Below are 54117 nucleotides of genomic sequence, written 5' to 3'. Positions count from 1 at the left end.
TTATTTTAAAAAATTTTTTTAGTTTTTTTTTTTATCATTTAATATAATAAAATTCTGAAATATTACTATAATTAAATATAATATTGGAAAACTGCATTTGTATAATATGTATAAAAATGGACACATACATATATATATAATATATAATATATATATAGTATACATTCTTAATTATCCAACTTGTATCTCTATATATTAATATATATATATATATATTATATATATATTTTATATATTATAATAATTTATATTAACCATAATAATAATCTTTTTTAATATATGTAATAAAATAATATAAAATATATTAATAATTTATAAATTTATCATTTTTATTATTTTATTATAATATATATATATATAATATATACTTCTATTTTAGAATATTTATTACTGCATTTATTCTGTAGTGTTAATAATATATGTAAAAATATATATATTATAATATTTTATTAATATTTCAGAATTTTTTTTAATTTAATGTATTCATTTTTTTTGCGATAATTTTCTTTTTTTATTTCTTCATTCTCTTTTTTTTTTTTTGAAAAACCTTACCTAATAAAATCATATATATATAATAATAGTTAACAAAAAGTATTATAAATAAATTAGCTATAAATTCTAAATATTACATATTATACGGATATTTATATTATTTTATTATATTTCAGATTCATTATTTTATTTTATCATTTTATTTTTACTATAAAAAAATAAATATATGTTCATTTGGTAAAATACATAAAAAAATAATATTTTATTTTTATTTATTAATAATTTATTATATTTTATATATTTTAGGGTGTTCTAATTTCTTTTAATAATAATAATACATTTATTTTTTTTTTTTTTTTTAATTTAAACTAATCTACAGGTATATAAATAATCATATTAATAAAAAAAAAAGAAATAATAATAATAATTTATTTTCCATTGCATCATATATATTTTTCGTAGCTTTATAAATGTATCCTTACATAATTTAATAATATTATTATATCAACTTATATATAAAAACAGTTCTTGAATATTATAGTTTTAATATATATATATATATATATATTAGTTATTTAACCACGTATTAAATTTATGTTAACACTTTTTTATTATATTTTTTTTTCATCTTATAACTTTATTATGATAAATAATAATATTTTATATCTCATGTGTATGATACATATATATATTTATATATGTATGTACGTATATGGCTTATTTTCCAAAAGTTCCATATTTTTCCCCAAATATTATATCATCTTAGTTTTTTTATTTTATTTTTTGCGCTTAGAATATAATAACATATATATAATTATATATATGTAATATGTAAAGAGAAAAAGAAAATGATAAAATTTCACTTTTTTATTGTTAATAATATATATTAAATAAAAAGATAGTGAAATATTAAAATTATAATAAAAATTATAACGAAAAAAAAAAATAGTAATAAAGAAAATGACAATAAAGAAAAAGGAATACTATATAAATAATTCATTTTGATAAAATTATTATATATATATATATATATATATAGAACAAATAAATAAATACTCATATATGCTACTCGTTTTTAAACCACATAATAATTTGTGTACCTTCACAATTTATTTTATTTAAATCATAAAATTATATTTGATATGAACTCAAAATTAAATTCCTTTTTCCTTTTTTTTTATGTCATAATTTTTCAAGTGATATATAAAAAAAAAGAATAAAAAGTTTATTCAGAAGTATTTTTTTTACTTAAATCAAAAAAAATATTAGCATATATATATATATATATGTATAGTTGTAATTCATATTAATATTTCAAAAAAGAAAAAAGACAAAAAAATTAAAATATATGAAAAAAAAAAAAAAAATTAAAATAATAAGTATATAAATATAAATAAATAAATAAATATATATATATATATATATATATTTGCACAATCAAAATCATATATACATATAAGCATTTTTAAATATACAATTTTATATATAAAAAAAAAATTAATAAAATAAAATAAATAAATAAACAACAAATGATAGTATATAATATTACTGTTTTATTATTTATTTATTTTATTTTATTTTTTTTTTGTAATTGTACTTTTTTAATACTTCTAATAAAAAAAATATTCTTTTAATTTTAAAGTACATATTTCTTATTTTCTTTTAAATTACCTAAATTATTTATCCAATTAATTACTTTCTGTAATACTTCTTCATTCCCAGGTTCCATAGTTAAAATATGGTCCATGTCATATAAAGTATGAACTTCTTTATTATCTGATTCTAAAGCTTCATAGAAATTAATTACACCGTTATAATAGCAAGCACAATCATCTACCGAATGTACAAAGAGTATAGGAATATCTTTTGGTATATATTTCAAGTCATTATTTAAATTTTTTATAGAATTTAAAATTTGTCGACCAAATTTAATCGTTATCCATTTATCATGTCTATAAGTATCATAATTAATAAGATCATTTACATATGGAAATTTCTGAAAATTAAAATTTTGTGGTAATCTAAATGTAGGACAGCAAGAAGATAATAATTTCGAAAAGGGTACAATAAAATATCTATATTTATATGAACAAGTAGATGCTAATTTCTCTATAGAAATCATCCCTGCTAAGGATATACATCCTTTTATATTATATTTTTTATAATCACATGTTTTTCCTAATATTTCTAAGGTTCTTAAAGCAATATTAACTCCTAATGATAACCCCATTAAATATATTGGTGGTTTCTCATTATCTTCATTATTAATATATGATGTATCTATATATGATGCACCCATATTTGATGAATCTATATTTGATGAATCTATATTTGATGAATCTATATTTGATGTACTCACATTTGATAAATCTATATATGATGCATCCATATTTGATAAATCTATATATGGTTCACCAATATATGATGCACCCATATATGATGCACCCATATTTGATTCATCAATATTTGATTCACCAATATTTGATTCATTTTTATATTCTAATGATATATCTTCATTAATTTTCTCAATATATTGAATAACATCATATATTAAATCATCAAAAAAATTGATATTTGCTCTTAAATTATTCCATCCATCAGATTTTCCATGACCTTGTAAATCTATACCATAAACTGAGAAACCATTCTCATTTAATTTCTCTATCCAACTATCTTTATATACATAATAATTATCTATATCTTTTAATATTACTTCATCATTACTAACCACTTCTACATTTTGTTTTAAAAATTGTAATCTGACATGAGCATTCAGACCATGTAATAACACAATAATACCCACAGCCTTCTTAACAGTCCATGAGTATGTTCTTAATAATAATCCATCCTTATTAAAAAATGAATCTAATCTTGGTGTACCATCAACCCTAGTCTCTGCTTCATTCGGTTCTTCCCATAAATCATTTGCAACCATTATTATAACTTATAACAAACATAGAAATATTAAAATAAAAATGAAAATACTTACATACATACATATATACATACATACATACATATATACATACATACACATGTATATATATATATATATATATATATATATATATATATAAGGTTTATAAAAATATATTTTTATAATATTATTCAAAATTATAATCAATTATAAATTTAAGATTTACTATGATCTCAAAAAAAAAAAGAAAAAAAAATTTATAAATTTCTATATATAATAACATACATATTACAAAAAATAATATAAAAAATGATTAAACCATTAAATAAATTATTTAATATATTTTTTCTTATTAAATCATAACATTATGTTTATATTTTTATGAAACATATAAATTAAATAAAAACCATATAAAATTTAATGAAAATATGAAAAAGTTACATTTACATAAACAAAATAAAAAAAAAAAAAAATTTAATATATATATATATATATATTTAATGGTTCAATCTATTGATTTATTTTATTAAAAAAAAATAAAATATTAAATATGAACACATTATTTATATATATATATATATATATAATATATTTTTGTTTTTTTAATTTTGCTTTAATTTATAAGCGTTCGTCTTCTATTATTATTTTATATTAACCATAATATGGATATAATGAATTCATTGAAATATTTTATCCTAAATGTATTATACATATAAATATTATTATTATATTTCATGTATCTAACATACATAAAAAAAAATTATAACATAATATCATCCTACTTCTTATAACCCAATATTATTAAATAAAAATTTTATACATAAAAATAGACTTCTATAAATTTAAAAGAATATAAAAAAAAAGAAAAAAAAATTATAAAAAGTCTATGAAGAATACAAAATATATATAGTTTTTTTTTTTTTTACAGTAATAAAATTTAATCAATGTTTTATTCCTATAATATATAATATATATTATATAATTAAATAATTAATATTCTTACATTAATGTAACAATAAGAAAAATATTAAAAAATAATATATTATCTTTGTTTTTTATTTTTTTTATATATATAAAAAGAACATTTAAAAATCTTTATATAAAAAAATACAAGTAAAATAGATAATAAGAATATATTACAGATTTAAAAAAAAAAAAAAAAAAAATATATATATATATATATATATTAATATATTTACATGCATTGGTTTTATACAGCATACAAAGCTTCTATCATATTGATATATAATTAATTATGCATATTTTTTTTATTTTAATAATATAATTTATTATTTTTTTATATTAATAGCTAATTAATATTTTTAAAAATATATATAATAATATGTATAAATTTACATATATTATATATTATATAAAAAAAAAAAAAAAAAAAAAAAATATAAAATTAAAATTTTTTATTTTTTTTATAGATTGTACAATAATTTTCATATAAATAATTATAAGACTTAAAATACAAAATATAATATATTCATTATATTCTTTCAATATTTACATAAAATACTATATAAATATAAATAATACAACACAAATATATAATAGAACAATTCTTAAAAAAATAAATTTCTATAATAAATAAAACAATGATAAAAAAAAATTAAAATAATAACAATATATGAAAATATATATATATATATATATATATATATAAGGAAAATAGGAATGCAGATATCTATTAACATAAAATATATTAAAAAATATAAATAAATAATTATAATAACATTTATAATATATATGTAAATATAAATAATTCTTTACCCTTTATACATGTAAAAAGAAGCAAAATATATTGAATTGTACATAAAAATAAAAATTATATATAATATATATATATATATATATATATATGTATGTATGTATACTCCCAGAATTTTTTAACATTTATATTTTTTTAATAATTTTCTTCATATATTATCGTAATAAAATATACTTTTACCTTCCTTATAAAAATATATTACAGAGTTTATAGATAAATATATGCTAATTCTATAAACTTTTAAGGATCTACAATAATCCCGTCGTCCTATCTATTATAAACAATATAAAATATATTGATAAAAAATGCAAAATGTAAAAAAAAACATAAAAAAAAAGACAACAAACAAAATTATAAACAATAAATTTAAATCATTCATTTTAATAAAGAATTTCTTTTCCCCCCGTATTTTTGAAAATATTTATTCTAAATTGAATATAAAATATGTTTATTTCTCTATTAAAAAATAATACATATATATATATTTATTTATTTATATAACATAATAGTAAAACAAATTAATTATTTAAACAAAGTATATTGGGTTGTATTATTTTTCATTTCTATTAATATATATATATATATATATATATATATATATATATACATATGTGTAAATTTATATATATTCCATATATAAACAATTTATCTCTTATAATAGAATAAAACATAAAAAAAAAAAAATAAAATAAGTAAACAATAACAATCATATTATATAGTTATAATTTTAATTCTTCTATTTATCAAAATACAAACATATCTTTTTAGAACACATATGTCTTCAAAGTAACCAATATAAAATATATATCCTGAGGAGAAATATAATCACTCAAAACATCTATTTATTAAATAAAAAACTGAAAACAAAATAAAGTTGATAGTCTTAAAAAAGGACAAGAAAAAAAAAAAAAAAAAAAAAAAGAAAAAGCAAAAGAAAACTCAACTATAAATAAATCCACATACAAGTAAAGTTTTATATTAATATAATAATTATTTTGTTAAGCCAACTTAAAAACATTTGAACATTTTTATATACACTATGTAATGCACAAAATATATTATTAGTCTATTATAAAATATAACCAATAAAACAATATTCATTAAGTATTTATATTTTCTATTAGTTATATTAAACAAAAGCGTTTTTTACTTTTCTTATAAAATCTACCTTATTCAAACTAACTATTTTTTATTATAAAATGATGAAACCGAAGCTTATTCAATTAATAAATTATATATATATATATATATATATATATATATATATATATATATATATTACAACCATTAATAATATTATTATATACCAATTCACCAATAAAAAGAAAAAAACAAACAAACCAAAATGTTGTAATATAAATATTATATTCGTTTTTAGTATATATTCATTATATATAACCATTCTATTTATCATATAATTAGTACATATAATATATCTTTTATTTTTTTATATATTAATAATTTTTAAAATCTGACATTATTATATAAAAGAACAATTATTATGTTATTATAATAAAATAAAGGAAAAATAACGTTTTCATTTTATTACAATTATTATGAAATGTCATCTAACTATATAATATATTTTATATTATAATTATATTAGTATAAAATTAATATGTTTTATTTAATTATATTTTATATAATATTATAACAAACAAATAATTATATATAATTCATGTTTAGATATAATTTATTTAGTAGTAAATATATCAAATTCTAAACATGCACAATAAACTTATAATATTAATTATTATTATAGTCTTCTAAAGAAACAAAATAAAAACTTTTCATTTATTTTTAAAGATATTTAATTTTTAGGTTGTTTCACATACATAAAATATAAATACATATTTTTATATTATATGAAATAACTTAGAAAAATAACAATCAAAAAAAAAAAAAAAAAAAAAAAAAACAATAATTGAATGTACATTATGAATATAAATATATATATATATATATATATATATATATATATATATATGTGTATATATATGTACATATATTGTATATATTATAAAAAAGAAACCTTCTATAAATATACAACCTTTTAGTTATATAGAAAATATATATTAACAAGAATAAATTCTAAAAATTACAGAGATTTTAAATTAAAATTATAATTATTACATTAAATGATTTATTTATGCATATATAATATATTTACTAAATATAATAATTAAAATATTATATATTGGATTATAAATTTAACTAACCTAAAAATATTTATATAATATATATATATATATATATATATATATTATAGAATATTAGTTTTTTTATTTTTGTTATATATAATAATTGTACAAAATTAAATATAACTTCATTATAGGTTTAATCTAGAATACATATAAAATATATTACTCTGAGAACTATAAATATATATACAGGGAAGGAATTCATTAAAAAGAAAAAAGAAAATAAAATTCATAAATATGAGATATGCATGCATATATATATACTCTTTGGAATAGATACGTTCATGACTATATAATAGTTATATTATAAAAACGTATATTATTCTTTTGTTTTTCTTTCTCTGTATTTTTTCATTCTTTTTACAATTATACGAATATTTACCTTAAGAAATTATTATAATATAATTTTTTTTTTTTTCGAATATATAATTATATGTACGTGCTTTCTGATAACAATCTTATACTACATTCATTCAAGGAAAAAATAATAAAATAAGGATTTATATACTCTTATAATATATAATTCGTTCTTGTCCTTTTAAAATATTTCTATTCTATAAGAAAAAATGTTATAACAGAAATATATATAAATATATATATATATATATATATATATATATATATAACACTTGTTTTTAATCATTATTAGTTTTTATATTATGACAGAATCATTGAAGGATAATACATTTTTGAATTAAATACATTTTCCTGTGAGATACGTACCCTTATTATAATTATTATTATATATGTTTATATATATATATATATATATATATATATATATATATATAATATTTTTAATATAATATTTATATATTGGATCTTTATATTTTTTTTCCATATTAGAATAAAAAATATATCTATGTAAATATGCTTATATTTTAAGATATCACAAATTTATTTATAATATAAATATCCTTTTCTTTATATATTCTAAATATAAATTGCATCTGCAAGACTAGAATGTTTTAAACATATACCACATTTTATTTATACTCATAATATTTTATCTTAGATAGAACAGGTTAATAAAAGAATATGATTAATATAATTATGTAAATACATATGTCCTTTCACAAGGTTATGATCTATAGAGAAAAATAATATAATACCATAAAATTTAGAACATTCGTATTTTTTAAAATATATAAATAAATAAAATTATATATATATATATATATATATATATATATATATATATATATACTGTATTTATAATTTTTTAAAATAGCCATTTCGTTATAACATAAATGAAATTTCAATATTAATAATTATATTTATTAAATATATAAAATCAAATAACTCAAACATAAATTTAATACATACAATAACAAAATATTTATAATATGCCTTAATAAGATGGTAACATAATATGATTGATAAAAAAAAAGACAAAATACAAAAGAAAAAAATAAATAAACAAATAAACAAATAAACAAACAAACTAACAAATAAACAAACAAACAAACAAATAAACAAACAAACAAACAAACAAACAAACAAATACACAGAATATAGATAGAATTTATGAATTTATTTCTTATATTCTACAATATATAATTTAAATCTCATAATATATATATATATATATATATATATATATATTATTGTGTGTATTCAAATTATTATTACTTTTATTTTTCCCATTATATCTATTTGATATAACAATTTTTATGCATGCGACTATAATATTTTTAAAAAAATATATTCTTATAAATATAAGAAGAAAAAGAAATAGGAGGATATAAATTATATGAATAGTACAAATCTTAATAATATAATACCCATATAAGGTCCCTATAAATAATATGAAGTTATACAATATATATAAATATTGATTATTTTCCCTTATTAGATAATATACCAGTATAAATTATTTTTATTTCTCATATTTTTTTTTTTTTTTTTTTTATATAATATTAACTTATAGAGGAGAACAAATGTGAAGAAACAAAGGATACAAAATGATATTATATAATTTACAAAATTTTTATTATTTAGAAATAAAAGTTAATTCACAAATTTATTGAACTTGAGTATTTGTTATACATCAGAACATATATACATATATATATATATATATTAATAAAATTATGTATATTAATGTATAACATTCAATAAATCTTGATCATTCTTATATAAGAATTATATCTAATGTCAAAAGTTACAGACAATACAGAACATACGTTCATTCAAATATATGATATATATATATATATTTTATAGATAAATGTAAACACGTATTTTATGACGAATTAAAATAAATAAAACAGAAAATATAATATAACATAATATATATATATATATATATATATATATATATATGTTTAGTACTATATACATATGAAGAACAAAATAGAGTAATTTGAATAAAAAAATAAAAATATATATATATATATATATGTTTAGTACTATATACATATGAAGAACAAAATAGAGTAATTTGAATAAAAAAATAAAAATATATATATATATATATATATTAATATATATATATTAATATATATATATGAAAAATTATTCCATATGTCTAGGTGTTAATTTGTCTATTAAATCTTTCCTTACAGTTTCTCTTAATTCATTTCTTAATTTGTTGAATTTATTTTTCGTGTCTTTAATAAAGTCTATAAAATCTGTACGCGTCAATATTTCTTTAGTAGTTAAGTCAAGGAAATTAATATTATTTTCATGTTCTATATATAAATGATAATTCGTTATGTCATAATAACAATTAAGCCATATATGTGTACATGATTCCATTGGTATATTATATTTATTAATTAATTCTTTATATAATAATCTTAAACCATACAACATATTATGCATCTTCAATTTCTCACTACCTCGGACTTGCATCCATATAGTAAGTACATCAAATTTATTTGGAATATCCAATAAAGAGTTTATAATCTCTTCAATTTTTTCATCACTCCACTGTTTTGTTAAATCATAATATTTATCATGTAAAGAAGTTAATCCTATACTTTTAAATATATCGTCTAATTCATCTTTAATATTAAATTCATTATATGAATTATAGAAATCTGTCAAATTATTACTGCTTAATACAGAATCCGTTTGAGATGATGAACTTTTTACATTCGTTTCATTTTCACCACTTCTCAAACAACCACTTTTGGAGTCTACTAATTCAGACAGCTTTCTTTTATGACCAATGGTACCTTCTACTACATTACAATTACCATTATATATATAAAAATTCTAAAAAAATTAAAGAAAAATAAATCAATCAATAAGAAAAAGTACATTATATAATATATATATATATATATATATTTTTATATTTATATTTATATATGTGTGTGTTTATTCACTCTTTATATTACCAATAAAAATATACATAACAGCCCCAAAAGGGATAATCTCGAACAAGAAGAAAAAAACACACTCAAACTTTTTTCCTTCCTAGTCTCTTTGTTAAAAGGACTAGATTTTCTACAACTAAATGAATCCTTATCCTCAGCACTAATTTTGGTCCTCTGGGAATATAAACTTGATTCAATCTGATCTTTCATTCTAAAAAATATAAAAATAAACATAAATATATACATATACATAAACATAAACATATATATGGTATATTTATTAATGTTATTTTATTATATTTCTTTTATTTTATATGAACAGAAAATAAAAAGAAGCAAAATTAAATAAATAAATAAATATATATATATATACATATATATATATACATATATATATATATATATATATTTTTTTTTTTTTTTTTTTTTTTCAAATATTATCCGAACTATATTATAAATTACTCTTTGGAATATTTTTAGTATAACTAGATAAATATTACATTAAAAAAATTAAATATATATACATAAATGTACAATATATATGTAAATTATAAAGATTCAACTTTATTTATTCTTGTCTTTTTTTATTAATATTATTTATTTTTTCTCGTTAATCCTTATTAGGGATCCTAACTATAAATTTTTTTTCTTTTTTCTTATTCCACTTGATATGTTCATGAATTTTATTATTTCAAAATAAAAGTATTAATACTATACCTTAGCGATTTTATAATTAATCTTTCTTATTTTTTAAAAATAGAATAATTCTTTATATATCAATTAAATGTTCAAATATTTGATGACAATATATATTTTCATTCCATATAGAAAATATATATAAATATATAAATATATAAATCTATATATATATATATATAATTATTTTACCTTTAAAGTTATAATTAAAAGCCAAAAAAAAAGAAAAAAAAAAATTATGGATTCTTCAAGTATCAAAAAATATAAATATTTTAATGTATTAAAATAGAGTAATATATATTTTATATTTATTTATGTAATTATATTTACACTTATAATTTTTCTTATAAAAAAAAAAAACAAATAATGAAATATAATAAATATTTCTTAAATTTTATACGTATAAAATAATATTATATTAATTTCATATTTTTAATTGAAAATCAATTGAAATTTTTAATTTCTATATTTGTTACAACTTTTCCAAAAAAAAAAAAAAAAAAAAAAAAATAAATAAATATTTTCTAAATTATTAAAAAAATATAATATAATAAAGTATTCCAATAAATCAATTTTAACAAAAATAATTAAAATATAAAATATATAATAAATATAAATAATTTTAAAAAAATACTTTATATTTTAATAAAATTTAATAATTTCCTATATTAAATACTGGTATTCCGCAAAAATATATATGCATATAAATATATGTACATACATTTATTTATATACTAGCTTCGTCATATATGCCATAAATTAGCGAATACATTTATAAATCATAAAAATAAGTACAGTATTACTTTTGAAATGAGGCTCTTTTTTTTTTTTTTTTTTTGTTGAATTCTCAAGGAAACCAAAAAAAAATATATATATATATATAAAATAAAATATAAATATACCTTTTTTAAATAATATAATTCATTTTTAAAAATGATAATTTTACTTATAAATAAAAGAAGTACATGTTAGTTCAAGTTATAGTACAAGGGTAATTCTATAAACAATTAAAATGATACCAATATTGAATATTATATATATATTATTTAAATAAAACAAATCAATATATCATATATATATATATATATATTTATAAAGAACAACCCATTAAGTAAATGATCTTCCACCACTTTTAAGTTATATATTAATAAAGATTCCAATAATAAAATATATTAACATCGGAATTATGAAAATTTCATAAAGACGTACTATAAAAATAAAATTAACTTTTTAATTATATACATAAAATGTAGAAAAAATATATATCCTTTTAAATGACCTTCGAAAAAGTTATTTAATATATATATATATATATATATATTAATAGTAATACTCATTAGAAAATAAATTATTACAAATATAATTTTCCAAATATTTTCCAAAATTAATTACAGCATAAATTTATATTAATTTTAACATTAATGTAAATATATATATATATATGTGCATTTTTTTTTTAATAATATATATTTAATAAATATATGAAATAAAAAAAAAAACATAATCTACAATTTCTACATTTCTACATTTATGCATTGATTATATAAACAACATCACAACTTATATAAAGAAGAGTCGATATAAAAAAAAATAAGATGCTTAATGGAAAACATTTAAGCAAAGTTTTCTTTTTTAAAATTAGTTTAATTCTCAAATTAATTTGGTTTCTTTATTTTCCCTATCCAGTAATAAACACAATAATAATAATAATAATACGTGTAAATGATAATTTATTTTTTTATATATACATTTAATGAATATGTGTCTTCTCCTTATATTTATTATACTACATTATGTATTTTAAATTCTTTACATTTTTACTATTATTCTTAATTTTCTTTATCTTGTTAATTTTTTATTTATATTATTATTTTATTTTTTTTATTTATACGCATAAAGAAATGTGAACTATTTCAAAATAAAAAACATATTAGATTTCTAACCCAGGGAAAGGTGGAAAAAGACTTCAACATAAGGCATGTAAAAATAGCACTAAAATCAAATAATATGGATCTTACAACATCACAAAAAAATATAGACAAAAAACAAATTGAATATAAAGATAAAGATAACATTAATGATAAGGAACAAATATATACTTCATATAATAATTCAGAATTTACCCCAGTATATGTTACACCTACAAAAAAAAAAAACACAAAAAAAAATTTCATAACCATAAAAAAAATTGATATATATTTTGAAAATTTAATATATAGTTTCTTAGAATCTATAAGTTATATTGAGGAACCTCCTGATTATGAATTATATAATAATGAAATAAATCAAAAAATGAAAGAATATCTATTTATTTTTGAACCTGTAGTTCTTGTTTTTATTTCTGTTTATTATTTGGCAGCAGAAGAATACATTATCTCTATAATAATATCTTTTATATGTTCGGTAATTCTCATATATATTTTAATAAAAATTAGGAAATATGATAAAGCACATAATAATTTTTTTACCGTTTCAAATATGTTAAAGGAGTTCATTCAACTTATTAAAAATATACCTAAAAATATATTAAATGTGGTATTGCATATACCCAAAAAATTTATAAGGATAATAAATTATTTCAAAACATAATAATTATATATTTATAATATTTTCAAAATATAAATTTTAACGAGAATACAAGCATAACCGTTTCCAATATTTCATTTATTTATTCATTTATTTATTCATTTATTTATTCATTCATTTATTCATTTATTTATTCATTCATTTATTCATTTATTTATTCATTCATTTATTCATTTATTTATTCATTCATTTATTCATTTATTTATTCATTTATTTTTATATTTTTTTCTTTTTTAATTAATCGTTTGATATATATATATATATATATATTATATTTATTGTCCATATGTTTTCTTTTAATTCCCCTATATGTTAAGTCACATTTGAATGATTTATCATCCTTCACATTAATTTTTACACATTCTTATTATTTTATTTGTGTATTTATTAATTATTATATCATAATTATATTTGTCTATTTCTTTCTAATACCTATTATCATCTTTTAAAATAAATATTAATTTGTTCTTATTTATCCATATTTTCATGCAGCAATTTTATATATGCTTTCATTCAGAATCTTCCTTTTTGTTTTTGTATCTAATATTATATCTATAACTTTGTAAATTAGCACAATATAATATTTTTCATTTCAAAAAAAAAAAAAAAAATAAAAATATTATGATTCTATCCTAAATATTTTATTACCAATTTAAATTTTTTTTTTTTTTTTTTTTTTTTTTTTTTTTTTATTTCTGTTAGACCTTGATATTTATTCATAAAAGGATCAATCCAAAATTTATGTTCCAATATATTTAATAAATTTTATTGTATTTTTTTATTTTAATATTTCATTTTACCAAGTTTTCTAAAATATAAATTAATATATATGTAGAGATAAATATATATATATATATATATATATATATAGTGTTATATCAAAACATTTCAACATAATTATTTTATAAGCATATATAAGTTATACTTTTATTCATATACATACTCATTTTTCATCAATTATTAATTCTACTATAGAAAGTAATAACAATAAAATGAATATAATTATAGCTGTAGAAAGTTTAACAGGAATATTTCCCTTTGAACAAAATCATACACATAAATTTTCATATGCTAAAGATAAATTTTTTTCCATTTATTATTATGATAGTTTGTATATATTTTATTAGGCACTAACTTATTATTATAAATATTTCGATTAATATATTTATTTATATTTATTTATATTTATATTTATATATAGATGTAATTATTCTTACAACCTTATATTCACAACTTAAAATACAAACATAAGTATTACATAATAACAACATTACAATATTAAACCTATCATGTATTTATTTAGAATTAAAATTGTGAAAAGGTTTAATCAAAACAACAATAGTACATAAAAAAACAAAACAACTGGTAAGAGAAATAAAATGAGATATATTTCACCATGTGAATACATTATTTACAACATTGTTAAATTTATTAGGAAGACCTTTTTTTTTCTTTTTTTTTTTTTTTCTTTATTAATAAAAATATCGGAGTTTTAACATTATCCTATATTATCATATGTTTATAATCTCAAAATATATAACAACCATTTAAATTATTCTTATAAAATGAATAATTCAAATGGAAAACAAATCATATTTACTTTGGTCATATGTCGTCATATTATTATATAATAATTTTCCAACATTCGTATTGTTATTTATTATTTATATATTATACACAACAAAATAATCTCTTAACAGCTATTTTTTTTATATAAAATTTTTGTATATTTACATAAAAAAATAATATATTTTTTTTGCTTTTTAATAAAAAAAAAAAAAAAAAAAAATAAGAATACAATGTTTATTTTACAAATAAATGTGTTATTTTAAAACTATATTTTATTAAGTTTTAAATATATTTTTATTTCCCTTATATTTCCAAAATTTGTGAAATATATATATTATAAATAAATAAATAAATATTTATAAAATCTAAAATAGACATATAATATAATATAATATAATATAATATAATAAATTAACCAAAAAAAAATAAAAAATAAAATATAAAATAAAATAAAACTATTACATATGAAAATTCCATTTCCAGGAAAAATATTATATTTTCTTCTTTATTATATGGAAATAAATATAAACATATATCTAAATATATATATATATATATATATATATATATATATATATATATTCTTATTATTTATTAGACTTTATAATTTATATAATAATAATCATATTACACATTCTGACTGTATTTATTTTTATAATATTCCATTTTAATTAAATATTCCCATGTTTGTAATTGGTAACTTTTCCATTCTTCATCACTTTTAATTTTTCCATTCTTTATTTTATTCCATTCATCTTGTTCATCATTATTCAAGGTGTCTATAGGTTCATTAATTCTTTTTTCTTTTAATTTATGTAAAAAATTCTTAAATTTCATTTTTTGCTCATTTATATATCCTCTACGAAGCTCATGTAACATATAAGCAACTAAGGCTCTTATTTCATAATTCTCTTGGTAATTTTCTAAATTTTTGTCATTTTCTAATAATTTTTCAAAACATTCAACAGTGACATCCATATAATCATCATGTTCATCTATCTCTAATTCATCCCATTCGTTTCTTAATTTATATTCCAACTTACTAAATTTAACGGGGTAAGATGGAATGTTTTTATTTATATTAATCTCACGTTCGTCATAATCTGTTCTCAGGTCTAAATTTAACTCGGACAAGTTTCTACCACATTTTGCAATTCTTCGCAAGCATGTGTTTCTATTATATAAAATAAAAATTAAACTATAAAAAAAAAAAATAATAATAAATAAATAAATAAATAAATAAATAAAATTTTAGATAATATATAAAAAAAAAGGGCATTGTCACATATGTCACAAATGATTATATATAAAATAATTCTAAAAAGTAATAAAAGAAATATATATATATTGATACATTTTTTATTTCCTCTTAAAATATATTAAAAACTATATTACAAAGTTTTTTTTTTATTTTTTATTTTTTTATTTTACCATATGAAATATAACATATGAATTATTTGTCCTATACAATGTTTATTATATGATATTATAAAAAAATTTCCCATTATTGTTTGTAAGAAAAACAAAAGAAAAATTTTCAAAAATTTTGAATTAAGGAAATTATATTTTATATAATATTAAAGAACCTCATCAAAATTTTTATAATTAAAAAAAAAAAAAAAAATATATATATATATATATATATATATATATATATATATATATTTAAATTTTATTTTATTCTCCAAAAAAAAAAAAAAAAAAAATTTTTTTTAATAATAAAAACAAGAATAATTATCTTTCCTACATATAAATATATTTTGTATTTAATACAAATTGTTATTTAAATTTTAATTTATATTTATTATTTTTTTATTTTATAAATATTTACATTCCATTTTTTATATAGACTATATATATATATATATATATATATATATATATGTAGTTCGTAAAAAGTAGGAAAATTATAAATTTATTTTAATAATTTTATTTTTCTATAATATATATTCTCTCGAATTGTTTTTATTAAAGTCTATAAAAATAACATAAAATAAAATAAGAAAAATTTAAATAACAAATAAATTAACATATATATTAACAAAAAAAAAGGACAAAAAAATAAATAAATAAAAAAAAAAAAAGAGCTTTTTCCAGGAATACAATATATTTTAAATAAAAATATAATATATATATATTATAATATATTCCTCTTCATTTTTTGAAAAAGATATAACAAAAATATACATACATGTATATATATATATATATATTTATAAAATTTACATTCATAAAATATATTTTTCTTTCTTTTTCGTCCTTTTTATTAATTTATATTTTTAAAAACTAAAATAAAACCAACAGAGAAAAAGGACATTATTTTTTTTAAATATATTCATTTTTTTAATATAATTTTTTTTTTTTCCCTTAACCTCTGTACATATAATTTTCTTTCCATTTGACAAAAAAGTACAGTTATTAAAAAAATAATAAATGATAAATAATAAATAATAAATAATCATATAAAAATAAAAGAAACATATAATATATCTCTATATGTAAATATTTATGTATTCATTAATTAACATAATATGCATATTGTTATATTTTTTTTTTTTTTATTTTAAATTTTTGAGAAAATGGAAAATTAATATATATAATATTTATATTACTTATAAAAATATTATATACTTTTCATACATTTTGGGGATATCCCATTTCATTCAATTTTTGGGACATCAAAAATAATATATCTATATATAATTAAATATCATATTAATAATGAGAAATTAAAAAATTTTTTTTTTAAACATTTATTATAATAAAAACCCTAATTCCCTTTACAATTTTGAAATTAAAAAAACTATATATATATATAATATATATATATATATATATATATATATATATATATATTTATATAATTTATATTTATATATTTTTAAAACTCTTTTTATTTAAACTTTAAACTTTCGAAGGAAATATTTTTGTTCAGGAGTACAGTTCAAGATGAAAATATTTACATATCGGTTATATAAAATAAAATACAAATTTGAGAACTATATTATTTTATTTACTTATTTTATGTTATTATTTTTTTTTTTTGGGGGGGGGATTTATATAAAATATAATATCTTACGCATACGAATCTTTATTTCTTTTTGTATAAAATAAAAATAGTTTTGATACATAATAAAAAAATACCATCCGTTTTATTTTTTTATTTTATTTTTTTATTTTATTTTATCATTTTATTTTTTTTTTTGAAATCAATTAGAAAAAAAAAAAAAAAAAAAAAAAAATTATAATTTATATATACATTATATATATTATGTATATGTACATATTATTTCCAAAATGTATCATTTAATATATTTTTTTTATAGTAAATAAAATACAAAAAGAAATATGTAGAATAAGTATTCTTAATTCATTTATTTTTATTATTAATAGATTATTCTCATTATGTTCTTATTTTATTTTTATTTTTTGTTTTATTATTATATTATATATATATATATTATTAAATTTTCTTATAAATATAAATTTTCAAGGATTTATATATATAAAATAAAAAAAAAAATCGTTTCTACATATTTTTAATTAACATAATATATATATATATATATATATATATAATACAAATCAGCATGAAGAAAAAATACTCATAATATATATTTCATAATATATTTCATAATATATTTCATAATACATTTCATAATATATTTCATAACATATTTAGTTTTTATATATAATAATATATATATTATATTTACATATAAATAATACAACATAATAATTAATACCAAATTTGTGTATTTATTTATTTATTTATATATTATTATAATATATATATAATATATTAGTATTTTTAATAATTTTATATAAACAACAACAAATTTTTTTTTTTTTTTTCTTTTTTAATTAAAATAATAACAAAAAAAAAAAAAAAAGGTAGAGAATAAAATTCTATTTCTAATTATTAATAATAATATCTCAAAATAATTTTAATACAAACGAGAACAAAATTGGTTTGTTTTCTTCTTATTTTTTCATTTTTATAACGTTTAAATTTAATTTTACTCTTTGTTTTTCTTCTGTTTATTTTTATTTTTTTTTTTTTAAAACCATTAAAATATTTTTCAGATTTATGCAACAATAATTTATATATAATATATGATATGTTTTATATATTTTATTTTTGTATTTTTTTTCTTCAAAGAGAAATACAATAAAACAAATATTATTATTTAATACAAAGTGGGCCCACATTTTGTTTTCCTTTTCTTTTTTATTTTTGTATTCTTTTTTTTTTTTTCCTAATTAAAAATTAAAAGAAATATTAAAAAAAAATCCATATAAAAAAATGCAAACCCGTAAATATAATAAGATGTTGTCAAAAGTTGAAACGAAACAATTTATATACATTCTTTTTTTCCTTTGGTAATAAAAAAAAAAAAAAAATAAAAAAAAAAAAAAATAATAATAATAATAATAATAAATATATAAATATATAAATATTATATGTAAATATAAATATAAATACATATATATAAATATATATATTTCAAAATAATTATGTACGAACATTCTTTTTAATTTCTCCAATAAATTTTAAATGAATGATTTATATTAGTGGAAAAAAAAAAAAGAAATAAAATATTCTTTGAGTTTTATGTCTCATATACCTGAAAAAATATATATATATATATTTATATATTTATATTTATATATTTATTTAATTTCTCTTTCTATAGCTTATATCTTAATACGTTCAACTATAAATATACCACCTCATACGAAGGGAGCAGTTTCAGGCAATTATCTGAACCAGTTGTAGAAGAACAGGATTTAAAAAAAACAAATGCAGAGTCATCACATATAGAAGCAACAACTTCACAAGCAACAACTTCACAAGCAACAACTTCACAAGCAACAACTTCACAAGCAACAACTTCACAAGCAACAACTTCACAAGCAACATCTTCACAAGAATCAGATGAACAAGGACTAACGGCACCATCATTAAATTTAGAAGAAACCCAATCAAACAAAGTACGTAATAAAATTTTTAACTTCCCTATACCATCCGCAGAAGGTACAGTATCAAAAGAATTTAAAAACCAACCAAAAACTGAATATGAAAAAAAATTATTTGAAGAATGGCAACACTTAAATATGTTTGAACATTCTAATTGGGTAAATATAACTGTACAAAGCTGTCAGGTTTTAGTACAAGGATTAACATCATTAGATGATTATGATGCTAAATTTAAAAGTTGGTCTGCTATGGTAGAACTATTAGGAGAATTCCGTATTACTTTATTTAACGAAAGTAATAATATGTTCGAAGCACTATTAAATGAATTAAGAGAAGCAAGAAAAGAAAATCCAAATGAAAACTTAACACCAGAAGAAGAAGAAAAATGGGATCTAATAAAACAAACTAAGCTAGAAAAAGATATTGAATGGAAAATTTATCAAATATTAACATGGAAATATTGGAATCTAAAAGAATTCCCAGGTGTTGATATACCTGATCCTAGTGTACCCTCTCTAGATTTTGATGCCACATACGATGTTCTTGGGGATATTCTTGAAGATGACGAAGATGAAGAAGATGATGAAGATACGGCTAAACCAAGTACAAGTTCTTCATAAAAAAAATTAAATAAATAAAAATATAAATAAATAAATTTCTTCATATAAATATTCAATTGTCATGATTAAAGAAATTACTCTTACAAAAAAAAAATAAAATAAAATAAAAAAAAAATGAAAAAAATATAGTTATAAAAACACATATTATATATATATAATATATAAAAGAAACATCCCTTTAATATATTCCAAAAAAAAAAAAAAAAAAATGTGACCGTCTTATAAATTGTTAAAAATTATGAAAATTTTGAAATATTATTAAAAAATATAAATTTTGTATAGTTTACTTTTGTTTTTGTTTTCTTTTTTTTGAAATTTGTATTATTTATTTTATTTATGCGTTCTCATATGTTATCATATTTCACAATCTATATTTTATTTTTAATATTAATTAAATAGGAAGAACAAAAAGTTACACATTTATATGATATAATTCAAATACATAGAATTTTTTCCCAATTTTAATATATATTCATGTTATGAAATTTTATAGAACTTGCTTCATATATTGTAAAATATATATAAAGCTACATATTATTTAATGGTAATGTCATACGTAACAATATATTTATATACATATATATATATATATATATATATATATATATATATATATATATATATACATATGAACGTATATTCATTTTATCTGCTCAATTTCGTTGTTTACATAATTAAAATATTCATATATTTTTTTTCTTCCCTTTTTAATATTTGATATATTTATTTTAAATGTCGTTATTTATTTCATTTTAAATATGCATAAATAAAATTTTGTCATTTCGATATTTAAAACTTTAATAAAATCTTAAAATGAAAAAAAATAAACAATATAAAATACATACGTATTATAAATATATATATATATATATATATATATATATAGAACAAAACAAATAAAATATATAGTTGAAATATTAAAAATGTAGAATAAATTATCTCATTGTAAAAATAAATTTATCTCTTAGTAACGATATATTTTATTAAAATATTTGAAAATATATTTATAAATAACTGTATATTTTAATTTAAATAAATAAATGTTAATATAAATAAATATATATATATATATATATATATATATTCATATTTATATTATTTTAAAGAAAGATTTCTTTTCCACAGAATTCCCGCATATATATAATAAAATATTATATATACATATATATTTATATATAATATATATATTATATCATTACTATTAATTCCATATTCTCTTAAGCTTTTAAACTGCTTATAATCTAGGAATATATATATATATATTTCTTTAACATGGCTCAAATTCCTCAATATATTAATTTTGCATGTATATAATAATTTTATTAATATATAGAAGAAAATCATAATAATATTAATTGTAGATATAATAATTCTTTTTCCGGCTTATATATATGTGAAATTAAATATATATATATATTCTTACTGTGCATAAAATTTTGAATTATTTGCGGATAATATATATTACTCTGAGGAAAATATATATATATATATATATATACAAAAATATTAAAAAAAAATAAAGGAAAAAAATTTACACAACGTTTTCATAATATATAAAAAAAAAATAGTTTATTTTAATTTTATTTTTTTTTTTATTATATCGTTGCTAAAACAATGGAATAAATTAAAATTAAGCATATTAACAAAAAAAAGAAAAAAATATATATTAAATAAAATAAGAGATAATTCATTTGTATTTCTAAAATCTATATTATTATATAATATTATGCAAAAAAAAATTATAAGTTCAATTTTCTTATACATAATATTTAAATAATTATATTATTATATTTTTATATGGAACATAAATTCATGATGATTATATAATAGAAAAATAAATTTATATAAAATAATAATAGGCACACATATATATATATATATATATATATATTTATTAATTTATACTTTCATTTTTTTTTCTTTTTTATTATTCACATAATATAATATTAACTATATCAATATATTTTACTTATTTGTTTTTGTTATTTCTATTTGTTTTAGATGTGTGGAATAATTTTTCCATAAATTTGTGAAAAGATTATATTAATTTAATTAATATTTTATATAATATATATATATATATATATATATATATATATATATATATATATTAATTTTACATATATATTTTTTTTCTTTGTGTATATTTCTCTAAATGAAAAAAAAAAAATAATTATATAATAAGATTTGTTGTTCCTTTTTTACAAATTCTATATATATATATATATATATATATTTCCAAGATTTATAATTAAGAATATATAGCATTTTTGTTGTATTTTCATTTTCTACCATAAAAAAAAAAAAAGTAATTAATTATAAATATATATATATAAATATATAAATATATATATATATACATATATACCTAATGTATATTTTTTATTTTATTTTGTTATTGTATTTGTTTATATATATATTTATTTATTATAATAAAATTTTAATTTACCCTATTAATATATTTAATATATTAAAAAGTGATACTACTTTTAAAAATAATACATCACTTAAATATACAAAAAATAAAATTTCCGCTTTTCCAGTCTTTTTATCAAATCTACAATACAATAGTAAAAATATGTTAACTGTTATTTTAAAAATATTAGTTGTGTCTCTTTTAATATGGAAATTGAGTTATTCCAACGATACCAGGTATATTTACATGGAAATATTAAATGTAGGATTTTAATATGACACATATTATGAAGACTTATCATTTTTTTTTTTTTTTTTATATCCCCTTCCCCAAAAAATATATAGAAATATATATATATATATATATATTTATTTATTTATATACATATTCTATTAATATCTTTTTTATATATTTTCATTTCTTCTGGTGTGTAGGCAACTTGACAGCTTTTCTTCCATACAAAAAAATTTTTTATCCTATGATATGCTTATCATAAGAAATGAGAGAATTTTATCTGAACAACATGACGAGAATGATTGGAGAAATGAATTTTCTGTCGTTATTAATCTTAAAAATATTCCAGAAGAACAACAATTAGGAGAACAACAAGAACCAGAATATATTTATGAATTGAACGATTTATGTAAAAGGGCATCGGAATATTGGAAAAATGCCATAAGCGATATGGAAGAAGAATATAAAGAACTTACAAAATATATGGATCAAAATTGGACTAAGGATATGTGGAATCGTGAATGGGTAAAATATTTAAGAAGAGTTTATGGGCATATATTATCGGATATAAATGATCCTAGTCTTACATTAGTTGATAAAGAATATATTGTAAATATATGGATAACTTGGACCAGGAAGGATTTCAGATTTTTCTTAGAATATACTAAGGAATCATGGGAAGACCAAGATGAGATACCTAATTAAATATTTTATACCAAAAAATAAAAAATAAAAAATAAAATGATATATATATATATATATATATTATATATTTATTTATTTTTTTGAATATTGATATAGTGATGAAGTTATAAGAATTTACAATTAATCAACAAAAATTATATATATAAAGTATAATTAAAGGATAAATTATATATTTATATATTTCAAATATAATTAAATAATAATTTATAAATATATATATATATATATATATATATATATATATATGTGTGTGTTCATATTTTGAACAGAAACTACAAAACAATGGCGTTTTTTCTAGAAAAAAACAACTCATTTTTCTATATATTTATGTGCATGAATATATATATAATATATATATATATATATGTGTCCTTGTTTTTTCATATTCTTCATTTTTTTTTCTATATATTTTTTTCTTTTTTCCATAAAAACTAAAAATACCATATTCAGAAATACATATCATTTTACATTTCATTTCCATAAATATATAATTTTATATGTGTTTGGTAGAATTACTCAAATGAATAATTAAAATCAAAAGTTTACAATTTTATATAATACTAATATAACATACAATATGCAACTACAAAATATTATTGGTCATATTAAAAAAAAAAAAGAAGAAATACCAACGTGAAGGTGTCCATATATATATATATATATATATTATTAATATTTTTTTATTTTCAATTTTTGTCCTTTTATTTTTTCATTTCCATATACCTTGGAAATGTTCAAGACTTTTAATATAATTATAAAAGATGTATAAAAATTATTTTTCTTTTTACATCTTAAAATGTTTTATATTATATCTATATTAAAAATAAATATATATATATATATATATATATGAAGAAAATTATAAACAAAACAAACATATATACATATATATAATAATACATATATAGATAGAAAAAAAAAATTATGATGCTATTATACCCGATGATAATAAAGGGCTATATGTAAAATAAGAGAGCCCTAACAAAAGATGTCCTCTTACAAAAAAAATAATAAATAAATTAATATATACATATATATATATATATATATATATATTTTATATACCACAAAATATAAAGCTGTGTACTCCTATTTAAATTTATAATCAGGGTTGTACACTTATAGAATTTTTATTTTAAATAAAAATGCTCAAAATTTAATAAGGATTTTATATAATTGTTCCAATAAAAAAAAAAAAAAAAAAACATCAAATAAAATATTATACATATATATATATATATATATATATATATAATATTTTTAAATGTATCTAATTTTATATACTCCCTACTTCAATATAAGAATACAATGTATTCTCCTATAAAACATTTCTACAATTTCATTTTCTTCATTTTTGTTTTATTACGAATTGAATCCTCCTCGAATACTATCTTCATAAAATCTCCAAAAAAAAAAAAAAAAAAAAAAAAAAAAGTATATATTTATTTCTGTACCCGAATGGTTGCATGTCAAAAAGGATACAAAAAAAAAGAAAAAAAAAAAAAAAATTTATTATTAATATATAAATATTAACATTCATATAATATAAAAAAAAAATATATATTTTATCTTTTTAATTTTATATAATATTTAAAAAAAAAACTCTTTCTCAATTATCATTTTACCCTTTTTCTTATATTTTTTATCTTAAACCCACACATTTAAATATAAATATATAATAATATCCTATTATATTGTTATAAATATAAATTATAAAATCCATAAAAACTATAAAAATTAAAAAAATAAATAAAAATATTAAATAAGTTTAATATATATATATATATATATATCAAAATCGAAATAAATATATATATAACAAATCATCAAAAAAAAAATTATTTACATTTTTTAATATTAAAAAATCTTTTTGGGAAGAGTATTCCTTTATTTATTTAAAAAAAAAAAAAAAAAAAAAAAAAAAAAATGTATTCTTATCGAATTGTAGCAGGATTATATTATTATCCCTTTCAGTAAAATACACCATTAAAGAAAAAATAAAAATTATATAAATATATAATAATATATGATTAAATATATAAAAATGATAGATACATGTATATATATATATATATATATATATATATATGTATGTATGTATGTAATAATATATTTTCCTATTAAATCTTCTGAATATATATATATATTAATATTACAGTTGAATTCCTAGAACACTTCTATCAAAATGAGGATTTTAAAAGTATTAACCCTTTTGGTATTTCTATTGTGCATCAATGTTTTCTCACCATGTTACACAAAGAATGGATTCCTTTCCAGGATTAAGGACCGATTTACTAAGTTTGAAAAAAAAATGAAGGATAAGGAAAACAAGAAAAAACTTCTTATATCTGCATCAATTGTAGGATTATCTCTTCTAACTAATCTAATAGTTGGTTTTGCTTACTATAATTACAGAAAAAACCAAAGAAATCAAGCTCTTGAATTTCCTCAAGAAGAATCAAGAAGAAGAGCAAAAGAAACAAAAGAAATAATTGATGAAATTAATATTAGATCAGAAAAACAAATGGCAAAGAATTTTAGAATGGGAAATGAAATAATACCAAGATTAAAAGAAGTTATGACATCTATTGAAAATGAAGGTAAGAAAAAAAATTTAGATCTTACTCGAGATGATATTGCTGATATGTCTTATTTCATATTTAAAAATTTATTCCATCTTTCAGAAACTTGGAAAAAAAATCCCACCTTAATTCCAATAGATTAATCATTCTATTTAAAAATAAAAAAAAAATGTGATATTATATAATATGTCCCATGGGATATACATATATGGACATATAATATATAACAAGCACATACACATATATACATATATATATATATATATATATATATATATTATTATTATTATTCATAAATAATTTTCATTTTCTATTACTATATGTGTGTCTTATAATTAATATAATAATATTATAAATAATTTTATTTTTCATCATCATTATTATTATATTATAAATTTTGTATATTACTTATATTTCTATCAATTCATAAATGTTCGTATTTTTTGTTATCTAATATTAAAACGAATTTTTCCTTCAATGAAAAAAAAAAAAAAAAAATTGTATCCCTGTATAAAATAATATTATTTAGAAAATTTATAGACAATTTGATATATATATATAAATATATGTACTATTAATTTTATAAATATATATATATATATATATATATATATATATATATATATATATATATTTATTTATTTATTTATACATAATCATATAATTTTTTATTTTCATTTTTATTTCAAAAAGGAAAAACACATAGAAACCGTTCGAAATAAATAGTAACATATATGTAAGAAGAATAATTCATAAAAATAAAAAATAAGTAAATAAATTCATTTAGTTTTTATATTTTTATATTTTTATTTTTTCATTTAATATATTTAGATTTTTAAATAAAATATTTTTATATTTTAGAAGAACTTCACTTTAATATATCACATTCATACATAAAAAAAAAAAAAAAAAAAAAAAGAAAGAAAAAAAAAACAATAGTTATATATATTCATAATTAAATTATATTATAATTATATATATATAAGGTAAAATTATAAAAAAAACTAATCTATCATATCAAATTTATTTTTATATTCTAAATATTAAGAAAATCAAAAATTTCCCTGTATTTTTATTTTTTATTTGTTTAAATAGTAAAAAAAAAAAAAAATAATTAAAATAAAATAATATCATTTTTACCTAAATTTTGAACACATAAAATATTATTGCTCCAAATATTTATTATAATAAATGATAATATTTTATAATTATAATTTTTTATTGTTTTTATTTCATTGTGCTATTCCCACCAAAAAAAAAAAAAAAAAAAAAAAAAAAAAAAAAAAATATACATATATATAAATATATATATTATTAAGTATAATATTTATATATTTATAAATATTATTATTTTATAAGTATATTTTAATGAAAACATATAAATATATAAAATTAGGAAATTAATTTTAGCCTTTATCCTAAATTTTGTATATATATATATATATATATATAATATATAATTGAGTAATATTGATTTTTTCCTATTTTCTTCTCGTATTATATGATATTAAAGCATTCAATAAAAAAAGAAATATAAAAATAATGGCATATATATTTCTTCTTTTCTTTTAATTGTATTCTATATGTAAAAAAATACATGTAAGTATTTTTTTTATTAAAATATTCTTTCATATATATATATATATATATATATATATATAATATATATTTTCTTCTTTTTTATTGCACCTTCTACCCCTATGAACGATCCTTATAACGACATATATAATAGATATATTCAGTTACTATAATAATATAAATATATAACCAGAAATTTATGGTTAAACAGTATATATATAAAAAAAATAATAATAATAATAAATATATAAGAGGAGGATACTTTTTTTTTATTATTATTATTATTATAATAAAAATACATTTCTTTTTTTTTCTCATTTTAAACATTGTATTATTTTTATATGAATATTCTATAAATAGATAGATGTATTTATATACAAAAAAAAAAAAAAATAATAAATAAATATTATTTTATAAAAATACAAAACATACATTTCGTTATATTATATAATAATAATATTTATGTTACCCACATATGGGCAGAAAAAAAAAAAATAATAATAATAAATAAATAAAAGTATTATTAATTAAAAAAAAATATGTAAAATTAAATAAAATAATAAATAAAAAAATTAGAAAAATTCAAATATTAAAAAAAAGGAAAAAAAAAAAAAAAAAAAAAAATTGATTTGTATTTCTTTTAATTAATTATTTATGTATTTTATTTTTCAATAATTAAAATTTCCATTAATTATTCTATATATGAAAACAATAAAATAAATTATTTTTTTATTATATAATCAAAGTAATATATAATAAAATTATATGCAAGCATATTTCCTAATAGAAAAAAAAAAAAAAAAAGGAAAAAATATATAATATATAAATTAATATTTTTAAAGCAACATATATTATTATATAAACCTTTTTAAATTAATATATCTATATATATATATATATATATATATATATAAATATATTATGTATATTTTTAATTATTTTATTTTATATTTTTTCTCTATATAGAATAATTTTTCATTGAACATTATATGCAATAATTGTATATATTAATAAAGGGTGAAAATATAATAATTATTTGTAATATATATATATATATATATATATTATAATAATAATAAAATAAATAAATAAGCTTACTTTTAAGATACATTATACATTTTTAAACCATTTTTTTAATAACACAAATTTATGAAAATGTATTTAGCTGAAATTTTTAGTTCTGGTAAAGAGTCTTTGTTATCTTTAAAGGATACTTTAGGATCTAGTAATTTTTCTCCACTGAAACCATGTGAAGGCCTTGAGTGTTTACCACAAGTATTATTTTTGTACGTTATATTTCTTTTATTATGTACAGGAATTTTTATGCATAATAAGAATAAGGTAAACACTTTTTATTTTTATTGAATATATTATATATATATATATATATATTTTTTTTTTTTTTTTTTTTTTTTTTTTTTTTTGAAATATTTTTAGCTTAAAAAACAACAAAGGTTAACAAATATGAATGATTCATATGATGCAAAAAATTCAGGATTCGCAGAACAGTATGATCAACAACAACATTAGGAACATCACCATGAAAAATCTCATAATAATGGACAAAATTCAAATGTACCTAAAAATTCTTTTCAAAATAACAAATCACAAAACCATGTACAAAAGTCAAAAGTAGAAAATCAAAAAGTACCTGTTGCACAAGGGTCACAACATAAAAGTGCAGCAGTGAACGCTTAAATATATAGAAACGGAGAAATAATAAATAAAAAAAAAAAGCTAAAAAGTAAAGACACATAATTTATTTCTATCGTATATATAAAAAGTATATCATCCATAATATTGTAGAGAATTAATAATGCGATATTTGTGTAAATGATCTATTTGTATACAAATATATTTCTCACTCTCTCTCTGTCTATATATATATATATATATATATATATTAGAAGGGTCATAATAAAAAACAGAAAAGAAAAAAATTTCCCCTTTTTCTTTTTCTTAATATATTATTTTTTTAGACATTTTCTACCTATTTTCATAAATAATTAAAAAATATTAATATTGATAAATAGAACATAACAGTTAAAAAACCTTTCTAAGAATTATATATATATATATATATATATATATATATATATATATATATATATATATATATGTATATATATATATATGTGTGTATATTTATATTTATATTTATGTTTTTTTTTTTTTTATTTTCATTTATGTATATGTTTAATCTTATATTTATTTATTTTATTATTTTATTATTTTATTCTTTCAATTATTTGTAATGTATATTGTATATAGTGGTGTTTTTCTTTTTTTCTTTTTTTTTTTTTTTTTTTTATATTTCCCCCTAAATAGAGTGCATTATATATATTAATATATTATTAATTAAAAGCTAGTTCATGTTATCATAACTTCTGAATTTTAAGAATTCATATTGCATTTTTATGTAAAATTAAAATATAAGATATTATTTTAATATAGTGATTTTTCATGTTATTTCATAATTAATAAAATTATACTTATATATATATATATATATATATATATATTATATGTAGAATATATATAGACAAAGGATTTTTTTTTATTTTATTCTTTCGCATGTTTTTTTCATTGTAAATTTATATTTTAAGCTTCTTTTTTTTTTTTTTATAATGTTCAGTCATTATATTGAATCAACTTTTTTTATATAATATTTAATTAGTTTTATCACATCTTTGTATGAGTGAATACAAATTTATAAGTATTAACATTAATATAATTATTTTCCTATTGATGCTTTATTTTTTATTTTATTTTTTTTTTAAATACATATATATAATTATAAGAAATCGTATAATTATTTTTTTCTTTTTGTTTTGTTTATATATTATCAAAGCAAATCAGATAGTAGTACATTTAAATTAGACTTTCTTCAAATATAATATTTAATAGAATAAAAATATATATCATATGTCTCAAGAAAATACATACTAAAAAGGTAATTATGTGTTGCATATGTGTCAGCATAAAATATAACTTTATTTTAAGTTCTATTCATTTTTTATATTATTTTTTACTTACATGAATATTACTTTAAGTATAACATCCCATTATAATAATAATTTTTTAGATCACACATATAAATAAATAAATATATATATATATATATAAATATATATATATATATAAAGCAAAATTATATAATTACCATCTTGTGATTTTTTATAAATAACCAAAATAAACGAAAACAAAAATTAAGTATTTCAAAATAATAAATAAATCACAACTTTATATAACATATGTGATAATTTATATTTTATTTGTATATAATAAAAATGAAAAAAAAATTATAATTTACAATATAATATAACATTTATATGTGTATTAAAATATGATACACTTTTTTTTCCTTAAAAATATAATCAGTAACCCATTAAAATTCATATATTATATTTTTTTCATTAGTATTCCTTTTTATTTTAATGCATTTTTTTTTTTTTTTTTTTTTTCTTTGGTGTATTTCGTAGGAAAAAATAAAATAAAATAAAATAATAACAAAAAGTAGGAGTTAAAAAAAAAATTTTCATACATATAACTATATATATATATATATATATATATATATATATATATAACACATAAGGAAAGATGAACTTTTTTTTTTATTTTTTTTATTTTGAATATCCTAATTCGTATTAATCTAATTATACATATAATGTTTTTATTATATTTATAAATTTTAATATATATATATATTATTCATTTATTTCATTTTATTCTTTTTTTGTGCTTTTAATTTTTGTGTTTTCCTCTTTTTATCCTACTTTATTTATTTATAAATATGTTAATAAGCGTATGAAATTTTTTTTAATTTTAAAATTACATACAACCATATGAGATATGTTAGCCTATTTAGTATTCATCATAATATAAAAACAAAAATAGAACATTACTAATATGGAGAAATTTAAATCATATATATATATATATATGCAAGTTTTAATTTATTAAAACATACTTTTTACAACGTTCTTATTTTATATTAAAGTGGAAAAAAAAAAAAAAAAAAAAATCCTAATTTATATATATAATTTTATAGAATAATAAAATATAAAAACAATTCACTTAAATTATTAATATAAAATACTTTTTTGTTTTATAAATATATATATATATATAATAAGTATCAAAATATAATATATATTAAAATATATTTTTTTTATACATAATTCTCTTTTCCCACTTATTTAAATAATGAAACAAAAATTTACATATATAATTTATGAAAAAAATACATGCATGTAAATATAAATTGCTTTTAAAAAATCAAAAAAACATATAAAAATATAATATTGTATAAATTAAAACATACAAAGAAAATATATGTAAAAAATAATAATTATATATATATTTATGGATATTATATTATCTATATAAAATAATAATATTTAGAGGGTTATTATGAAATATAGTTTATATATATAAATATTAAATATATATACATATATATATATATATATATATATAATATAACATACTGTATATTATATATTATAATGGTATTATTATTTTTTATAATCTAAATATAATTAATTAATTTACAAACAACATATACAAAATAAAGTATACAAAAGGGGAAAAAAACGCCCAAAAAAAATAAATAATAAACCAAAATAAAATACTTTTTGTATATATTTTTATTTCTATATATATATATATATATATATATAATCCTTTTGAAATAATAATACAAGAAGGGAAAAAAAAAAAAAAAAAAAGAGCATACATATTTTTTTTTATCTGTTTAGAATAGGGAAAAAAATAAAAAATAATAATAATATATAAATTATATGATAATTATTGTTATTAATATTGTATTCATTTTGACAAATAAAATATATTAATATATATATAATATATATTATATAATAGTTTATTTTTCCGTTAAAAAAAAAAAAAAATTTTAATTATTCTTTCTATATATATATATATATATAATAATAATACATCTATATATTAATATATATATCTTCCAACAACTTTATTATTATTATTATTATTATATATAAATTCTAATGTTGTTTTTTTGATATCTTTATATTTTTAACAAAAGAACAATAGTTTTTTTTATATTGATTAACTTTATTTAAAAAAAAATAAAAAAAATAAATAATACATTTTTTTGTTAAAATTTGTATTTTCTTAAATGTTGTTATCATTTTAGAATTATATAAATTATGAATTAACAAGGAAAAAAAAAAAAAAAGAATACGTATTTTATATTTTATATTTTATAAAATAAAATAATAAAAAAATATATATATTTATATTTAATATTTTTTGTACGACTTTTGGAAGCAAACAAAATTTAAGCAATATTATATATGAAAAGAAAAAAAACGTATTTCTTTTTTTGTAAGAAATTAATAGAATAGTATTTGTATTTATTTTAGAAAAATAATTAAAAATTAAAGGACAACAAAATATATATATATATTTTTTTTTTTATTACCTTATAATATAATAATAATATACATCTATATATATAATATATATTACATATATTATTTATTCTAATTTACATTTGTATATTTCAATTATAATAATATTTTGTTACATGTATTTTTAAATAGAATTCTATAATAATTTTACATATGTACATTTATTTTATCCTTAAAAAAAATTAAATAAGATAAAAATAAAAGTAAAAAAAATATATGAATTTGCATATACTATTTATAAAATATAATTAGTAAATTTCCTATTTTATTTTTTCTACATATATTTATGTATGTTATATAAATATATATTTTATATATAGTACTTATATATATATATATATATTTCAATATTATAAAATATTAAAATTTTCTTGTATTCCTTTTTTTAAATTTTTTTATTTTTTTGCACGTTCTTTTACATATTATATATATATGTTTTTTTTTTTTTACAAAGTGTTTTGTTATATAAAATATACATACATATATATTTACTATTATTTTTATTTTGTATTCTTTTTTTTTTTGGTGTTTGTTTTTATTTAATTTTTTTTCTTATATTATAAACAAAAGATATTATGTATATTTCATTCATATAATATTATTAGAATAAGAAAAAAAAAAAAAAAAAAGAAAAAAAAAACGAAAAATAATAAAGAAAAATTAAAAAAAAAAAAAAGGTTCGTACAATATATATATATATATATATATATGTAGTTGCTTTTTTTTTATTTTTTTTAAAATTTTATATCTATATCTATATATATATATATATTTATAATATAAACCTCACTGCCCACCCCCGTTTATTTGTTTTGGTATTCGTAATATATATGCTATACATATATTATACGAAAAATTATGTTTAAAAATTAATATATATAGAATATACACAAATTTATTATTGAAAAATGGCTGATTATAGTAGTAATGAAGAGGAAACTCCAAAGGAAGAAAAGAAAATCTCTAAATTGGAAGATATGCAAAGCCCATTTGATTATAAAAGATTTTTTCGTAAGTACACAATCTTTGCTCCCTTTATTCTTGTGTACTTTACCTTAATGTTTTTTGTTAATTCGACTGTGCAAAATGGTACAATGGTAGGAACACAAAATATGAGGAAAAAAATAAAATAAAATATTAATAATATATATATATATATATATATATATGTATATATTTATATTTTTTATTTATTTATATTTACATACATGATTACATATATATATATATATATATATATATTTTTTTTTTTTTTTTTTTTTTCCATTTATAACTTATAGTTATTAAATTCTATAAAGGAGAATGCCAACTCGAAACTTCCTGCTTTATTATGGAATAAAATAATAGGGAAGGGAAATGATAATGAAGTAAATTTTGAAGATAAGAAAATGATAGAAGGTAACAAATCTGGTAATGGAGAAGAGCACAATAAACATAAAAGAAGACAAGTAGACAATCAAGAAGATGATTATGATGTTGATGAATATGGAAATCCAAAATCGGGTGCTCCATACAAGAGCGAAGAAGAACATGCAGAACAACAAAATTATTATGGAGAACATCACGGAGATTATGAAGACAAAAACGAATATCATGGAAAATCCAATATAGAAAATAATAAAGATTTTCCAGAACAGGGACAAAAAGACGAAGAAAAAGAAAAAGAAGCAAAAAAAAAAGCGGAAGAATTTGAAAAAAGAAAACAACTACATGAAGAAGAAAAAAGAAAAGCTAGAGAAACACAACAAGCCTTACATAAAAAATTACAAGAACAATTACAACGATTAAAAGAACAAGAAAAAAAGAAAGTGGAACACCAAAAGTTAATACATAAAATTAAAACACAAGGTGATGTAGATCCAGCAGTGCAAAAAGTACTTAACAAGTATAATCAAAAAGAAAAAGATGAAGAACAACAGATACTTAAAATAAGAGACTTACAAGTACAATTACGTCATATCCAACAAAGAATTCAAAGTCTAAAATCTACTAATAATGGCCAACCAAAAACAAAAGATGAATATTTACAATTAAAAGATCTACAAAAAGAATATTATGATAAAGAACAAGATGAACAAAATATGATAGAACACTTAGAACACTTACAAGGAGAAATGCAATACTTATATGAAGAATTACAAATTGTATATGATGAAAACCAAGCAAAAACGGCGCAAGCAAAAGATGAACAACATGAATTGAAACCACAAGCTGAAAAAGATGCATCAAAACTAACAACAACATATGATCAAACAAAAGAAGTAAAACCACAAGCTGAAAAAGATGCATCAAAACTAACAACAACATATGATCAAACAAAAGAAGTAAAACCACAAGCTGAAAAAGATGCATCAAAACTAACAACAACATATGATCAAACAAAAGAAGTAAAACCACAAGCTGAAAAAGACGCATTAGCAAAAACAGAAAATCAAAATGGAGAATTATTGCCTCAAGCTGAAAAAGATGCATCAAAACTAACAACAACATATGATCAAACAAAAGAAGTAAAACCACAAGCTGAAAAAGACGCATTAGCAAAAACAGAAAATCAAAATGGAGAATTATTGCCTCAAGCTGAAAAAGATGCATCAAAACTAACAACAACATATGATCAAACAAAGGAAGTAAAACCACAAGCTGAAAAAGACGCATTAGCAAAAACAGAAAATCAAAATGGAGAATTATTGCCTCAAGCTGAAAAAGATGCATCAAAACTAACAACAACATATGATCAAACAAAGGAAGTAAAACCACAAGCTGAAAAAGACGCATTAGCAAAAACAGAAAATCAAAGTGGAGAATTACTTACTCAAGCTGAAAAAGATGCATTAGCAAAAAAAGAATCTGAAGCTCCAAAAGGTTCATCAACATCAGATAAAAACACAACGGAAAACCAATTAAATGCAGAAGCACAATCAGAAGTAAAACCACAATGGCAAAAAGACTATTGGAAATCAAAAAATGAGTCACAAACAGAAACAAATAATACATGGAAAAAAGATTCATGGAAAAAAAAAACAGAAGAACAACAAAATGCAGAAGCTCAACAAGAAGTAAAATCACCATATGAAAAATATTCATATAATAAAGAAACTAAACCACAAAATGATAAATACACATTAAACAAAGAAGTAAAACCACAAAATGAAAAATACACATACAATCAAAAAGTAAAAGCTGAAAATACTGAATCAGAAAAATCATTACTAGAAAGTTCTGTATTTAATTAAATGCACAAAAAAATATATTTATTTCATTACCATATAAAATAAGAAAAAAAAAAAAAAATAAATATATATATATATATATATATGTATGTATATACTTTTTTATTTTTTTATTTTTCTTTTTTATTTTTCATTTTTCTTTTTTTTTTTATTATTATTGCATTTGTAACTTTTTGTATATTTTGTTTTCCTCTTTTTTATTTTTGTTCTTAAATTTATTATAAGAAATATGATATTCTCCTTATATTTATTTATATATTCTTTTTTCATTTTTTATTTTTTTATTATTTTGAAACGCTTATTAAAATTGATTTTAAATTATTATATCAATCCTATATTTTTATTAAAACATATTTTATGTATTCTTTGAATCATATCAAAGAACATCCAATTATAATACGTCAAAATTTACACATGTAAATAAAGTGTATCATAAATTTAAAAATATCAAGATAAAAATATATATATATATATATATATATATATATGTATACTAAAACATAAATATGTAAAGAAAAAAAAAAAAAAAAAAAAAAAAAAAGAGGGGGGAAAACATATATATTTTGCATGTTCTCTTAATAATTATAATATATATATATATAATTAGAAAATGTGAAAATTCTAGTTGTATATTTTATTATTAAAATAACTCATGGGTTGTACTTAAAAAAAAAAAGATAAATAAATAAAATTATTTTTCATCATATATATATATATATATATATATACTTTTAAAAAGGATCATAACGATAACGTTGCAAAGGAATTAATTCATAACGTTTCGTTCTATCTATACCATCATCATAATATAAAAGATCCTTACTATTTAAAAATTGTTCATTATCATCTAAATCATCAAAATAATCTTCATTATCATTATACATATAATTTGTATTTTGTTTTGAATCCATTATATCAAATGTTGGAAGAGGAGTAATGTCAGTACCTTTATCCTCTTGTACTTCCTGTACTACATTCTCTTTATTACGAACTCTTGATACCATTGCTTCTTCGTAAGCACCTTCCTTTTTAGTAGATGTATAAGCTCTTGACATAGCCTTGAGTAATTTATCAACTGTCAATTTATTGAATAATCTTTTAATGTACATGCACACATAATTTTCTAATATTGAATAAAATCTATCAAAAATACGGATAGAGTTTCTCAAGAAAAATATAACATTTTCAAAATAAGCGTATGCTTTCATCATACCAAATGTAAAAAACGAAAGGGACAAACCATGACTAATGGCATAACCTACTTGCCAATCAATACTATGAACAGAAGGTTCATATTCTGGTTGTTGTAATTCTACACCTTTTGTTTGTTTTCTCAATTCTTCAGGTAAGTGATTTGGAAAATATAAAATATTTCTATATAACATATTACCTCCCATATAATATCCAAAATATGGCCAAGTATTTGCCATTGATTTACCATCAAAATCATTAAAAACCATTTTATACCATTCTTTTCCTATAATACCTTCTGTTCTTGCCTTAAGTGTATAAAACACTAATGGTATAAATTTTTTATCAATAAATTGTGACATTTTTTTATAAGAATGGAAATTGGCACTTCCAATGGCTTGATATTCACATAGAAGACCTAAATTATTTAAATTGTACATGGAGAAAAGAACTGAACATAAATAATACAAATTAGCCATAATAAATGTTTTTCCATATTTGAGTTGGATGGTTGGTTTTTTTATATTCATTGGGAAAAAGACATTTGTTAATTTATCATACATACTTCCATAGTAAGCATAGGCAAAACGTAAGAAAGGTTCATCGTGTACAGATAAACGCAACATGTCTGCTTTACCATATATTCTATCAAGTTTATCTACATCATTACTTATTTGTATAACGAACATCATTTGAAATACTGTAAATAAATTTTTTGCAAAAAATCTGGATGCCATAGATTCATGGATTTCTTTCTCTCTATCTGCTTGGCTCATTTTAGAATAATTCTTTTCCACATTAAACATGAAAATATTATTCATACTCTGTAAATAAGAAAATAGATTGTGTATTTGTATGTATGTATATCATAATAGTACGTATTTATATATTTTAGAATATAGCATGATATATGATGGAAAAATGGAGAAAAAAAAAATTAAAATGAAATATCTACAAGAATATGTATATATATATATATATATATATATATATATATATATATATTTATTTTATTTTATTTTATTTTTTTTCTAACCACATCATCATTTCTTCTGTGAGAAAAATAGGTACCTTGTATTTTTTTAAAGAGTAGATAGACTGTTTGTAAGAAAGAGGTTTCTGAAAATAAATCTTTGTTCATTTTATAAATAACAAAAAAATCATTTACCACTTCTTTTAACATGGCTTTATTTAAGGTATATGCATATATAAGTCCATGTTTGTAAAAGTTGATAGGGTTTCCAATAATATTATGCAAATAATATTTAACTCTATCCCATACTTTTGTAGACATGGGAGTACATGAAAATGTTTTTCTTAAAAGCATAATATCAGCTCCAAAGATAAGTTGATCATAATTTTTTGTATATAATTCAAATGTATCTCTCATTAGCATAATCTTATTACTTATATTATATGGGTTATGATATTTGAACAAGGTTAGGGCATGTTTTTGATTAAAATACATTAAAAAAGCTTCATCTATAAATCTTTTTAAGTGAATGTTCCATTTACTATATTTCGGTGGTATAAAGGTACCTCGTTTCATATTTTCAGGCATGTTATATCTTGTGTTTGCATCATCATAATTTATAAAAAAGAAACCAGTGAGATATTGAATAAACCAATCTTTAAATCTAGCTTCTATCATCATACTTATAGGGAAAGGGTGTTGAAGATTTGCAGGTGTTTCGTTTAAATAACTAAAGAAATCTAATTGTAAAAATGCATTTAGATGTATTAAAAATGTTATACATTTTTTAAGCTTCTCTATCAATTTATTATCAATTAGCTTTTCCAATTCTGCTCATATGAGGGAAAAAAAAAAAAAAAAAAAAAAAAAAAATATGAATAAAAATAATAGTTAATATGTAATTGTACTATATAGAGACACTCCAAAGTAATATATATAAAAATAACCAATATGTTCATAGAGAATATATATGAGCGTAAATTAATAAATATATATATATATATATATATATATATATCAATAAAAAATATGCAATTTATGGCATACATAGACACGTAAATGTAATATATATATAAATAAGTAATATATAATTAGAGAATATATAGACACATTAAAAGTATATATAATACTGTGTTAAATGGTTAAATCAATGCAATATATATAAATTCATAATGAAAAAAATTAAAAAATAAATATATATTTCCTTTTTCTCTTTGAGTAATTATTATTTTCTCGGTTACCTTCTAATAAATATATAGATACATATTTTCTTATACGATAATTATGCATTCTCTTTATAGTTGAAGGCATCCACTGGAATGTAACCATAGTTCTTTTTGTATCGTCTTCATCTTTTATATTTAAATACATGGCATTAGAAATGCTATAATTAGGTATATCTATAAGAATGAAAATAAATAATTTTAAATGAATATAAAAAAAAAAAAATTAAAAAATTAAAAAATTAAAAAATTAATATATAAACATTAACATATAGACATAAAAACAAATATACTTAATTACATATCCATCTTTATGTATATGTATTTTTATAATATTATTATTTTTTAAATATATGTTATTTGAAGCACAACATATACGTATTTGTAAATTTAAAAAATAAAATAAATAAATAAATAAATATATATATATATAGAGTTTTCATTTTTTTTCTCGTTTTTTTTTTTTTTTTTCTTTCTTTTTTCTTTTTTCTTTTTTCTTTTTTCTTTTTTATATTTTTTTTTTTTTTTTTTTAAATATACCTTTATATGTTGTCATTCTAAATAAGAATAAAAAGGTATACCAATTTAAATCGTGCATTAAGTAATTACTATAATCCTCATAAATATTCATATTTGTTATAAAGGAGCTTATATTATTTACTTTTAATATTTTTGTTACAAATATATAAAATTTCTGTGCCATAGACATTTTATCCTGAGATTGATCTAAAAATTAAAAAATATATACATAAATATATATATATATATATATAATATATATATTATTATTATTATTAAAATATATGTTATAGGTGTGTGTATGAAAATAATAAAATCATTATATTTTATTATATATATTCTTTTATATAATTACCATTTATATATAATAGGGTTCCTTCACAAATACTACATTTTGAACTATCAAATTTCTTATGACGAAAAATTGAAGCAATTCTGTGAGAAAATGATCTATTTTTTCTATTTCTTATATAACATTTTTCAACACCTACAAATAAAACATGTAAAAATCAATTCATTTTTATAATAATACAATATTTATGTTTCTATAAATTATGTTACCATATCTTTTCAATTCATGCTGTTTAATATATATATATATTTTTTTTTTTTTTTTTTTTTGATTTTCATTTTTTATAATTACATTTTACAAGATTTTGATATAATTCCTTCAATCCAACCTGATCTTTATAAGAAAGCTGAATGGCTAAAAAATTAAAATAAATAAATATATATATATATTCATGTGGCATTATATAATAATATGAATACACCAACATATTTATATACATTAAAAATTTTATTCTATTTTACTCTTTCCAAATTTATTTTTTAATTTTTCTTTTATTACCATTATAATATCCTGGTAAGTATAAGGAACTTACATATGCATTATTATTTCCATCTGATTGTATAATTTAATAAAAAAAAAAAAAAAGTATGTATAGAATCATTTAAAACATAATTCTTCATTTACATATTTTATATATCATTTATATTTTAATTAAATTACTTAAAACTCCAACGAAATTTAAAAGATGCATATATATAATATGATCACTATTAAAAACACTGTAATATTTTATAAAATAAAAATAATTTGTAAACAAATTAAATGGATCAACTACTTTTGAAACAGGATCATTTTCTTGTGAAAATTTATAGTTGTTATTATCATGAAATTCTATACCCTTTTCTTGTTCTTGTTTAAATCTATCACTTTCATATATATTACACTCCTTTCTACTTCTACACATAAATTGTAAAAATTTCTCTTTTAAATGTTTATTTTCTAAATATATCTGTACATTCAAACTTAATTTATGCATCTTACTATATAATTCCATCTGGTATTTATTCATGTGATGTATTAAAAACTCTAAAACGGAACATTCTTCTGATGTGGAAAATATATTATTCTTTAAATATTGTTCTCTTCTTTTCATTTGTCCTTCATACCAACTACTTTCATCACAAATCAAATCTAACACTTTAAATCTATCTGATTGATTAAATTTTAAAATACTCTGCCAGTTAAGATATTTCAAACTTCCTATTTCAAAATACTTTTTATAATTCTTTAGAGCTAATTTTAAAGTAATAAAATGCCCAACAGCTATAAAAAATAAAATAAATAAATATATATATATATATATATATATATATATATATATTTTATTACATATTTAAACTTTAAATATACAGCTAAAACAAATAAAAATTTATTATGAACATACACACGCAAAAAAAAAGTATTACGAACATACAACCAAAAAAAAAAAAAAAATTTATGAACGTACAGCCAAAAAAAAAAAAAATTTTATGAACATACAGCCAAAAAAAAAAAAGTATTATGTACATAAAAATAAAAAAATGTTATCATCAACATATACATAACAACAAAATAAATCTATTATAATCATAAATATAATAAAACAGTATTCAAATTTTAATAGAGAACATTACCTATATAATGTGAACCAATCATATTAAATATTCCTATATGATAGTAATTGGCTAATTTATCTAGATTTTCCATAAGTTCAATACTTGGATGATTCGTAAATAAAAGGTCATCATAATCAATTATATCAGATTTCGTGTCTATTGGCATGTATGTAGAGATACCCTTTTTAATAGATCTATGAGTTAAATTATTGGTATTGAATATCCTGTCTCTGAGTCTTAATGCATTAATAGTATGTTCGTTTAATTTTTTTTCTTTATTTGTAAAAAGTTTATTCATTTCTAATAAAGATTGTTTTATATTATTTGTATTTTTATAAGCACTCATTGGTGTTTGCATAAATTTTATTATTTTTAATGTTCTAACAACAATATTTTTCCTTTTAAGCATATCAGATATTTCGGGTTTATATTCTAGAGTTATTTGAGTTTTTAAAGTATGTTCATATTTTACTATATCATTAGCACTACAATTGGATGTAGGTATTATATATGGCTTTTCTGCTCCATCAGCATTTAATTCATTAAGTATTTTAAAATTTGACATATTTAAATACTTATCAAGATCACCTTTCATTATTGGAATCTTTAATTCATCTTGTTCTAATGTCTGCAATAACAGATTTTCTAAATTGCTTAAGCTATTGTATAACTCATCATTGTCTAATATGCTTTTTATTTCATTTATATTATCTCCTTTGTAGGTACATTGTATATTTCGTGCTAAGATAAAAATTATGTAAAAAATCGTTGGTTGAATAAACCAAATTATCATTTTACAATATTTATTTTATTTAACTAATTTATGCATGAATTAAAATCTATTACTATTTATTAAATAAATATTCTTTTTCTTAGTGACAAAATAATAGGAAAAGAAATTAAATTAAAATAATGTATAAAAGATAACAAGGTACATGATTATCTATTTATTAATGAATAAAACCAACAAATTTTGAATCCATATATCAAAAAAGAAAAAAAAGTAAATAAAATAATAGAGAAAATAATAAAATAAAAGATCAAAAACAATTTCTTTTTAAAATAAAATTTACCAATTATGAAAAAATATAAAAATATTACATACAAAATAATATATTATATATATATATATATATATATATATATATATATATATATATACATATATATAATTCATGTCATTACATGAAATTCTTTTTATAATAATAAATTTGTCTTCTTTCTCTTTACGTAATAAGGTATTTCGATGTGTTTTTCTTACTACACTTAATATATTAATACAATTAGTTTATATAATATTTTATAATTTTATACTAATAATATTTGCATATATTATATATATTAGTTCGTATCTGTATATTTTTAAAAATATGGATTATTTATTTTTTTTTTTTTTAAATAAATATATTTAATATTAATATATTTACTTATAAAATTACTTGGTGCATTAGAATATTTCAATAAATTTCCTCATATATTAATATTAAAAATAATACAAATAATTTTGACATATAAAGAAGTTGCGTGTAACTTTAGATTAAACTTATTTTTTTTTTCTCATTAAAAATTATTGCTTAATAAGAATTATTTTTTTATTTTATTATTTTTTTTTTTACTTGAAAATTAATACAAAATTGTTATTAAAATATATTTTTTTTTCATGATTATATGTATTGCTAAAAAAATACAATATTAATAATTATTTATAATTTAATCGATATTAAAATATGTAGTACACATATTATATCATATACATATATATATATATGTTTTTTTTTCATAAAAGTGTGCAAGGCAAGACGCATATGTATATTAAATATATATATATATATATATATATATATATATATATATATGTATATATACATAATTATGAATTTTTTTTTAACACAAATAAAAGGAATAAAAAAATATATTAAAATTAAAATGTAACATATAAATGTTCGGTGAAAAAATATTTTTTTTTAAAGATAATTTATATAAAATTATATATAATATATATTCGTTATATTTGAAGTGAACGTCAATATAATTAATATATGAATTGCTTTTTAAATATTAAAAAATATGTGTAAATATAATAAATAAAAAAAATACTAAAAATATTAATGTGAGGAATAAAATATATTCTTCAATATATATTATAAAAATTGAATAAGAAAAAAATATTATTAATTTTAGGTTCAACTGAAATATTTATTTATTAAAAATTTCCTTTTTATATCTATTTACCTCTTTGTTAAAAATGATAAAAATTATAAAAATAATGTTTCAAAAAATTTAAATATTTTTATTTAGTTCAGTATGCATATTTATATTTTTATATTTGTAATCATTATTTTAGTATTATCATATAATAGACTATTTTTTATATCATATTTGTAATATTTTGTTTATGTGTATTTATTAAACCATATGGTGATTTTGAATTTTTTTTTTTTTGTTTTTTACAATTCATTTTAATTTTAATATTTAAAATTAAAGATAAATCTAAAAATAATTAACATTATATAATGTTCTTTAAAATAATATATATATATATATAATTTGTTATTTATTTTTTTTTTTTTTAATTATGTTAAATATATTTTTAAATAACAATATTATTATTTTTTTATTAATATGCTAATAAATAAAAGGTTTTTTTTTTTTATGAAATATTCAATTCATGGAATTGTATTTTTAGACCATTTATTTTATAATATTACTTTATATTTTTTCCCAAATAATTTCCTTTTAAATCCTTTTTATAATTTAATTAAATATTTATATCATTGTTACAAGTATAATAAAATTAAATGATTAATTTATTCATGTTATTTGGGTCGTTTTATTTTCAAAAAAAAAATTATTTATTAAGTATTACACTAAAAAAAAAAAAAAAAATAAAAATAATAAAAAGACGATTATCTGTTCTATAAGAATTCTTAAAATATACATCTATTTGAAAATGGGAAATTTTATAGGTGAAAGATAGATTGTATTAATAATTTTCTATGTATTTCTATTTCCTAAAATTTTCCTAATGTTTCATGATATAATCCACATTTTAGTTTTATAAAAAATAAAAACTGTAATCATGTTCATGTGTCAAATGTTTTCAAATAATTATTTATAATAATAGAAACACAATATGAGGTATATATTTTATTAAAAGTTTTTACTATAGAACGTTTGAAATTATATAAATAAAATCCCCCAAAAAATATATACAACCTACTGAAAAGCATAATGTTTCTGTATTACATTAAAATATTCAAATTTATTTAAAAATAATAAAAATGACATTCAATTTTTTTTCATAATATTTTTATTATATTTATGATTATAATAGATTTATTTTGTTGTTATGTATATGTTGATGATAACATTTTTTTATTTTTATGTACATAATACTTTTTTTTTTTTTTTTTGGCTGTATGTTCATAAATTTTTTTTTGTTTTTTTTTGGCTGTACGTTCATAAATTTTTTTTTTTTTTTTTTTGTTGTATGTTCATAATACTTTTTTTTTTTGTGTGTATGTTCATAATAAATTTTTATTTGTTTTTTTTCTCACAGAAGAAATGATGATGTGGTTAGAAAAAAAATAAAATAAAAATAATAAAATAAAGTAAAGTAAATATATATATATATATTATAATTATTAAGAGAACATACAAAATATATATGTTTCCCCCCCTCTTTTTTTTTTTTTTTTTTCTTTACATATTTATGTTTTAGTATATTATTATTTTTATAACTTAATTTTTTGATAATTAGGGTTACTATTTTTTAATATAATTTATGAATAAAATATTTTTAGCTCAATTTGTTTAAGAAAATTGTCATAACAATAATATATTTTTAATCCCTTTCATATTATACTTATGATAATATTTAAACATATACTTCTGGCAATAATTTTATGGATATAAATGTTTCAAGTATCATTTTTCAAATTCCTAATTTTATTAGGGTGCATTTTTTTTTAAATATAAATATTAAGAAAATTAAAAGGTTCAACGTATACATAAATAAATTAAGATGTACCAATTTAATGATAAAATGAAAACGACTATTACATTATAATATATATATATATATATATATATATATATATATATTACTTATTAAAATTAAAGGGGTATGTTTGTCTTTAAATATTAAATAATAATATATTTTTATTACAAATTATATAGAGCAAACACCTTATATCTATTAAAGATATATGTATATTTATACATGTGTATGAGTATTTATGTATGTCCAAAGTATCATATACACAACCAAATAAATTACACTAAACAAAAAAAAAAAAAAAAAAAAAAAAAAAATTAAAAAAACAAAAATATATTTATATATGCAACATCAGTTTGCAATTAAGAAAAACAAAATAGTTTTCTTTTTATAACTATATACTTAAGTTTTATCCAAAGAATTTTACAATTAATGTTACATATAATATTTTCAATTTAAAATTTGTTTATAACTCACAAGTATATTTTATAATGTATGCTATGAATATATATATATATTTTTTTTTCTTTCGCACACGTGAAAGAATTTCTATATTTCCATAATTTTTTTGTTCTTCATTTTCTTTCCACCCATCTTTAATTTGCTTTTTTTACATTGTTCTTTTAATTACTTAACGGATTTGATATCGAAATGTTCCTCTTTATATTTTAACCATTTATTTACGAGACATTCAATGAAAGAATCCTTTTCACTCAATAATTCATCGTTAAATAATTTAAACGATACTATTTTTTCATATATAAATTTATTCATATCTGTAGTTGTATATTGGGTTTCTTTAAATCTTAAATAATCTTGATAATCTTCTTCTTCTTTCATTTTAATACGATCTTGTACTTCATCTCGCCAAGTTTTCCATGTATCATTTTCTATATCTACATTTACTTTATTCTTTATACAAACTTTTTTAAATTCCCAAAATATCTGCTTACATATATCATTCAAATCTCTCCTCCATTCAAAACATATGTTCTTCCATTTTTTTTCCAAATCACTACTACTATTCATTTCAATCTTTTTATATCTTTGTTCTGAAATATATAATGATGCCAATCTACGAGCTGTTAATTTATTACCCATATTTATTTCACCTTGCAGGTAAGGTAATTTATCATTTTCTATATGGCTAGCACACTAAAAAAAAAAAATAATAAAAAATAATAATAATTATTATTATTATAATAAAATAAAATAAAATAAAATAAAATAAAATAAAAATAGTTGTAATGTATATGTAAACAAATGTTATTTTAATATACATATATATATATATATATATATATATATATATATATTATTATTTCATATCCTTCTTATTACTTGTAATATACAAAATATAACAATAGTGAAAATTTTAAAAAATATACAATTCGCTGAAAGTTTCTGCATTTTTTTCATGTCTTTATTTAATCTCATTTTAATGACTTTTAAAACAGATTACTTTTTTTAAATGTATGTTATTCTCTCTCTATAAACACATACATATATTATTCATAAAACCCTTCCAACTGTTGTTATAATAATATCCTCATAGGTTACTCTACTTCTATTAAATCTAATGTTTTTTGTTTTTTGTTTTTTTGTTTTTTTTTTTTGGATTTATTTTTCTAATGTATATATTTTGGTTTTCCCATCCATATATATTTACATTAAATAATATAAAATATATTCATTGTCATATATAATTTTTTTTATGCATCATAATATATACAAAAAAGAATTGAATCCAGTAATAAAACAATTAATAAGGTTATTAAAAAGAAATGTTCTTGTCCATATATAAAATTAGTTTATACAACTATATTTTTTATTATATATTTAAAAATAACTTTTTATAATTTTTATATTTATTTAATTAGAACTAGAAGAATCTTATGCAATTTTATAATATATAACATATAGAAAAATTTTTGTTGTTGTTGTTGTTGTTGTTTAATTTGTGAACATATAAATATATATATATATATAATAAAATATAATATTACATATTATTATATATTTGTAAGCATTATGTTTTATGTCTTTAAACTATGATGAAGGGTCTTATATTTTTGTTCTTTATAATTTTATATATTATATTATTTTTTATAATTAAATTAAAATACATATTATTACATTATATATATATATATATATTACATATATATATTACATATATATAAAGAATTATATATAAAATTATAATTATTTACTATATAATTAATTATTAAATTTTCTAATATTTTAATTTCTTAAGAAATTAACAATTTTATATTAATTAATTTTTTTTTTTTTTTTTTTGGTATATAGATTCTGGTTAATGTATCAATCTATTTTATAATGTTGTTTTTAAAGAAAACATTATAAATTTTATATAAAATAATTATATATATATTATATATAATATATATTTTATTATTATTATTATATTTTAACTTTCAAAAAAAAAAAAAAAAAAAAAAGAAATTTAAAAATAATATTAAAAACTCTTCAATTATAAACCCTCAACTAATTTTATTGCACTGTTGTTTTATTTATTTTATTTTATTTTATTTTTTAAAGCATAAAAATTTATAGTTTCTATAAAAATCTATAAAATAACCGTTTTCTTCATAAAGAAAAAAAATATATATATATATTATTTATATATATATATATTCAATATTTATAACAAATCCGACAAAAAAAAAAAAAAAAAAAGAGTTAAAAATATGTTTTTTTTTGTTTGTTTTTTTTTTTTTTTAATAAAAATATTTGTATAATAAGTTGTACAATTCTTACAATATAAATAAAAAACATTATTTATAAACATTGGATGTATTTATAATTATTATTATTTAACAATATATATATTTTTAAAAGAATAAGAATAAATAGTACGAAAGGAAATGTGGTATATAAATAAATAAATATATATATATATATATATATATATATATATATGTATATTTTTATTTATATTTATTTTATCTTTTTATAAAAATATAGTGAAATGAATCATTAGTAAATAAATATACAAAATATACACACATATTTATTTATGATATTATTTATGTACAATTAAAAATCCCACTACACATACATAAAAAAAATGCGTTATAGAAATAAAATGAAAGGAGAGGAAAAAAAAAAAAAAAAAAAAAAAAAAAAAATTTAATTAAATTATAATAAAAGATGCGCTCTATAACAATCGGTATATTTAATTATTATGATATATATATTTTTTTTTTTTCTTATATAGAATTTTAAATAAAATTTCTTAATATATTTTTAAAGGATATATATATATATATATATATATATATATATATGTCTATTATAATTACATAGCTAATATTATGCTTTAAGTCAAAATTTATAATATATATGTTATCGATGGCAAAAAATGATAAAAATAAATAACTAATTAAAATATAATAAAAATATGAATATTATTACTTACATACATATAAATATTTTTATTAAAAAAACACACCGAGACACAAAGGACATTATTAACAAATAATATATAAATATTGTGTATATATGAAAATGGTCCAAAAAAAATTTTTGGTAAACAATATAATTATATATTTTAAATATATATATATATATATATGTATATATCATTGTATTAATATAAAAACCCTTCAGCTATAGTATGTCCCATTTGGTATCTGTCAGCATATTGAGCCATTTCAAAGCTCCCTGGATATAATGAATTTTCACGTATAGAAGGGCCATTAATTCTATCGTAAATATTAGTGTCTGATCTTAATGAATGTCCATCTCGATGTATTGATATATTATGTTGAGTATTAGGAGTGGTTGTACCATATCTTTGTAAAAATCTAGATATATTATAATTTGTTAATGTATTATCTTGTGGTGCATTGAAATTATATGAATTTTGGTTTGTTGTATTTTCATTTGCTACAGATATATTATATTCAAAAACATGTTCTCTATCTTCTAATAAATTTGCATTTTCCAACATTTCAGGTACATCTTCAAATAATTCATCAATATTATTTAATATTATTTCACCATTTTCTATTATTATTTCATCCTCTCCTAATACAATATCACCTCGTATATATACAACATCATCTCTTGGAGTAGTTTCGATTGATGAATGTAATCTATCAACATCTGAAGATAAATCTCCAGTTTCTTCTATTTCTGACAAAGACCCTCCGTGTGCTATCATGGATTGTGTTTCTAAAGTAACATCATCATTAAAATTAATTAAATCTTCATCCACAACACTATGATAATCTGAGAAATCTGTACTAGCAGACACTTCATTTAAAAGTTCATATTCCATATTTGAATATTCTCCCAAGGGGTTACCATCATGTATAAAATCCGAGTTTTCATTTAAATCAATTTCTTCCATGCCATCATCTACTATTTCTTCCATAGTTTCTTCTCCGTCGGATGTCAATGCGTTTGAGTTTCTTGTATTCCTATTACTCGTAGCAACAGCTCTTGCGGACGTCTACACAAACAAAATCAACATAAATATATAAATGAATAAATAAATAAATAAATATATATATATATATATATATAACATGTACATATGTTTGTATATGTACGTGTTCAAATATATCCTCATAAATGAATAAATAAATATATATATACATATATAACATGTACATATGTTTGTATATGTACGTGTTCAAATATATCCTCATAAATGAATAAATAAAATATTTAAATATATATATATATATTTATTTATTTATATATCATTTATTTTTTCGTGCTTTTAAAAAAAAAAAACCTACATTAATTATCAAACTAGAAGCTAAAAGTATAGTCTGTATCAATGAATCCATATTTATATTGTTAGGAATACCCAAAATATGATTTGTGCCATTCAATGAATTTATTGGGACATTATTATGATCTACATTTACCAATATTCTATTGACATTATTGCTTCTACCATTAATAAAAAAACCCCTCGCTTCTAATTGTATTGGCTCCCTTACTCCTCCTAATATACTCCTGTTGTTATTATTAGTCGAAGAACCAAAAAATCCATTATTTAAAATATTTCCACTGTTTTCTATATTATTACTATATTGATTATATACATTATTTAGACTATATCCACTATTTAGACTATATCCACTATTTAGATTATATCCACTATTTAGATTATATCCACTATTTAGATTATATCCACTATTTAGATTATAATCATTATTTTGATTATAGTCATTATTTTGATTATAGTCATTATTTTGATTATAGTCATTATTTTGATTATAGTCATTATTTTGATTATAATCATTATTTTGATCATACTCATTGTTTTGATCATACTCATTGTTTTGATCATACTCATTGTTTTGATCATACTCATTATTTTGATCATACTCATTATTTTGATTATATCCATTATTTTCGTTATCTTCATTATTTTCATTGTTTTCATTTCTTTCTTCTAACATGGTGAATATATTTTCTTCGTCCAACTGTCTTACCTTTTTTTTTAAATAAATAAATATAAATATAAAATAGGGAAATATATATATATATATATATATAAATATATTTTTTTATATAAAAACTATATCTATATTTAAAAGGAATACGAAAATTTCATAAAAATATATAAATATATATATCTATCTATATATAAAATAAATAAATATAAAACAATATTTTTCTTTTCTTTTATTTTATTTTATTTTATTTTATTTTCTTTTATTTTATTTTATTTTCTTTTCTTTTATTTTATTTTCTTTTCTTTTATTTTATTTTCTTTTCTTTTTTTCTTTTCTTTTCTTTTTTTCTTTTCTTTTTTTCTTTTATTTCGTCACATATAACAATATTATTATTAAAACCAAATCAGTATTAATATAATAATCAATGAAAAAAAAAAGATACAAAGTTTTTCAAAAGAATAATTTTTCTTATTTGTATAAAATAAAAAAAAATAATTTATTAATTATTTTATATATTATAATAAAGAATTTTTTTTTTATATTACATATATATATATATATATGTATCCAATTAAATAACAAAATTGTATTCTGAGAACAAGTAAAAAGTAAAAACTAATTTTTTTACATAAAGACTTTATAAAAAATATATTTATAATTATATATATATAATATATAATATAAATAAATAAAAATAAAACAAAATATAAAATAATAACAAATAAATTTTTTATAAAATATCCTGAATTAAAAATTATGTAATAAAAAAATCTATAATAATTAATTATATTTATATATATATATTTTATTATTTATTTATTTATTTAATAATAAAAAAAATACATATATAAAAAAATGGACAACATGTTTTTTTTTTTTTTTTTTTTTTTTTTTTTTTTTTTATATGTTGTGAACATTTAATTACTTTGTTTTTCTTTGCTTATATTTTTTTAATTCTATAGAATGAATTCTTTAAAAAGATGAACTCCAGTTAAATTTAATGAACATATTTTTATTAATAAATAAATAAATATATTTTTTTTTTTTTTTTGTTATATTAAAGAAAAAAAAATAATAATACATATGTTATTTTATTATGGAACAAATTATATTTTCATTTTTATTTTTGCATGTTTTATTTTTGCATGTTTTATTTTTGAATCTTTTTATTTTGGTATTAAAATATTTTTAATATCATAAATGTTGATAAATTTAATATTCTTTTAAACTTGCGTATTTTTTTTATAAAAAAAATATAAATAAAATAAAATAATAAAGAGTAAAGAATAAAGAATAAAAAATAAAAAATATAAAATAATAATAAAGAAAAAAAAAAAAAAAAAAAAAAATTAAGAAAGAAAAAAAAAAAAAGAAATAATTTATAAATTTTACATTTTTTATAATCTTTATTAAATAAATATATATTTTTTTATTTTTATAAAAATTACTTGAAAATTTCAATG

At 16.7% G+C, this 54117-nt stretch overlaps 12 protein-coding genes across 12 annotated transcripts; 6 read left to right on the top strand and 6 right to left on the bottom strand.

The window, feature by feature from the left end:
- Positions 1-2128: 2128 nt before the first annotated feature.
- Positions 2129-3427, bottom strand: PF3D7_0936700 (lysophospholipase, putative; the record flags this gene model as incomplete). The annotated part of the gene is made up of 1 exon (XM_001352195.1): positions 2129-3427. One exon carries the CDS (start codon positions 3425-3427, stop codon positions 2129-2131), a length of 1299 nt encoding a protein of 432 aa, XP_001352231.1.
- Positions 3428-9901: 6474 nt separating this feature from the next.
- PF3D7_0936600 (Plasmodium exported protein (PHISTc), unknown function) lies at positions 9902-10920 on the bottom strand (the record flags this gene model as incomplete). Its single annotated transcript, XM_001352194.1, has 2 exons — positions 9902-10606; positions 10732-10920. The coding sequence occupies 2 exons, from the start codon at positions 10918-10920 to the stop codon at positions 9902-9904; spliced, it is 894 nt and encodes a 297-aa protein (XP_001352230.1).
- A 2081-nt stretch (positions 10921-13001) lies between these two features.
- On the top strand, positions 13002-13995 carry PF3D7_0936500 (virulence-associated protein 1; the record flags this gene model as incomplete). The annotated part of the gene is made up of 2 exons (XM_001352193.2): positions 13002-13091; positions 13306-13995. The coding sequence occupies 2 exons, from the start codon at positions 13002-13004 to the stop codon at positions 13993-13995; spliced, it is 780 nt and encodes a 259-aa protein (XP_001352229.2).
- Positions 13996-16188: 2193 nt separating this feature from the next.
- On the bottom strand, positions 16189-17066 carry PF3D7_0936400 (ring-exported protein 4; the record flags this gene model as incomplete). The annotated part of the gene is made up of 2 exons (XM_001352192.1): positions 16189-16759; positions 16993-17066. 2 exons carry the CDS (start codon positions 17064-17066, stop codon positions 16189-16191), a joined length of 645 nt encoding a protein of 214 aa, XP_001352228.1.
- A 2801-nt stretch (positions 17067-19867) lies between these two features.
- PF3D7_0936300 (ring-exported protein 3) lies at positions 19868-21162 on the top strand (the record flags this gene model as incomplete). The annotated part of the gene is made up of 2 exons (XM_001352191.1): positions 19868-19944; positions 20259-21162. 2 exons carry the CDS (start codon positions 19868-19870, stop codon positions 21160-21162), a joined length of 981 nt encoding a protein of 326 aa, XP_001352227.1.
- A 2578-nt stretch (positions 21163-23740) lies between these two features.
- On the top strand, positions 23741-24517 carry PF3D7_0936200 (Plasmodium exported protein (hyp11), unknown function; the record flags this gene model as incomplete). The annotated part of the gene is made up of 2 exons (XM_001352190.1): positions 23741-23814; positions 24013-24517. 2 exons carry the CDS (start codon positions 23741-23743, stop codon positions 24515-24517), a joined length of 579 nt encoding a protein of 192 aa, XP_001352226.1.
- Positions 24518-26702: 2185 nt separating this feature from the next.
- Positions 26703-27242, top strand: PF3D7_0936100 (early transcribed membrane protein; the record flags this gene model as incomplete). The annotated part of the gene is made up of 1 exon (XM_001352189.1): positions 26703-27242. One exon carries the CDS (start codon positions 26703-26705, stop codon positions 27240-27242), a length of 540 nt encoding a protein of 179 aa, XP_001352225.1.
- A 2584-nt stretch (positions 27243-29826) lies between these two features.
- On the top strand, positions 29827-30207 carry PF3D7_0936000 (ring-exported protein 2; the record flags this gene model as incomplete). The annotated part of the gene is made up of 2 exons (XM_002808943.1): positions 29827-30018; positions 30115-30207. The coding sequence occupies 2 exons, from the start codon at positions 29827-29829 to the stop codon at positions 30205-30207; spliced, it is 285 nt and encodes a 94-aa protein (XP_002808989.1).
- Positions 30208-35041: 4834 nt separating this feature from the next.
- PF3D7_0935900 (ring-exported protein 1) lies at positions 35042-37366 on the top strand (the record flags this gene model as incomplete). Its single annotated transcript, XM_001352187.1, has 2 exons — positions 35042-35230; positions 35414-37366. The coding sequence occupies 2 exons, from the start codon at positions 35042-35044 to the stop codon at positions 37364-37366; spliced, it is 2142 nt and encodes a 713-aa protein (XP_001352223.1).
- Positions 37367-38094: 728 nt separating this feature from the next.
- PF3D7_0935800 (cytoadherence linked asexual protein 9) lies at positions 38095-44009 on the bottom strand (the record flags this gene model as incomplete). Its single annotated transcript, XM_001352186.1, has 9 exons — positions 38095-39378; positions 39591-40357; positions 40769-40927; positions 41291-41476; positions 41625-41756; positions 41913-41975; positions 42120-42173; positions 42282-42884; positions 43235-44009. 9 exons carry the CDS (start codon positions 44007-44009, stop codon positions 38095-38097), a joined length of 4023 nt encoding a protein of 1340 aa, XP_001352222.1.
- A 3831-nt stretch (positions 44010-47840) lies between these two features.
- PF3D7_0935700 (Plasmodium exported protein, unknown function) lies at positions 47841-48650 on the bottom strand (the record flags this gene model as incomplete). Its single annotated transcript, XM_001352185.1, has 2 exons — positions 47841-48368; positions 48555-48650. The coding sequence occupies 2 exons, from the start codon at positions 48648-48650 to the stop codon at positions 47841-47843; spliced, it is 624 nt and encodes a 207-aa protein (XP_001352221.1).
- Positions 48651-50826: 2176 nt separating this feature from the next.
- PF3D7_0935600 (gametocytogenesis-implicated protein) lies at positions 50827-52657 on the bottom strand (the record flags this gene model as incomplete). Its single annotated transcript, XM_001352184.1, has 2 exons — positions 50827-51693; positions 51986-52657. The coding sequence occupies 2 exons, from the start codon at positions 52655-52657 to the stop codon at positions 50827-50829; spliced, it is 1539 nt and encodes a 512-aa protein (XP_001352220.1).
- Positions 52658-54117: the final 1460 nt, after the last annotated feature.

The sequence above is a fragment of the Plasmodium falciparum genome (genome assembly GCF_000002765.6).
Source record: "Plasmodium falciparum 3D7 genome assembly, chromosome: 9".
In the NCBI taxonomy this organism is placed as follows: domain Eukaryota; phylum Apicomplexa; class Aconoidasida; order Haemosporida; family Plasmodiidae; genus Plasmodium; species Plasmodium falciparum.
This window is presented reverse-complemented; position numbering and strand designations above follow the sequence as displayed.